Source organism: Tasmannia lanceolata, unplaced genomic scaffold, assembly GCF_043159265.1.
Source record: "Tasmannia lanceolata isolate RefF3 unplaced genomic scaffold, GAP_Taslan_0.1 ptg000006l, whole genome shotgun sequence".
NCBI lineage: Eukaryota > Viridiplantae > Streptophyta > Magnoliopsida > Canellales > Winteraceae > Tasmannia > Tasmannia lanceolata.
The window spans coordinates 50733343-50805099 of NW_027518683.1; the positions used below are offsets into that span (position 1 = coordinate 50733343).

Consider the following 71757-nt stretch of genomic DNA (forward strand, 5'->3'; position numbering starts at 1 on the left):
TGGGCCCGCCCCTTAGAGATGCTGGAAACGCATCTTAACAGAGAGTGGAAAAATCCACATACATAGTCAAGTAACTTTTCCTCCCTTTCCAATGTGGGATCAGTCATCCCCCATAGTTACCAAAACTTTATTTTATACGCTATTTAAAAATAGAAAAATGTGTTTTGTTGGTTCACCGTTCAATACTGTCTAAAACTTTTACACCAATTTTTAGGAAAAATGTTTAAAACGCCTTTTAAAGGTATTAAACACGTTCTTTTGGCCATGTTTTCAATTTTACACTCACTATATTTTGTAAATGATAAAATTTTAAACGTATTAAACACAGTTTTCATGTATTTTAATGTTTTTTTATTAAATCTTTTTCTTTAAAAAACAGTACTGGAGTAAACCCATTTTGTTGATGTACCATGTTCTGGTAACTTATAGGGATCCCCATAATTGGGTATCCTCGGACAAAACAGCCCTGGCAAAATGAAGATAAGATGATCAAAATTACCTGGATAAGCGAACAACACAAGAAACAATACGAGCAAGGACATCTTCAAACGAACACAGCTATACTCCTTGATCATGCTTACAGAGACTTCAACGAATTTCCATGAAATGTTGATGAAGAATTTTTCTTCTAGTTGGTGTGGAAAGCATGGAAATCTTCAAATGGTTAGTCGGCGATAAATGGATAAAAAAGGGAAAATCGTTTTGCTTGTTTGGCGGAAGGCTCCCAAGGTCATAATCTTAGTATAATTTTTGTAATAATTGTCTTGGCTTTCATCAGCCAAGGTCACAATCACAGAAGAAGAGCTTATCTTGCTTGTCCCACAAAACCCTAGTGGTGGGTTCTCGTGATCTTGACCATTGATGTTGTGGGGCCATACTTATCATAATTTTCACAATTGAATGATATCTGATGGTCCCCAGATATGCTGTTCAAAAAATGTTAACTATCCACAAACAAACAATATATATTATTGCAAGTTTCCAATTAGAAACAAACAAAAAAGGGGAAAAAACAAACGCTAAACTGGTTTCCTTTACAACCCCACGCTCAAAACGGTATGCTGAAAGTAAATCTTCTATTGTTTGGGGCTCATGGTTTGGTGATCTAGACTGTTCATATTAAGCCCCAGCATTGGTGGACATGCCTGAAAACTCTTGCAAACGGCACGAAACCCTTATGCCATGTTTGGAGTGCCGGAGTGAGGAGATGGTGCCAGGTGGCTGAAAAACAAGAAAAATATTTCTTAGAAGCTAATTTTGTTTAGCTTAGTTTTATTTTATTTTATTTTATTTTGAGAGATGTAGTGAGGATAAAAATGTAATTTTGTGTTCAAGGGAATTTTGGTCATTTTGTTGGCTACCTTGCACATGTGTGAGTTGCACATGTTTGCTCCTTCTTTTTCCACTTCCCTCCTATGTCAAATTCAAACCCTTCTTTGAAACTCTAAACCCATCACTTCTTCCCTAAGCATTTAAGTCTCCACTTTCTAATACCCACGACTACTTACCTAAGCCATTCACTCTCTATTTTCCTTTGATTAATGTTGACCCACTTTGAATGGATCGATAATACCGTGTTATGATCATAAAAAAAGGTAAGGGAGCTTTGGAGATACACAGCCAAGGGGCACATCTAGAGCTCCACCAAAATACAAATGTAACACCAAAATATAAAGAACTTAATATATCAAAACAACTTACAAGATATTACTACACTTGTTATCCCTTAAGCCTTCACCCTTGAAGCTTCTCTCTAAGCTATCCCTTGAAGTTCTTAAACTTACAAAATCTACACAAAAAGACTCCATACTTATAAACTTAAGTAAAACCTAAAATAGCAAATACATTAAACACAAAGTTATAGTTCCTATGAGTCCTCTAGATATCCTAAGAAACAACATATGAACCTACCATTTAAATTCTTTGATAATGTAACTAGACATTAAGAACAAAAGACTTACATTTTCCACACACAATAAATACCCTAAAAGACTACAAAGTATTTCAACAAAACCAAGCATATTAATTTTGATTTATAATTTCCAACAAGTAAATCTAATCTCATTTACTCATTTTGGTATAGATTTTCCACTAGTAAGACCTCCATTGAAGCTTTTGTGAGCAAGCTTGAGATTAGAAGCAAAGAACCAACTTGCAGCCCAATATTTTCTCCATGTTTTGAAGGTTTCTTTTTTATTGTTCTAATCTTGTAGTGTTGTTATTTCTATCATATATTGGATACATTTTCTTGGTGTTTGTTCTTCTTTTATTTTCAATGTGGATCTTGGGCTAGTGTGACCCTTGGTTTCACTATTTGAGAAGTGGATGTTCCAGTGTTGCGAAATGCATCTTTCTCTTTGTGGTATCAGAGCCACAAGGGTGATAGTTGGTGCTTGTCGAGATTCCCTTGGTGAAGAAGTTCAACCTGTGCTTCAGAGATGAATGTGAGCAGCAGGGTTAGTAGACTCTGCATTGAGTTACTAAATCAATCAAAGTACAAGATATGGAGAACATATATGGAGTCTTATTTAATAGGGGATGATTTATGGGGTGTTGTTAATTTGTGGTAATGCAAATTTGGCTCTTGAAGATACACAAGAAAATGCCAATGCATTGAAGACAGAGGGGATCATGAATGGCAATGCCAATTTTCTTTTGAAGAGGGCTATTTTGCATGACTTGTTTGAGCACATCATTGGGTATAAATCGGCGAGCACTATTTGGGGTACACTTGATGGATTGCTCAACAAGAAAATATGGCTCGTCCACAAATGTTAGAAAATGATTTGGCAAATACTAAACAAGATAATCTCTCTATTTCTCAATTGTGTGTATTACGTATTTGCCAAAAGGGCTTTCTTCTCATAACTTTCATTACTATATTCTTTCTTCCAAGATTATCAAAAGAGGTTCACATAGATAATGCGAGAAAATGAAATATTGCATATAACAATGTTGATTAAGTCTAACAAATATATTTATTTAATCAAACTTGATCTTTAAATGTGAATATGATCAATAAACTCAATATGGATTAATGACTAAAAGGTATATAATGAAAATATCTAATAAACGTGTTTGCGATGATCTACTTGAAATTCAAGTAAGGATCTAATAAATAAAATGAGTAAGCATGAAAATAACAACAAAATCATAGAAAAAAAAATGAGTAAAGTGGTAAAAGTGGAGGGACTTGGCCTCTTTTGTCTCTTGTTGAAAGAGAGAAAGTGTGGAGAGAAAATGAGAGGGAAGGAAATGATCAAAAGTTTTTTTTTTTTCTTGTGAAATATGAGAAGAGGGAAAGTAATAAGATTAACGTTTTTAATATCCTCTTGTAAAGGAATGAGAGAGTAAGAGAAATGGAGAAATTATATGGTGGCCGCACTTTAAATATAAAGGGTGGAGAGAGGAAAAATCAACCACGTTGATTTTTGATAAAGGCAAAAGTCAAAAAAGAGAGTTTGACCTAGATCAAAAATCAAGGGGGGGGGTTTTTTTCTCTCTGCCCTTCTTGCTTAACGGTCGGCCACCATATAAAAACTCAGAGAAATGTTGGGAGAGTCCCACAATTAAGGAAAAGATTCCCTTCTAAAAAGTTGAGATTTGCTAAGGGATGAGGGCGAAAATTGAAATGTCATGCTAAATAAAGAGAAAGAAATAATTAATAAAAGGAGAAAGGAAGTAAAGGCTGGCAAAGAAATTTTTTCAAAATTTAAATTAAGAGATGTTCTGTAAAATGGGGAAAGGTGTAGCTTTAACAAAAGTAGAGTAGCATTATATAAATGCAAGGTTTTTAAATTAGTTATTTAAGGAATTAAATTCTTTTAAATTTTTAGGTGTTTACAGTTTCAAACTAAAAAAAAATTATTTTTGGTGCATCTCAAATGTTTTTCTTTACAACTCCACCTCAAAATGTACAAAATTCTTGGAATTAAAATGAAAACATTTTGCTGAAATAGACCTTCGATTTCATGGTCAGACAGGTAAGCACGGTTCATTCATTTTGTAAGCTACACAAAACCACCACAGCTCATAAGCCATTACAAAACAAAACAAAAAAAAAAAGGATGGAGAGGGAAGCAATTAATGATTTCGTATGTGTTAGAGAGGTGATCAATCTTTCTTATATAAGAAAATCCATCCTTTTCTCCATAATTAAGGCAATCACTCTCTTAAGAAGTGTTCTACTCCCGCCATCTCTCGCCTGAAATCTTTTCTCTCTCTTATGAAATATCAACTCATCAAATCTATGATCAATCTCTTAAAATATAACAATTTCAAAGTATTGGCACTCTCTTTTTTCAAGATCTCAACTCTGTTTCTATACAAAATGCTCTCATTCTGGATCCAGACAATGCCAAATAGACATCACATTAACAGAACAAAGGATTATAAGTAAATTTGGTTTTCTTTCCTGAATCTTTAAATGATCCTTGATCCAAGGGTTTTTCTATGCTCCTTTCTTTCCAAGTTAAATGGGTTTAAATCAAATTTTATGCCTGTTTTTTCATTTAAAAATGGCTGTAATATTTTCTATATGCCCATTTGATATGGAAAAAAATTGAGTCTTACACCCACACTCCTTTCGAAATTAGTTATTTAATTGGTTTAATCGTAGTCCTTGAACAATTTTTCAACCCACTGCACATGACATAGTTCCACTAATCTTTCATGACTACTTAACTTGTACCAATTGTCTTACATTTCATTCTTTCGGCATTTCTTTTCGCCAAATTCTCACGTTGGTCACCATTCCTTTGCGGGATCGGCCCATGAATCGGTTGAGCCTCCCCCGTGCCACCGAGTTCTACCTCTCCGCCTTGTATTTTCGTCCTTCTTCTTGATCTACGAACTAAAGTTGTAAGTGCGAAGCAAAAAATAACAAAAAGCAGAGACCCTCCGACCGACAATCCGACCACTGGGGAAATCTTCTTCTTGGGAAATTTCAAGCCAGGGTTGCCACTTACACTGCAAATCCAAGGGAGGAGAGTTGAAAATATGGATTGGAATCACTCACAACAAAGTACAGAGATGAGATATTTTGTGTGGTAAACTTGTCTCTGGGTTTGTCCGTCTAAAGCCTAGATAAGAGATGACATTAGTCTAGGATCTAAACAAGGTCCTATGTAAATATACAGCCTTTCTAGCTTCTAAATGAAGTCGAAAGCTTGTCCGTCTAGTAGGAATGCAACTGGGGTCGATTTTTTAGAATTTGGTTTGAGCTTTTAACATAAAATTGGGTCGGGTTTGGGTTGATTACAATTCATTTTTAAGCAAAAGCTAAACCTGACCTTACCAAAATTGCACCCCTACTGTCAGCGCCTAAACATAAGGGTGTCCATATGGACGCAGATTTGAATCCGGACGCTAATGGACATGATTTCGGTACAACAAGTGGATGCGAATGGAGGACGTCAAGGTACAAAAGTAAACTTCGTATTCTCATTTATTTATGTGTATGTATGAGGGGTATTTTGCAATAGGGAAATGATAAATGCGCCTATTTTCATCACATGGGACACCCAACTGCAGTGTACGTGGCAATCAAATCCATTGAATTCTTCTGGCGTGAAGTACATCAGCCCCTCTGCAGTCATTGATACACTGCTGCTTGGTGTCCCAAGTTATAAAAAGGGGCACATTTGTCATTTCCCTTTGCAATATTAGATATCTTATCCAAAATGACAAATATTTCTTTTTTTTTTGCTTTACATTCTGACAACGAGTCTCTTCTCTAGTTTCTTGTAGGCTCCCTCCCCTAGCCCTAAGCTCGATGTATGCCTTAAGTAGAACCTAGTGCACTCAAATGAACATTCTGATTCGAAATGTATGGAACCTGTCTATAAATCAGGGTTTGAAAAGCACTCCAAAAGGATCCGATCCAACCAATCTGAACGGATCGTGTCCAAGAAATAGGTGGGTCCAATATGACTGGATCGCTTGACCCTTACCTAAACCTGTTCATCTAGTTTCTATATTGCTAAATTCAGTTGACGTAATGATAGGCCCCACTCATTCCTACAATTTTACAGTAGTGTACACCTCTCTCTCTCTCTCTAAGATTATTTATCCTTAGTTATTTAGATACAGGATCAGTGTTCTTACTTCAAAGATAGCTTCTTATTGTTCAAAAGAGACTCTGGTAAGCTTCCCTCGAATTTGTTGTCAGCTAAGTTCCTGATGAAACACAGAAGAAAAGATGACCAAAAATCAGCCAAATATCTGAATTTTTTATTTTTTTTTCCTTTGTTTTGTTAAGAGTAAAATTTCTTCACTTGCAGTTCTTTCAGATTGGGCAGTTCTCCAAGGAAATTGGGTATGGATTCCATAAGGCTGTTGTAATTGGTGCGAGCGGAAGAAAGAAGAAATCGATAATCCAAACACAATAGGGAACAAACCCCAAGAAGAAGCTCAATCTTCTCTACACATGGACGTGTGATTTTTTATTCAATCAAAAAAGTCCCCCCATAAAGTAACATAGGGTTCTTTTAATAACCAAAATAAGAGTCCTAAAACTACTACTCCTAAAAAATAGAAAACTACTACTTTTGGACTGATGATAAAAGTAAAATTCCTAAAAATATTGCCTAAAATCTATTGATGATAATCTTTTTCTAACTAAAGAAAGGAAGTAACAAGATATGTTGCTTCTCCAGAATATTGTTGCCGAATTCAAAAGATATGCGCTGCATCAGTTATGCAAATCTCTACAATGATAATGAAACTTCATATTCTATCTCTTTCCTTAGGTCGTAAGATTTACATGCATAAAATACACAAATAAAACCATTGAGATGATGTGATGGCTAGGAGGCATTCAATGTGATGCAGGGAGCGTATAGCAACAATACAAAGATGAGATCAACACAAGAAGAAACTAAAATAATCTCGTGGGGGTTTGAAAACCCAAACCATGGTTTGGAAAAAAAACTCCTATATAACAAGTGAAAGGAGCGAAGCTCCTTCATCCAAGTGAAAGAGCCAATGCTCTCTTCACAAGTGATGTCTCAAAAATAACCTTTATTCAATCTATTCTTTCTTTTCTCGTGGTAATACCTTATATAAAGAGCCAGAACCCAAGAATAGCAACCCTAAATACTTGCCTAACAATTATTCTCCATCTTCTATTACTTGCCTAACACTTACCATATCCTAAAACTGCCTATAACTTAGCCAAATTGTGTGATATTAGGCTCTTTAGATAGGTAATCGAAAAACCTTTCTAAAAATACCAAAATCAAGCTAAATAGACAAGTTTTGACGCCCAAAAAAAAATGACGAAAATATGAAATAAAAAATAAAAGATTTGATCCACACAGCACATTCTGCATCACAATGTAAATAATTCCAGTATATATAATTAAATTTTGGGTGATGATAAATTAGCACCCCCTGTAGGATAATTCGGACCGCTTTTAACATGAATCGATGTCAAAAAGCAATGGAGTCTGCCGCAATTCAAGGTAAAAGGGGTTCGAATTATCCAACGGGGGGTGCAAATTTATCATCACCTTAATTTTTTTGAAGTAAAACGGAATGTCCCCATTGATGTAAGTAATTCCAGTATAGTTAAAATTTATTGGACCGAGTAGAGGTTCTTCGATCTCCTAACACCATTTTAGGACGTCGAATAGTGCAGTGGATAAAAGGGAGCGAGCTTCAAGAGCGGCATTTGAAGTGTTTGATTTTCTCCCTCCTTGATGAGCTTTATCCTGTACTTTTGTTTTTTCTTCCTCGTTTTAGTTGTTCTTTGAAAATCTCGATCGCGGGCTGTTCCCAGTTCTTATTTCATTTTTAATCAATTCTTTACCATTCATAAAAAGGTGGAGTGTCCCCCTCTTGTAGCATTTTTAAGAAATGATATATTCGCACCCTTTCCTTCCATAGGACAGCCCTCTTGTAGTGTAAAAGGGCAGTTATATATAAACATATGGCGTGTTCGGCAAACCTATAAAAAATACATTCTACCTATTTTGTAGGTGCGTGAACGACTAAAGCACAAAATAAGCGGAGTATCTTGTTTGAAAGCGTGACCCATGAAGAGTTCGTTCCTTAAATTTTGCATTTCTTTAGGGCTAATCGAGGAGATTCTATAGAGCGACATATAGTCGCTTCCACAATCCTCTTCTACCAGATTCGATAGGTGTGAATGGGAAGCGTTACCAAACACGCCCATAGTAGCCGAAAACTCTCTGGCTAGGTGGGAAACTCATTTTCCTTTAAACGAGTTTTGAAAATATTTCCGAAACGTGATATAACATTAGAGAAATATTTATGAAACATTTTCAATACATATGGGAAACATACGTTAAACATGCATGAGAAACGTATGGAAAACTCATAGAAATATATGTTGGACAAGTGAGAAACATATGTGAAACTTACGAAAATCGTTTCGCAAAAAACACACACAAAAAAAATGGAGTAGAAAATAAAAAGGAAAACAATAGCATATATTGTAATAAAAAATTAAAAATAAGAAATATTCAAATAAAAATTTGAAATTAATAAATTTAAAATCTACCAAACCATATATTTCGTCTTTTTCTTGTGTTTCATTTGTGTTTCCATTGACATTTCTCTATCGTTTCTGAAACGTTTCTAATGTGTTTTCTAAGACGTTTCTCATACGATCGATTTTCTATATCATTTTCCATATTCTAATTTTTCCTCTATTTTTTTCCCTACGTTTCTGGTTTTTGTTTCATGTTTCGCTTCCCAAGTTCATTTTAACACAACAGAGGGGGCTGACAAAGGGAAGAGAAGGGGATGAATATAACTCTTCCAATTTTTTTTACCTAATCAATAAAATTTCAATGGCTTGCATAGATAAATTCTGGGTTAAAAAATTTACCGACTGAGATGAACTTACATAATTTCAAGGGCTTGCATTTGACTGAAATTGAAGAGATAACCTGTCAATTCATAACCCTCAAGATAACTGAAAAGTTAAAGACAAAAAAAATTCAAATTTGTGTATTTTGATATTATGTTAAGCTAGGAACTGAGTGATATGGATCTTGAAAGTAGACATAGTTTTTAAGAATAATTTTTTTGGAAATGGAGGTTTTTAAGAATAATGATATTTTCTTTCCTTGTTTTTATAATGGCACTCCTCATGTTTGACTAAATAACCAACTTTTTTTTGTATGATGGGCTGTTGTTACCTTAATGGGAATTGGAATAACATTCAACAGCTAATTAGAACAGCGAATATAAGGGGAGGAGTGCCATTATTGAAATTTTGAATTATTTGGCTTTTTAATTAAAAATGGTATGGAAATATTACAGAGCAGTGACTCTTGCTGGATTATTGTCATTGCATCTCAACCATTGCCACGGGGCGTTTGCCGGCAGGCATGCATCTCCGGTCCATCTTCTTTCTAGCCGATACGAAAGCATGGTGATCATTTCTAGCCCTTGCACTGAGAAGAAATAAAATGGGTTTGTGCAAATATTAAAACATAATTGTGCTGACATCATTTTCCATTTCCAAAATAACAGTCAATTAGTCATAACTCATAAGTAGTTCAATCTCAAAAGCATGTTTCTTCAAATAGCAATTTAAAAATTAGGGTCCGCCTCAACATTAATTGGGTGTAAAACAAATTTTACGCCCATGTGAAATTTGTTTTACATCCATTTTACGTCCAAAGAAACAGAGCCCAAGGCCCTATTTGGATTGCGGGAATTTTCAGGCAAAGTTTAGAAGGGAAAAATATTTTTAAAATTTAATACTTTTACACTTGAAAAAAAGATAACTTGAGCCAACCCTATTCAATTTTTATTTAGAGGCACCTTCCCTTAAAATTGTCGAAAGAAAAAATTTTCCACAAAATAATTCAGTCAGAAATGTTGAAATAAGGGTAAATAGTTTGTTGTTAATTAGACCCTGTTTTTTTGGTTGGTAAGCTGGGATCAAACCCCCGAGCTCTTGTTTTAAGAACAAACTCTTTACCAATGAGCTAGAGGCTCAAACCCGTGTACAGGTCTCCTAAACCATCCCATTCTCATCCAGGATCTGTCTTTAATGGGATGTAGAGATTAACTATCCCATTATCATCCAAACAGCCCCTTATCGCCATAATTTTCCCCAGTAACTACCCAAATACACGATGACGTTGCTCGATTGTTGGGCATGGTTTTTATTATCAAAGAGATAATTAGGGTTGGAACTCAGGTCGGGAGGGTCAGGTTTTCCGGACCCCTACCCTACCCCAAAAATTTTCTAAGGTCAAATCAAGTCAAATTTGTTCACGGGAAAACCTGAGATTCATAAATCCGACCTTATCCGAAATAATTCAAGATAGTGACTAATTTCAAAGATGGTAGAAAATAATATATTGGAAAATAATTTATCATGTTATTCAAGAGATCTAGATCTTTAAGAATGTCATAGTACACCTGTGTAGACAGCCCATTTTGACCTGGCCCCATTTTCCAAAAAAAAATTGAATAAATCCCGAAATCCGAGTCCCGAAACCGAATTCACGATCTCCCAGAATCAAGTCTCAAATTCCCTAAAAAAATCGAGCCCCAAGTGCGAAGAAAACCCGAATGATTACTTACCCATTGTGCCCATTCTGGGGTGCAAAATTCCCAAGAGGTTGCTAATGTTCCCAAGATAGCCCTCACGAGCTAGTTAAAGTAGAAAAGACAGGCAGGTTAGTACAATTATCAAAACATAATTGTGCTAATATCATTTCAAAAGATAAGAAGGGTAGTATAGTTTTTCCCATTTCTTACTTAGACCACCCACTTCACGAGAAAGCAATGCTAAATGCATTGAAATAGTTTGTCCGGGGAAGAAAAGAGGGCCTAAATATAATATTCCAAGTAGAGATGGGGTGATTTAAACAACAGGAGAGTGCCAATATTAATTCCCTATATAAACAAGAGATGACATATTTGCCCATTCTCTTACCCAGCCACCCCTATATGGTAAAAGAGTAATGATAAAATACACTAGCAGGGGGGTGGCAAGGTAGGAAAACGGGGTGGCAAATATATCATTTGCCTACAAAAACCCAACGAACTAGGGTTTTGGGGCAAAGAGTTTTCTTCATTAGCAAGAAAAGGAGAGCCAAAAGGAGAGAGAGAGAGAGAGAGAGAGAGAGAGAGAGAGAGAAGATGGAGGGAGCTCGAGCTCCATTCGCCACCACTGACACCTTCGACCACCATCCCACCGGAGCCGTCCATCTTCTTCCCCACGAAATCTAGAGCCCATCCACCATCTTCTCCGGCAGCATTACCGGAATCCGGCCACTTCCACCTTCTCTTCCATCCATTTCAGCCCCTCTTCTTTGTAGTTCCGGCCTTACCACCATCATCATATTCCTCATTACTCTTTTCCAGATCTAAACCCTTCTTCACCAGCAACTATCATCCCTAATCCAAACCACCATCACTTTCAGAACAACCACCATCCCCATCTAACCCATTTGATTTCCTCTCGTTCAATTTTATCTTCTTGTTCCGCTTCCAAAAACCATCATCAGCTGATATTAGCCTCACTCCCCTGTCTCTACCCAAATTGAAAACCCAGGAAGTTGATCAAATCAGACCCTATACTTAGGATTTCGTCCCATTTGCCTACATTGGGCGCATTTCAAATGTAGGTAATATGAAGCGAGAAGGGTGACATTCCAATTTTGGTGGAAGAATTTCAGGGTCTTACATCCAAGTGCCAAAGATCTGATTATAATGAGAAGAGCTTCAAGCACCAATCTCTTGACAATTCAGTGAAGTTATTCAACAAGAATGGTGTTTGGGCTCGGTCCAGCTCTCGGCCCCATCGATTCCAATGGTATTCTCATGACCCCTGTTCAAAATTGCAGATAGCTTCTCTCTGCCTTATTAATTTGCTCTTAGTTAGTGTCATGTCTGCCAAGTATTGTTGGGATAAGTTGTTGTACCTCAATTTCCTTGAATATGCATGCTTCAAAAAAATACCCTCCGGAGTCTTTGTGTCTAGATTCAACTCAATGAATTTAATGTACCACCTTAATTTCTCTCATATATATATATATGACTCAATGCTCAGGTAGGGTCATAATTCCTTAAGTGTTCTCAGATCGAGTTCAAAGATTCCTAAGGCATCTTTTTGTATGATGATTCGAGCTCAAGGGATTCAAGGGTGATGCTTTCCAAAGTTGGTCATCCCCTCGGTTTTATTTTCCAAAATTGGCCCTGTGCTTTAAGAGGCGAGGGGCTATGATGAGGCTATTCAGAGCCCTCCTTTTCGGTTTTCTCCTCTTCCCCTCCATGCTGCGTATTAATATTCAGGTTTCATTTGAGATTACCTGAGCATCCTCTCGTCATCGAGATTTTCATTAGAGTTCAGAGTTTTCACTAGCATTTGATCTTTCCATTGATTTTCGGAAACTTCTCCTCGGGTCTAGGCGATGACGGAATGTTTCTTGAGCCAACCCCTTGCCCTTCCTATCATTTTTCCTATATTAGGGTCTTCACAGGGTTTGAGGGGTTTCCTTTCCTTTCGAGACTACTCTCTTCACGTTCTTTGGGATACTCTTCGCATTTCGGGATTCTACCGATTATGGGAACATTTCGTTATCCTCTTCGGGTTTAGGCGATGACGGACGGAAACCTCCTGAGCCAAAACCCCCTTTCAATCAAAGGGATAAAAAACCATAAAAATCGTCAAAAACATCAAAAATATTTTTCGAAAAAGCTATTTCGAACTACGCTGGCTTGATCCCTTCCCACAGGGTACGTAGGTAGCTTGGGTCCACCAAAGTCCATTCAAACCTTTTAATAAATATTTTCAAACATTTCAAAACAAAAACAAAAATGGGCAAGGATAATGATCGCCAGGTCACTCGGAGTCCCCTTTTCATTCCATTTCCGATTTCGATCGTGGTTTTCCGATTTTCATCGGTTTTCCGACATTTTATCGGGTTTTGGGACGGGCGATGACGTAGCGTGACCCCTTTACAGGGATTGTCCTCGCTGAGCACAACAATAGGTCATGACGATTGCGAGACTTGTCCGATCTTCAGCAGATTAGGATCGCTGGGCTTGATTCCTTTTGAATCGCCCTCTGAGCTTATCGTGTGTTCCACTTTCTTTTCCTGGCAGGTTTTGGTTCTCGTATACCGATGGTTTTCTGATTCTTTTCTTTTCTTGCATTTTTTAGCTTGTCGTGTACTTGCCTCAGATTTTTCATGCGTCGCTTCTAGTTTGTTTGCTTCTCAAGCATGTGATTGATTGTTATTTTCTTAACCTTATCTCTCACATAGGTTCGCATGTTAGTGTGATTATTTTACTGCTTTCCTTATCTCATTATATCTATCATTGTCTGTTTAGTTATAGCTCTGCATGTGGTTGTTTACTGCTTTCTTATATGTGATGAGTTATCATTTATTTGCTTTCTTTGCTCATCCCCGGGTCATGCATGTTTAGATAGATGTTTTCTCAGGGATGATTGTTCCCATTTCACATGATTTTCGCCCAAAACTCTTCAAAGTTAATTAGAACTAGCATAAGAGACCATGTGCTTGCACTTGGGCGAATTGAGGGTGCTCTTCGGATCTTCCTCATCCGTCACCGGGCACGGACCTTTTGTATCTCTGGTTATCCGTTGCAACAGAGTATTTTATGGGATCCAGAGCCCATTTCCCTGGATGACAACTCTGAGTTATTTTCAGGTGCGTCTTGGTTTCGAGGCTTTTGTCTTCGGATCAAGAGGTATCTCCTACATATACATTCGCCACCCATGCTGTGAGTGGCATCATTTCGAGAGTTCCTTGGTAGAGCTCTCCTTCACATTGTGGAGGTCTCAGAGGATTGACTGGGGGATCTCGCGTCCCTCGCTCACCGTCCTCTCGGGATCGGGGTCCATAGGCTGGCGCTTTTTGGAGGTAATGGACTAGCGCTGAAAGTTCATGACATCGCGCCTTCATTAATGATGATAATGATTGGAGAGAGCAATCCTGGAGTTAGAATCTTAGAAGGAAGGGCCTCTTCGGTTTCTGTTGATCCAGCTCAATTTGATCTTTAGCACCTGACAATGGCAAGGCTTTCTCTGGTATGATGGTTTCAAGGGGTTCAAGTTATGACATCTTTCCTTTTCCTTCCCATTCATTTTCCAGCCCAGAGGCGGTACAGGTAAAGGTGGTGAGATCTATGAAAGGTTGAAAGGGTAAAGTGGTTCCCATGGTGGGTGAAAGAGGTGCAACATGGTTAGGTGCAGAGTTCTCGGAAGCATTTGAGCTCGAGAAGAGAGGGGACCCCCGCCTATCAGGTCCTGGATTTCATCATCATCTCTCTCATTTCTGCCAGGACGAGACTCTCAGTATGCTCAACCATCTGGGTAAGGTGAGATGGAATAGGTACAATGGACTGGTGAGACTGAGGAGTTTAAGAGATGGAACCTTGTTTAGGAGGTATGCTGAGTAACTGGGTGAGACTCCTGTCATGGAATTGACAAACACTTGGCTCAATGAGAAGTAATCACATGACGATGTAATGTGCAAGTTGAGACAAAAGGTAGCACCAACACATCCTTCCGTTGGATAAAATTCGACAGCATAACGGCTATACATGGAGATGTGGTACGGTAAGCACATGGTTTGTTGACAAACCCAAAGGACAATGATTACGCTCAAGGTTTTTAACGAAAATCTGGCAGCATAACGACTGTACTAGGAGGGTCTCAGCAACTAAACATGAAGAGTACGCTGTCATGGTCAATATAAAGCAGGGCTTTCAACAAGAACACACACTCTGGTATCAATAATGGCAAGATAGACTCACAATCGACATGTGGAATGGGATTTGATGAGGATCGAACAAAGGATCAGGCTCATAGAAGATAGATCGGGCTATAAAGATGATGAAGTGAAAACAATGATCTGATCAAAATCCGAAAGACGGATAGACCCTAATCTAAAAATAAATACATACATATATACATCCTAACCAGGGGCACCATCCCTAGTCTAACCTAGCGGAGTCGAGGATGTCTCGACTCAAAATTGTCTGTGAGTGTACTAGACAACGCAGCGGGTAATCACGGTGTGACTTACTTTTCCACACTACATGGGTAGACTGACTTCTATCCTAGGCTCACATATGCTTGTTACACATGTTCGTCCTATATGAGTACATATATATAGCGTCCTAGCAAGGGTTTCCTAATTTTGGTTCTAAATGGGGCAACTAATATATATATATATATATATATATATATATATATATATATATATATATATATATATAATGAAATGAAAGTAGGGCCCAGGCATTTCTGCAGGGTACTATGCTTATGACCATACCCTTGATGTATAACGCCAGCACATCCAGCATTATACAGAGTATGTTCATTGCTCATCGGCTGCTATAGAACACCAGCACATCCAGTGTCTACGGCTGCAGCTCCGACGCATAGCTTGGAAATAAATACAACGGTTCCCTCAAGGTCGTAATTTCCCATCTGGTACGCATCATATTTATTCCCTGAGGCCAATAATGAAAACAATGAAAGAAATAAAGAATATGACAATGTATGATGTGCAGTGTGTGAATCCCTCGTTTTATTTACGCACCTACTCGGTGCCCCTGGATTCTAAGTGAAAAAAGTTCCCATTTAACTTGATTTTGGCCCAAATTTCTCCACAGTTAGTAAAAATGGCATTTTAACAGAGTTAGGCAATGTTTCAAGAATTCCCCAGCAGAGTCGCCAACCGGTGGACCCCGATCCCGAGAGGACGGTGAGCGAGGGACGCGAGATCCCCTAGTCAATCCTCTGAGACCTCCAAAATGTGAAGGAGAGCTCTACCATTTCCCTGGATGGCGACTCTGAGTTATTTTCAGGTGCGTCTTGATTTTGAGGCTTTTGTCTTCGGATCAAGAGGTATCTCCTACATATACATTCGCCACCCATGCTGTGAGTAGCATCATTTCGAGAGTTCCTTGGTAGAGCTCTCTTTCACATTGTGGAGGTCTCAGAGGATTGACTGGGGGATCTCGCGTCCCTCGTTCACCGTCCTCTTGGGATCGGGGTCCACAACCTGTAAGAGCAAGATTTTAAATTTCGGTTTGGACTATAATTTCAGGCTTCACCGATATTGAAATTTCAGCCGAAATTCCAAAATTTCGGATGAAATTCGGTAGAAGCTAACGAAATGTTGGATTTTTCTCCTGAAATTTTGGCCGAAATTACTGAAATTTCAGTAATTTCGGCTGAAATCCTATAAAGAAATAAAAAATAATATTTTATTGAAATTTCGACCGAAATTGACGAAATTTCTTACGGTTCAGAGATTTCACTTTGGGAATGTTTCGGTTTCGGTGTTGACCGAAATCTGAAATTTGGACCCAAATTTCAGATTTAAGACGAAATTTAAAAAGAGTCAAGTTTGAGGGTTTGGGTTATTTTCTCCTTAACCCAACCCGATTTTCAACCTTAAACCCGAACCAACCCATGACCCGTGAATTCTAAACCCGACCCAAGTTATTTTCGGGTCGAGTCGATGCAGGCTGGGTAAAACCCAGCCCAACTTGCAACATTAATAGAAATGATTATGAATTGAGTTTATAGTCGATGTCAACTTACAATCTTCTCCTGACGTTTGTTCCACCACAACATCCCTCACAGTGAATAGCTCCATGCCACTTATGATGGAAGGCAAATTTGAAAACTTGGAGGGAATGAGGGTCAGATTGAAAATCCCATCATCAACTTCACCGTCGATCACGTCACAAATCTTATAGCGGGGCGAAAAGGTCTGATTGTAATTTCCATTGAAGTAGACATCGAAAGATCTATTCAAGTTAGATTGGAGCTTGAAAGCTTCTGCAAAATACAGGATGGCATAATTGCGCAAATCTATCTGGGATGTATTATTAAAGGCAAGGATGATGGGATCTAACGGATGGCGTGCTTCTATCATGGCACTAATAACATCGAAAGGAAGATCATTGACGGTGTAGATTGAGAGGGAATTATAATCGGCAGTAATGTTGGTGAAATTGATCGGGGTTGTTGGGTCCCATATGCGGTCGTACCTCTCATCTTCGAACCTGCATACTGCAATTTTTGACCGTTATTTTAATTTTGAAAATATGATTGTGTAGATATTAGAGGTACTCAGATAGCTAAACTGTGTGAGGAAAACAAATGTCAAAATTTTTTTATTTAATTGTCCCCTTGTTTTAATAATTGTTTTAACGGAAGTGATGTGCTTGTCCGTTTTCTTCCTTGGACCACCTCCTCAAGTGTATTTATGCCCTACTCTTATTTTACACTAGGAGGGGGCCCGTTGGTAAGTGTAGGGCCCACATTGTTTGGGTGATCCAAACCGTTAATTTGTTGGGCCCATACATAGGTTGTGCCCAAAAAATCTTCTCCATAGGATGATCCTAACCCTTTGATCTGTCAAGGTTTTTATTCTATGCCGGCAATTTTTAATTTTTCAGAAATCGGAGGGTTAGAATAATCCTATGGAGAAGAATTTCTGGGCACACCATCTTTCCATCAGGCCCCAATGAATGAGCGGTTTGGATCACCCAAAATATGTGGGCCCAGCTGTATTTTTGGGCTGGATGTGCACGCACGGCCGGCCACCATATAATATCTCCACTATTCAATATTTCAAATAATTCATTTGTTGAGGTAGGACTTAAAATATATTGTTCCCCAGAAAACACTCCCGCTAGATGTTCATAACTCTCCGGTCTGTAATCTGTAAATATAGGGACAGTACAAATAGAACCCTATACAGATCGGGGAATAGAATAATCGTATGTCTGCCCCTAGAATTTGGATCATCAAATAATTTGGGTCCATTCTATTTTTCTTTTAGTCTCCATTTCTTTCGACATAAAAATGGATGTAAAATTTGTTTTATATTGTAAAAATGAACATAAAACAAATTTTAAGTCGTCTAAAGAAACAGAATTTCTTTAGATGTAAAAACCGAGCTTAAAATTCTTGCACTTAAGTGTTGATAGCATGCTAGGGACCAATGCAGAAGGCATTTCATGGTCTGTTGCATGAGAGAGCATCCACCTAAGATGAATTAAATGAATAGGACAAAATCTGAGCGCCTACCCGGCTGCACTCTAATTCAACAGCCATTCTGTGAAATGACTTCTGTCGATGGACCCTAGCAAATCCCAAATTAAAAACTCTCATATAAGTTATATAACTACTCTTTGAAACCTCAGACCTCAATTTTTTTGTGATCTCATTTACCCCTGTCCTCTTATGATTTTACTTACTCAGTAGTAATACTTTCTGCTCCTCCAAAATTCCACCTGCACTCTGTGAGAAACACATGGTTACTATCCATCCCTCCATACATAGAAGGATATAGTGTTTAACACTTCAAGGGAGGAGATGAAGGGGATATCTCCATCATGTGTTTGAGTCATACATATGCTCAGTTTGTCTCTCTTCGCTGTGATTATCAATTCATGAAAAATGGGTTCATTGTCAAGTGATGTAAGGACGGTCGTCCACAAATTGCTATCGAACTGAAGGTCGAAGGTAGGTGGTTTCGATAGCCCGTCATAATTGCCATAGTAAAACCCAACTCGAACAAGAAGTGATACAGTGCCAATATGGCAGCCATGTCATGCCTTGGTGGTTTTGGTGGAGTTCCAATGTGCAGTCCCTCAGTAATGTTGCTGGCCCATTTTTGAATCTCTTTTTTGGACTTCTAAATGCTAGAATTATGGTAAGTGGTAGACTACAAAGTTGTAGGTCTCTTTGAGATCTTTTCAACAAGCTTTGTGCTTGAAAATTGGACAATAGGGTAGAAAGTTATGGCAGTTTTTGTGGACTGTGTCTGTGGGTTCCTAAAACAGTCAAAGTTAGTGAGTTCCTATGCAATTAATGTTATGTTAGTCCCTAAACTAGCTAGTGGAGGAGCTTGAACGAATTTGCTTTGGTTTTCTTTTATTTAAAGAGTTAGAAACCATCTTTAGAGGGGATTTGAGATGTTGATAAACTTATGTAATTGATGGAATATCAATTGGGATGAGCATTGCTCCCATTTTCTTCTTCTTCTCTTGTTGTATTCTTAATTTCTATTTTTCTTCTTCTTCCCTCTTAAGCACCCGCATTATCTGGTATAAGAGCCAACGTTACTCTCTTGGACTAGCTTCGATTTGATTTTCATGGCGGCCCGAAGAGGTAGAGGAATGCATGGTAACCAAATGATGGAAGATTTGAGTGATGAAAGAGATGATGAATTTCAAGCACTTCGAAGACAAGTTGAGCAACTTACCATGCGACTTGAACGTCAAGAGGCTCGTAGATCAAGTCGTGGAGGTTCTAGTGATGAATCCGATGTGAATCCCTTCGCCAATACTCGTGAAGATGCTAGGTTGGGAAGGTTCTATCGTGATCTCGACACCGTCAAGATTGACTTGCCGGAGTTCCATGATCGTCTACAACCCGAAGAGTTTCTTAAATGGCTTAGTGTCATTGAGTAGTTCTTTAATTACAAGGAGACACCCGAAAGCCAACGTGTGAAGCTTGTGGCTACAAGGCTTCGTGGCTATGCTTCAACATGGTGGGATAAGGTTCAAGAGATGAGAATCCGCAAAGGAAAGCGTAAGATCTCTTCTTGGGAGAAAATGAAGTCAAGGCTTAAGGAGAAATTTCTTCAGTTGAATTTTTCCCAAATTATCTTTTCTCTATTCAACAACCTACGCCAAGAATCCAAGAGTGTGTTGGACTACACCGAAGAATTCTACAAACTCATGGCTCGTAATGATATTCAAGAGTGTGAAAATCAACTTGTGGCAATGTATGTTAATGGTTTGAAGTTTTCCATTCATGATGAGGTGGAAATGCATCGATCATTGAGCATCAATGATGCTTATCAACTAGCCTTGAAGGTGGAGGCTAAACTTTCTCGTCGTAGTGCTAAAAAGTATGTGGATGTTCGTAGTCTCTATCCTTCTTCCGAAGGTGAATGTTCACATGGTGGAGGTACAAAGTCAAGGTCCGAATATTTCAACAAAAATTCTACAAAATCAGCCCCTACACATCATGTTGAAAATCAGCCTAATCGTCCCAACAATTCAAATGCTTGTTTCAAGTGTGGTCAAGTTGGCCATCGTTTCAAAGATTGTCCAAGGAGGCAATTAGTTGCCTTCGGTGATCAAGAAAATGATGATGATTCAAATCAGCCAATATATGATGAGGATCTTATTGACTATTCAAATCAACCCATATATGATGTGGAAGATGGCATACAAAATGAAGAAATCGAACCCAAAGAAGGAGAAAGTTTGGTGATCCAAAGAGCACTTGCTACACTAAAGGTTGAATCCGATGTTGATTGGCTTCGTTCCGATATTTTCAAGACTCGATGCGAATCTCATGACAAGGTTTGCTCCATTGTGATCGATGGTGGGAGTTGTGAGAACATCGTATCTCATAAAATGGTGAACAAGCACAAGCTCAAAACCGAACAACATCTAAAGCTGTATCGGATTGCATGGTTCAAGAAAGTGTATGAGAGTAACTTTTTTATTTTCAATAATGAATTTGATCAAGAGACCAATGATAATGGCAAATTCAATGCTCTACTTGTTGTTGAAACTAATGAGGAGTACGAGGAACTTCAATGTCAATTTAATGAATTCATCACCAAAGAAATTGGATCCGATTGCATATTAGGTGAACCGATGGATATTGAAGTGATGGGTGAATGGAAAAATATTACATTGATTTTTTCATCCAATTACATCAATCCATTTTTATTCGATCCTACATTGAAGCTCACAGTTGATATTTATATATTCAAACATGTTCAAAATCTAGACAAATTATCACTTCTTCATGGAGACTATGAAGCGGAGTTTGATCTTGGGAAGTTTCAATTGATGATCATTCTTCGATACTTCAAGGTTCGAGGGCGAGTTTTCTTGAACCAAGGAAATTTAGCAAATTTCAAGATCGTGTGGATGCCCATTTTCAAGTGCTTAAGAAAATTGGGGATAATGCATTCAAGGTTGAGCTCCCTCCAAATATCAATACTCACCCAACTTCAATGTTAAAGACTTGACAACTTATCATGGAGAGCTTGATGAGAACTCGTGGGTGAGGTCTTTCTCACCCGGAGATAATGATGCAGTGCTAATATGGCAGCCAGGTCATGCCTAGGTGGTTTTTGTGGAGTTCCAAGGTGCAGTCTCTCATTAATGTTGCTGGCCTGTTTTGAACCTGATTTTTGAGCTTCTAAATGGAAGAATTATGGAAAGGGGTGAGCTACAACATTGTAGGTCTCTTTAAGATCTTTCCAACAAGTATTTGTACTTGAAAATTGTACAAGAGAGTAGAAAGTTATGGCAGTTTTTGTGGACTGTGTCTGTGGGTTTCCAAAATAGTCAAAGTTAGTGAGTTCCAATGCAATTAATGTTATGTTAGTCCCTAAGCTAGCTAGTGGTGGAGCTTGAACGAATTTGCTTTGGTTTTCTTTCATATAAAGAGTTAGAAACCATCTTTAGAGGGGATTTGGGATGTTGATAATCTTATGTAATTGATGGAATATCAATTGGGTTGAGCATTGCTCCCATTTTCTTCTTCTTCTCTTGTTGTGTTCTTAATTTCTATTTTTCTTCTTCTTCCCTCTTAAGTACCCGCATTAAGAAGCTTGTAATTTTGGGACACAGGGATGGTGTAACAGATCTTGTTTTGATTGGGAAAGTAGCAGAGTGAGTTCATTTGCTCATGGGAGATCATGCTAGTGTTTTGATGGACTTGAGCGTTGTAGCCTGTTTGGATGAAGTTACTATCACCCCACCAGTAATCCTTGTCTCCAGGGTACGCGGATCCGTTGAATCCACAGTCAATTCTTTGTGAGCCACACGTATCTGTAGATCCATAACAAAAGGAGAAAACATTAGCCTTGGTAGTTCAAAATTTTAATGAAGATACACAAACCCAATATGGAGCACGTTTGGCTATCATGGAAAAAGTCATGGATTTTTTTTTTTGGATGGGTAAAAAGTCATGGATTTGAGTGTAAGAAATATGGTTGGAGGGACTGAGATCTAAAGAGTGAGGCAAAAGAATGGATTTCAATGAACAGACACAGACACTCACTGTTGAAGTATAAATTATTAAATAACACCTGCTTAGGCTTTTGGAGTAATTGGTTGTTTCACATAGTATCTGACTCTGTTGCCTCACTGTCCTGCGTTCTAAACCTAACAACCCTTTGATATTAACAATCCACAAGTAAGGCCAACCAAAACAAGAAAAAGAAAAGGTGGCGTCATACGTGAGGGTGAGAGTGAGGGTGTGTTCAAGTACAAATGATTAAATAACACCATCTCTAGCAGCTTAAGGCCATGTGTAATGTTCCTTTTTAGGAACATTGATCAAGGACTGTGCTCCATCATGTTCAAGGGCCACCCTTTTGATCATTCTCAAGAAGGCACCCCTTATAGTGCTAATGTGGGCATAAGCCAAGGGCCATCTTCGTGTGGGACCACTCAGTGGGCCGAAGATCAAATGAAGTTGCAAGGTTTGAGCGGTGTGGGGCCCCTTTTTATGTGTTTGGGCATCATCCGTGGGGCCGGACCGAGTGATGGTGGCCCAATTGTGGGACCATTGGAGTGGAAGTCCCTCTTTAGTGCATTGGCCAAGGAGCCATCTGGTGTCCAAATGGCCCATAAGATGGCCTTATTTTGTACTAATCCTCCTTGGAAAAAATGATACGAGCACCACTCTTTTTGAATATAAGTGCTTGACTTGGAATGAGGGTGGTATGCAATCAAGACATTCAAAGAACTTATCTCCTATGCTAGTGAAGCAACCAACTTAGAAGGCAGTGGGTTTTCTAATTGGACGGTGCAGTGAGCACCCCATCCATCCTCCATCCTCCATCCTCCTTGCAGCAGTGTGCCCTTGGAGATCACCCATATTCCACAACCATTGAAGAGAGCATCCCCTCCATCCAGCCAAGCTTCCCCATCTTGGACGTCCATCCCAAGCTTCCACGAATGTTATGTTTTTATTCTCTACTTGGTCATTGTTGATTTGGTAGCTTCCCAATCATCTCTTTATGAGAGCTATAGCTCTATTCTCTTATGTAAAGCCATTTTTGGTGGGTGGAATGACATAGAAGTGCAAAACAATCCCTATAAATTGATGCAATTGAACTGTTTGATGAAATGTCTATGTGAATGGCCATTCTTTTTGTAGTTAAAAAGGTGGGTGATGGCTCACCATTCCTTTTGAAGAAAAGGGCCATTACAAGTGGTATCAAAGCATCATCCTGCCAGCCTTGGTGCCCAAGGGAACTCAGAAATGCGCTGCGAGAAAATTGGTCCACGTTTGGACAGCTTTTAGTGGCTTGATTGCTCCATCCACTACGCCCCCTAGGTGTTTGAGGAAATTCCCAAGTGAAGGTAACAGTTCTGGGCAGTTTAGAACTGCAGAAATACACTTGCAACAACGCCCACCAACTGTTTGAGAAAAGGCCCAAGAGCAAAAACGTTTTCTGGTCGGTGTTTGGGCTGAAAAAAAAAAAAAAAAAAAAAAAAAAAAAAAAAGCCTAGCTACTGACACCTCCTAGGTGTTCGACGAATTGCTCAAGTGAGACTAGCAAATTTTGAGTTGTTGTGACATTCCTCCATTGGCGCCCCCTAGGTGTTTGAAGAAAGTCCTACAAGAACCATTCTACAAAGGGACAACTATCATCCGTGGTGTACCCCGACTGCTTGAAGAAAGGGCTATGCAAACCGTATAGGAAGGGGCATAACTCAAAACAGCACACCCCAATCTATAAAGCTTGCATGCTAATTGTTTGTTGGGTGCTCTGTGAGACATCAAAGGAGTTTGCACAACCATTATTGTTGGGAAGTTTGTGAGACTTCAAGCATCGCTCCTTGAAGCGGTGATTGCGCGGACAGAAATTACAAACACAAGTGTTGTATAAGAGCTACTACAACAAGGTATCAAGGTATTTTCGTAGGCACACCAACAATTCGTCGAGTTGTCTATGAGGGACTGCACATCCAAAATGGGACTGCACACCAACTGTTTGTAGAAAAGCTGAAGGGAAGTGCATAGCTCTGGCCAGTTTTGGGCTGCTGAAATGCCAAGGCACGGACGCCCCTAGATGTTCGATGAAATGCTCCAATGCTGCAATGAGACTTGCTAACTGTTGATGATCAAGCTGTGGCGCCCCCTAGGTTTTTGAGGAAGGACTACAAGAACCCATATTTCAAAGGGAGGTGGCTCAAATCTGCCGTTGCTCAAACCTGCATGCCAATTGTTTGTGTTGTACACTGTGAGACATCAAAGGAGTTTGCACAACTATTGCTTGTTAGCATTTTGTGGCGCATCAAGCATTGGCCGTTGAAGTGGTGATTGTGTGGCATGGATACTTCAAACATGGGTGTTATATAGGAGCTGCTACAAGGAGGTATCAAGGTCTTTCGCTATGCACACCAAATGTTTGTCGTGTGGTCCATGAGGGGACTACATAGTTGATTTGGGACTGCACACCAACCATGTGTCCGGTGGCCTGTAAGACAGCTTGAGAAATTAAAAGGACCGCATTCTCCATAGGTGGACAGATTTGCAGAGTCCCCATGGAGTCCACACAGAGAAGGCCTATGAAAAATGATGCAGAGGAGAGGTTGGTAGCACGCTTTGCTTATGCTATGGACACCCGCTTTGCCCGCCTTGAGCGCACCCTAGTCGAGGCTATAGAGTGCTTGACAACTCGCTCAAACAAGGGTAACAATTTTAGGGTGGTGACTATGCCCCCTGATTTGGAGAGCGCCTCTACATCCCTTACCATAGACATACCAACCCTTCATCCATGCCGACCAATAGTTTATGAGGATATTATGACATCATTTGAGAGCGAAGTTAGTGCCCTAGTGACTTGCACTCCTACCCCAACACCACCCCTGCTGACTTGCACGCCTACACCACCACTACCTCCGCCCACACCGCAGATGCCAGCACATATTGATACCATTGGTGCTAAATCAGAGGCCGAGTGTGAAGAGGTTGTTGATGATCACAGTGATAGTAGGGATGGCACTTTGGGTGGGGGACCAAGCCTTCAGATGCAGATCATCAATGTGGCTCCATATGAGGTGGAGATAATCAAGGTGCTTTGTTTACCACTCCAGTCCATGTCCCATGATGAGGATATGGATTTGGATGCCCCTATCTTGATGACCCTCTTGCTGGGAGGGGCACCTATGGACATGATGCATGGAGGAGCTCTGCTAGTAATTATTCCCAATTTCGAGGAACCAACACAGTACCCTTGGAACTCCAACATTGATCGACAATGTTGTTGTCAGTATTTGCTCGATGCTCATGGACTTCATCAAGCGCATCATCCCCATGTACCACGCAGATTCCCATTTGACCGCGGACGACACAATGACAGTGTAGTATCATTTCTCTTCCAATTGCTTGGGGGCAAGCAATTCGGGAAGGGGAGATTTGTAATGTTCCTTTTTAGGAACATTGATCAAGGACTGTGCTCCATCATGTTCAAGGGCCACCCTTTTGATCATTCTCAAGAAGGCACCCCTTATAGTGCTAATGTGGGCATAAGCCAAGGGCCATCTTCGTGTGGGACCACTCAGTGGGCCGAAGATCAAATGAAGTTGCAAGGTTTGAGCGGTGTGGGGCCCCTTTTTATGTGTTTGGGCATCATCCGTGGGGCCGGACCGAGTGATGGTGGCCCAATTGTGGGACCATTGGAGTGGAAGTCCCTCTTTAGTGCATTGGCCAAGGAGCCATCTGGTGTCCAAATGGCCCATAAGATGGCCTTATTTTGTACTAATCCTCCTTGGAAAAAATGATACGAGCACCACTCTTTTTGAATATAAGTGCTTGACTTGGAATGAGGGTGGTATGCAATCAAGACATTCAAAGAACTTATCTCCTATGCTAGTGAAGCAACCAACTTAGAAGGCAGTGGGTTTTCTAATTGGACGGTGCAGTGAGCACCCCATCCATCCTCCATCCTCCATCCTCCTTGCAGCAGTGTGCCCTTGGAGATCACCCATATTCCACAACCATTGAAGAGAGCATCCCCTCCATCCAGCCAAGCTTCCCCATCTTGGACGTCCATCCCAAGCTTCCACGAATGTTATGTTTTTATTCTCTACTTGGTCATTGTTGATTTGGTAGCTTCCCAATCATCTCTTTATGAGAGCTATAGCTCTATTCTCTTATGTAAAGCCATTTTTGGTGGGTGGAATGACATAGAAGTGCAAAACAATCCCTATAAATTGATGCAATTGAACTGTTTGATGAAATGTCTATGTGAATGGCCATTCTTTTTGTAGTTAAAAAGGTGGGTGATGGCTCACCATTCCTTTTGAAGAAAAGGGCCATTACACCATGTTCGTTTGAGATTATGACAACCGATGGCCAGCCAACAAACCGATTATTGAACTTGAATTGTATTAATTTTGTGTCCAATAATCGGTTTTGGGACTCACCATCGGTTATTATAATCTCAAACGAACTGGACATAAGCTTTTAGAGCAATTGGTTGTTTCACTGCCACATTTCATAAAGAAATATTCAGTGATTTTTTTTTTTTATGAAAAGTTTACCACTTGCAGTCAAAAAGATTCTAAAAATACCAATCAGGTTTGTTTTTAATGACAACAGAAGTTCGTTGTTTGGAGTAACTGGTTGTTTTCACATGGTATCAGAGCAAATGCCTGGGTTCAAACCTCATTGATAGCAAAATCCACATGCAATGACCAAACTCAAAAAAGAGGTGCCACGTGTAGGCCAACCCTAAAAAAAAGATAACTGGTTGTTTCCACACTGTATTAGGAAAAAGACAATTACTACCCTTCTTCCTCGAAAAAAAATTCCATAGAACCAATTTTCTAGAGGTTTCAGTTAAAAGTTTTACATGAAATAGTTTTTGCCGAGAAAAGGTATTAGCAAACCTTGTAGACATAGTTTTCCAACGAAAAAAAAGTTTCAGGAAAAAAAATTCATGATTGTTGATTGCAAACATAAGTTTCCTAGTTCAAACGGAAGGGAAAAAAGTAAGGATCCCCTCCCTATTTTCAATGCACAATCACATTGAAAGCATCTATGAATGTTTTTTTTTTCCCGATAGGTAAGCTGGGACTCAACCTACGACCTCAAGATTGAGATACAACCTCTGAACCATTGAGCTATAGGAGAAATAAAAGATGAAAAAACTTACTTGCATAAGCAAACAATACAAGTAATAATAGGAGTGAAACCATCTCCCCATCCAAACAAACAAAGCTATTCTCCTCATGCTTACAGAGACTGCAACGAATTTCCATGAAATGTTGATTCAGAATTCTTCGAGTTGGTGTGGAAAACAAGGAAATTTTCAAATGGGTAGTAGGCAATAAATGGATGTAATAGAGGTAGAGATGGTTTTTCTTGTTTGGCGGAAGGAACCAAGGTCATAATCTTTGTATACTATTTGTAATAACAACTTGGCTTGGCTTTAATCGGCCAACGTCACAACCACTGAAGAAGAGTTATCTTGCTTGTCCCACCAAAACCTAGAGATGGGTTTTTGTCATCTTGATCATTGATTTGCTGGGGCCTTGTCAAAATCTTCACAATCGGATGATCCTAATCATCTAATTGATGAAACATGGAGAATAAAGTAGTGATAGAGAGGAGAGCAATGAATCATTTCGTATGGGTTAGGGAGGTGACCAATCTTTCTAATGTAAGAACCTCTAACCCATTTTTTTGTCGGCCCCAAATTGATTGGATCGATTATGTAGCATTGTAATGATTTGAGGTAGATAAAGGATTAGGGAGATACAAGGCCAAATGCACATGTGGGTTCCACTAAAAATACAAAGAACACCAAAATGAAAACTTTCATATATAAAAAACACTTACAAGAAAATCGGTGTTCTTCTCTTTCCTCCTAAATCTCTACACTTATACTTTTCTCTTGTTTCACCTGTTTACTTTCTCTACACCAACACTATATATTTATAGAGAAAAACCACTCCTAAAATAGCTAACCACATTAAACATGTAGTTCCCATGACTCCCTTAGGCCTTGTATGGATTGCAAGAAAAACATTTCAAAAACATTTCTGATGGAAATTTTTTTTCTTTCCTCAATTTATTGGAAAATTGTATGATTACAGTTAACTTAAAGAGATATTATAAAAAATTAAAGGCCCAAAAAAAGTAAAAATTGAATAGGATAGGTTCAAGTCATCTTTCATGTGTAAAAAAGTAGGAAGTTTTAGAAAATTCTTCCTTTCCAAACTTTTCATTAAATTCCTGCAATCCAAACAGGTAGTCTAAACAAGTTAATTCGTAGAAATCCCCGTTGGACTCTTGGAGAATCTATCCTAATATAAAGGACGTAGGAAACATATAAAGATTCTTCACTTTTCAATACATAATATTTACCCTAAAACACTTCATTTATACCTCTCGGCCTCCTTAATTTGCTATGATATATAATTATTGCCATTTCAACAAAAAAAAACACTTCATTTATACCAAGGCATATTGGATTTTGGTTTATACATTGTTTGATCACGCAGGAAAAAAAAGTAACTTGAATCACCCACCTTCAAGTTTCACTGAAGAGACCTTAAATTTATAATGGCATCCTTCTAAATATGTCATAACTTTATCATTTCCTTCTAAATCATGGGAACCAAAAAAATTCCTAGGAAAGAATTTTCTGTCAATCCAAACAGGGCCTAAATGGAAAAATACAATATTTCTTCATTTTCTAACGAAAAAGCCATTATATAATTCAAAATTACCTATTTCGTCCACAATATTTGAACTTCTCTCTATGTTTTGTCTTTTGTAAGGAAACTTTAGCCCCGCGATGGAAAATGGGATGGGAAGGCTTGGGTTTATTAAAGGAGGTTGGATTTCTAAGGGGTTGAGATTCCTAGAGAAAAAATTATAGAGATTTATTTAGAGAAAAACCTTTATCACATGGCGGGGCTGGGCCGGGCCGGGCCGGGCCGAGTAATGACATGGACGTGGTGTGCTTGTGATGTAATTTTTATTTATTAATACTTATGTTTACCAATTATTTATTTATGTTTACCACGGTTTATCATTTACCATTCTTAAACACAATTTTGAATTAAAGTTTAAACACGATTTGTTAAATAATGTTAATTACAGTTACAGAACGGTTTAATTATGTCGCTTAATATTTAAACACGATGTATTACATCTTTTGACAAAAGGAATCTCCTCAATTCCTTTTAAATATACGTTGTCGCGGTTTAATTATGCCACTTAATGTTTAAACATGATTTACTACATCTTTTTGACAAAATGCATCTCCTGAATCCCTTTATGTTAACTAATATTCTTTTACTCTCCTATTTTTTAAAGATTACCTTATCCCTTATCTCTCTTATCAAGGCAGTATAGTCGTGTTTGCAAGACATGGCATTATTGCACACTCCTAAAGTGGAGTCGTTGTATCCTAGAGGCATACACTAGAAAACCCATTTGATCCATCGACTTGACTCATCGTATGTGGGGGCGGTATTTTCCTTAAGGACAAGAGAATCATATCCGTGCCTCGACTCAACCAATAAGTCATTCCTTTACCTTTGATTATTGCAATTTCATCATTTTATTAATAAAATCCCAAAACCCTATACATCTTAAACTACACAATCATTATCATGAGAAATATCTTTCACACTTGTTTCCAAGGAGCTAAAATTATTCTCAGTGGGGCATTTCATTGCCCAATTGGCCATGTAGTTCAACTAATTCTCCAAGCTCTGATTCCATCTGCTTTCTCAGCTCTTCAAGCATGTCCTCATTCTGCTCAACCCCAACATTTACTTCATTATCACCTTTTGGATTTCCATCTTGAGCATCCATAGGAAGGCCACCAAATTCTGCTGTTGTCTCTTCTTGAATTTCTTCATTTTGGCCTAGCCCGTTTTGATCAAGACCCACGTTTACTACATCATCAACATGAGAATCCTCTTGAACACTACCAAATTCTAATGTTGTCTCTTCTTTTTCTCTTCTTTTCCTTGAATAATGAAGAAGTATTACTAGCAAGAGGCAAAATATTACGAAAAGCAACACTCCTGTCACAGATAAACCCACAATAAGTGGAATCTTGTTCTTTTCAGGATGTTCTAAGCCATGTTCTAAGCCTGGGTTTCCTGTAACACTGCAAATTAGAAGAGGCATTCAAGGATTAAGGCTAAGTATTAAAACCTACCATAAAGAAAAGCAGAAGAAGCAAGTATGAAAACCAGTTTGACATTCTTACTTAATGGATATTTTGTTGTTATTTATAAGAGATTCTGGCAAGCTTCCGGTGAATCTATTGTAGGCTAAATTCCTGTCATGAACATGAGAAAAGATTACAAGAAGAAATTTTTTGAACTACTACTGGTTTAAGTAATTCTTTCTTTACTTACAAGTCCTTCAAGTTGGGTAGTTTTCCAAGGAAGTCAGGAATAGGTCCAGTTAGACTGTTATTCTGCAAGTCACTACAAAAAAAATCTATGAAACTTCTGTTCTCTTTCTCTCTGTCAAGACACAAATTAACATGAACTTACACAAATTCAAGAGCTTGCATTTGACTGAAATCACGAAGAGAACCTTGGAGTTCATAACCTGAGAGATATCTGAAATGATTTTATTTTACAGAATGGAAAAGAGAGAGAAATCTCAGTCAGAAAATCCGGAAAGGCTAGTTCTAATTGGAAAGTAGTATCCACTCATGTTTTGATAGGGGCACTTCTCTTTTTACTTTGCACTTTTCTGACTGTATTCAACTTAGGACACTGTTAATCATTTTTTGCCATGTGAGATCATGCAACGAAGGTTTTAAATTTCGGTTTCGGAGGTAATTTCGGTCCTAACCGAAACCGAAATTTTAGCCGAAATGCCAAGCGAAATTTGGTAACAGGTGCTCGAAATGTCGTTTTTGGGCCGAAATTTCGGGTCTGAAATTCTGTAAATGAAAAATAATAATAATATTTAATCTTAAATTTCACCGAAATTTCCAAAATTTCGACCAAAATTTGGAACGTTCCGGTTTCGGTGTTGATCGAAATAAATTTCGGATTTCGGTCGAAATTTAAAACCTTGCATGCAACTGAACACATGGCAGGAAATGTTTGGTTGTACCAGAATTTTGTATTGGAGGCAAGTCATATCATTTTTCATACAAATTTCTCTTTTAATTTCCGTAATTTTTCAGAAATTAGTACAATCCCAGATCCTTTTTCTTCTGGGTCTCACCATTAGATGGGCCTTCACCTGGATTGTTCATATCCCTGACATGCTAGATGAATGATCGATGTGACCTTTTCTACAAAATCAACGGCCGGCATTGATCCGATATGTGACATCTCACCATCAGGCATATTTTTGGCCAGGAATCTTCCATGGTGAAGCCCATCCATAAGTGGACCTGATACGGACCCGGGTCCATTTCATACATAGTACCATGCCTAATAAATTGTGGATCAAAGAAGGAAACACAAGGAGAAATAATTAACATAGTATAAAAATAGGAATTAAGCATACAAGCTAATTAAGACTTTATCTTAGACTTATTCCCCCCGTCATGTAGGTGGATACAAGAAAATAGAGTCCTGAGAATACAATGCCTATATCAATCGATCTCGGGCTGCACCCCAAGTTCAATAGCGAACCAAAGTATGCCCGCACGCCCGCACTTCGATAGAAAGAACCAAAGTATGCCCGCACGCCCGCATTTCATAACTATTTTTTTATAACTTACAGATAGTTATGAAATGAGGCTCTAAGCCTTCTTGAGAAGGCACCCTTTCACATGAAACTATATGCCTCTTTATTTAAGAAAATATATATTTTTTGAAGAAAAAATCCTTTCATAAATGTCTTTTGAATCAAAACCACTTTTCCCGTATTTATATTTTAAAAAAGGGAAATGTTATTTTCACCCCTTTTTTTTTTTTTTTTGAACATCATGTTATTTTCACCCCTTAAACAGATAAAATCTCCCCCCCCCCCCTCTCTAATGGTTTCTTGAGAATGGTTCACCCTTGAGGATAAATTCACCCCCTTTAACGTTTTCCTTTGCCTTTAAAACTTAACGGATAATGTTAAAGGGGGGGTTTATCCATCAGAGCGCGGGGGTATCGTTTCCCTTTAAAAAGGGGGATGATTTTTTCGCCCCCATGCCCCTCCCCGGTAATGTGAATTGTGGGCAGACTTTAACGCTTTTTGACGTCAATTCACATTAAAACAAAACTCGGGTCGGGTCAGGTCGGTTGAGATTTTGCTAAACAATGAATAGGAATCAACCCGAACCCGATCTGATTTTAAGGTAAAAGCTCAACCCGAATTCCCAAAAATCAACCCAAGTTGCACCCTTAATCCAACAGGAATAGAAAAAATCACCTCCCTTTAAAAATAAGGGATTTGCTAGGGATCATCACATAAAGGCATTTTGCGGAAGGGCTGTTGCACGAGAGCAGGCACCTCGGATGAACTAAATGTACAAGACAAACTCGGAGCATATGTGGCTGCTCTGTCATGCAACAGCCATTACGTGAAATTCCTTGTGCGATGGTCCCTAGCAAATCCCTAAAAATAAATATATTTTAAAAACATCTAACAAGAATGACATTGAAAGCTTACACTTACAGAGCAGTCACTCTTGGCGGGTCGTCGCTATTGCATCTCAACCATTCCCAAACTGTGTTTGCTGGTAGGCATGGATCTCCTGTCCATCTGCTTATGCGCTCCGAATTGTACCCAAGCTCTTCTAATCCTCTCACTGACATATTTTTTCATTCCATTAAGCAGAGAAAAAAGGAAAACAATGGAGATACCACAACAGTGGACCCTACCTTGATGGGATTTGGTACAAGAACTAAAAGGAGGATCCTAACCGTCCAATCTTTATTTTGAAGCGATCAGTAAGATCTAAATATACAATGCCCAACATCCACAGGGTGTAACTTCGAGCTTGAGTTTCCATTACGGCCATATCTAGGGGTCTTTTCCTAGACCCAATTTAGAATTTGGAATAATCAACCCAATTTAATTTCGGGTTAAGTTAATCTTGAGGCCTTGGAATAATCAACCCTAACCCAACTCGCCCTAACCTAACCCAACCTTTCCCAATTGGGAAAATCTGGTTAGACGAGTTGGGATAGGGTTGACCCACCTCGACATGAAGCTCAGGCTGGATCTGGTAAGGATCAAGATAATGCTATATGGGCTAGGGTTGGCCTCAACCCAGTCCAAGTTGCACTCCTAGCTAGGAGTGCAACTCGGGTCGTTTTTTAGAAATTCGGGTTGAGCTTTTACCTTAAAATTTGGTCAGGTTTGGGTTGAGTCCTATTCATTTTTCAGAGAAAGCTCAACCTGACCCGACCCAAGTTGCACCCCTTGCTATATAAATATTGAGGAGCTCTATGCAGTCTCGGAAGAGAACCTCTAAGTTCCACAAGTGGATAATTGCTAGATTGACGTATATGATCAATAGATTATATTCCTCTTGCCTAAATAATATCAGAAACCTTAGACAAATGAAAGATAAATGAGATTTTTTAAAGGAAAGCTCACCATCATCATCCATAGTTCCTTCAACCAGATCGTCGCTCACAATAAATAGCTCCATCGCACTTATGATTGGAGGTAGAGTTGAATTCTGTGTTGGGGCAAGGGTTAGAACGAAAGATCCAACGGTTGTATTTGTATTCCCAGAGATCTCATCATACATCTCGTATCGAGGAGAAACGGTAAGATTGTAATTTTCTCCATCCATGTAAACATCAAATGTTCTGGTCTGGTTTAAGTCAAGCTCTTTCACTTCGGTGAAATAGAGATTGACATACTTGGACTGTTTGATCTGGGGTTGATCAAGATTAAACATAAGAATAATGGAATCCGACGGTGCAGGAGCTTCTATAGCTGTTTTTACCACGGTAAAAGGAGGGTCATCATCCAAGGAGTTTGTTGGGAATATATAGTCAGCAATAACTGTGGGGTACCTTGTCGAGTATACAGGGTACCAGATCCGGCGGTGGGTATCAGTTAGGTACCTACAATTTTGCATTTTTCGGGCGTGATTAGTCATATTCTAACTGAGAAGCATATAATATGCACATACATACATAGGGAAATGATATATTTTTTCCCTTTTTCCACTTGGTAAAGTCCCCTCCAGTGTATTTATGAATACTCTTTTACCCTGAAGGGTAAAGTCCCAAGTAAAAAATGAGCTGAATATATCATTTCCTTATATGTTAGTGTATGTGGCTAGATGGGTTTTTTTTTACTATTATTCCAAACAAATATGAGCAGGGTAATTGTATAGGTGGGGGCCACTTTTAAATGATCAAAATTATTCATTTGATGGCCACTACTATGGATAGGATATACCCCAAGGATCTTCTCCATTGGATTATCCTAACCGTTCACATAGTAGTGGCTTTAAAATGAATGAAGTAAAATAATAAATAACTCGAATATCTCTCCATAGGATCTTCTCCACTACTATGAACCCCACCTCATTCTACTAGTCACGTGGCACTTCTTTGTTCAGCTCTTTGTTTCAAGTAGGGCTGCAACTCGGGTCGGGCGGGTCGGGTTTTGGAGAACCCAACCCTACCCGAGAAATATCTCGGGTCGGGTCGGGTCGGGTTTTTTTTCGGAAAACCCACGATTCCCAAACCCGGCCCTACCCATGATAAATCTCGGGTCGGTTCGGGTCGGGTCGGGTTTTTTCACGTTGACGGAAATTTTTAAGGAAAATTCTTGTTTGGCAAGGCAACTCAACTCATAGAAGCAGAAATTACACTCACATTACACTTGAATCAAACAATGATGTAATTACACTCACATCACACTTGAATCAAACAATGCTGTAATCAAACAATGTTGTAATTACAATCAAACAATGCTGAATCAAATACTTGAATCAACTCGACTCATAGAAGCAGAAATTACACTCACATACAGTAACAGTGGGTGCATGGGTTTTCACTTTAACTTTGGGATAATTACATTTACACCCCCTCTAGTTTCTGACACATCCACTTCCACCCCTATAGTTTAAAACGTGACAAATACACCCCTGTAGTTTCAATTTGTTTAAGGTTTGCCCCCTCAGCTGAAGGTTCGTCCATAGATTGAAGGGTTAGGATGATCCGATGGAGCTGATTTTTTGGGCACACCATATCTATGTCAGGACCCATCAAATGAACGCTTTGGATCATCCAAATAATGTGGACCCTACCCGAATCCAAACACTACCAAAAAATCATCCAAATAATGTGGGCCCACATTGTTTGGATGATCCAAATCGTTCATTTGATGGGTCCTGACATAGTTAGGGTGTGCCCAAAAAATCAGCTCCATCGGATCATCCTAACCCTTCAATCTATGGACGAACCTTCAGCTGAGGGGGCCTACCTTAAACAAATTGAAACTACAAGGGTGTATTTGTCACGTTTTAAACTATAGGGGTGGAAGTGGATGTGTCAGAAACTAGAGGGGGTGTAAATGTAATTATCTCTTTAACTTTTAACTAACAATAGAAAAAAATGTACATACTATAACTTATGTAACTCGGGTCGGGTCGGGTCGGGCCCCTTCAAACCCGGCTCGACCCGAAACCCATGAAACCTGAACCCGACCCAGGCTATTTTCGGGTCGGGTCGATGCGGGTCGGGTTTTACCCGGCTCGAGTTGCAGCCCTAGTTTCAAGCATATCTCTAAAACTCATTGACTCAACTCGAATATGAATATGAATATGAATAGAAAATATGCTAGAACTTTTATCGAGTTGAGTCGACTCAACTAAATTTCGAGTGGAGTCATGTTTTTGAGTTTTTTTAGCAATGGATTCAAGATTAATTAAACTCACCCGGTAGCCTCTGATCCTCCGAAATCCACCCTGTATTTATTGAACAAGGCACGATTACTGTCCATCTCACCATACATTTCAGACGGAATTGGGATCATTTCAAGAGTAGAAATGAAGGGAAGCTCACCATCCCTCGTTCGAGCAACACAGACACTTATATTATCGCGTCTTGATACTATGATTGCTTCATATAAAAGGGGTCTATCAAGTGAAGAATTAACAGTGGCCCAAAAATTACCATCAAGCTGGAGATCAAAGATGGGCGGCTTTGATCGCCTGTCATAGTTACCATAGTAAAATCCGGCTCGAATGAGATATTTCTCTTGAATTGTGGCTGGCAGTGTGTAGCAGTTCTTGTTTTGATCGGAAAAGAATCGGAGAGAACTCATCTGCTTAGTCCAAAAGGGAGTGCCTCGGAGAACTTGCCCGTTGTGGCCTGTGTCAATGAAGTCGTGATCGGTAGACCATTCTATAATAGTCGAGAAATCAAGGTATGAACTCTCCGCTCCACAGTCAATGTTCACTGAGTCGTAAAAATCTGTAGAATCTCAAAGAAATTAGCAGCCCAGAAGAGAAGATTAAAAAAAATTAGAGGGATGCTAAACTCACAGTAGCCCTTGTAGAAACCGGCTACAAGGGGCCGCTGATAACCGCACTCAGGATGGCATGGATCCAATGGAGGAGCCCTTGGTTTGTACAAGTGCTCCTGTGAGTATAGCATCCCTAAAAAAATTAACATGGATTTTTTAATTAACATGCTAAGTCTGATGACATTCTTAGTTGTGACAAGGTTGAGTTGGAACAGTTGAGTCAATTGCCAATTATTAAGGCTCTTCTTGTTTTGGATTTTGAGAACAAATTGTAAGTCCAAAACTGATTACTAGACTCAAATTTACGTTTAGGCCTTGTTTTGGATTTGAGAACCGATTGTGAGTCCAAAACTGATTATTGGTCCTATTTATGCTCATTGTCTTCTACTCATCTTTCTCATCCTCTTTATTATGTACTTCTTCTTCATATTCTTTCACACTTTATTGTTTTTGGTTTTTGTTATTGTTTATGTTTTCCTTCTAGATTTGACTTTAAGATTTTATTGGGATTTTTATTATTTTTGCGGCATAATATGATTGTAAGACGAATAGCCCCAAAGAAGAAAGGAAGGATGAAAAAAATTACCAGGATAAGCGAACAATACAAGTAATAAGAGGAGTGAAACCATCTTCCCATCCAAACGAACACTGCTATTCTCCTCACACTTACAGAGAGTGCAACTAATTTCCATGAAATGTTGATGAAGAATTATACTTCGAGTTGATGTGGAAAGCAAGCAAATATTTAAATGGGCAGTCGGCAATAAATGGATAAAATAGAGGAAAATGGTTTTTCTTGTTTGGCAAGGCTCTAAGGTCACAATCACAGAAGAAGAGCTTATCTTGCTTGTCCCACCAAACCCTAGAGGTGGATTCTTGTGATCTTGACCATTGATTTGGTGGGGCCTTGTCAAAATATTCACAATTGGATGATCCTAATAATCCAATTGATGAAAAGTGGAGGACGAAGTAATGATAGAGAGAAGAGCAATGAATGATTTCGTATGTGTTAGGGACTTCTAATATAAGAAACTCTAACCCCTTTTTTTGTTGGCCCCAAATTGAATGGTTAGATTATGGGGCAATGTAATGAATAGATGTTGATAAAGGATTAGGGAGATACAAGGCCAAAGGGGCATGTGGGCTCCACTAAAAGTACAAATGAACACCAAGATGAAAACTTATATATATATATATATATAAAACACTACAAGAAACTTGGTGTTATTCTCCTTCCTTCTAAATCTCTACACTTCTTCTTGTCTCTTGTTTCACCTATTTACTTTCTCTACACCGATGCTATATATTTAGGGAAATGTTATCAGCACTACTGTATTTTGATGAGGGAACTCCTCACTTTATTAAAAGTACGGTATGGCCCGAACCATAGGATGATCCAAACCGTTCATTAGATGGGCCACAGCATAAATAGGTTATGCCCCCAAAATCATTTCCAGAGGTTGAACCTAACCCTCCGATCTATAGAGGCCTAGGATCAACCCTCTAACATTCAGATCTGAGGGTTAGGATCAACCTATGGAAATGATTTTTGGGGCACAACCTATTTAGGCCGTGGCCCATCTAATGGATGGTTTGGATCATCCTATGGTGAGGGTCATACAGTACTTTTAATAAAGTGAGGAGTGCCCTCATCAAAATACAGTAGTGCTGATAACATTTCCCTATATTTATAGACGCAAACCACTCCTAATATAACTAGCCACATTAAACACATAGTCGTAGTTCCCATGAGTCCCTTAGGCAATTGCAAGAAGAAACATTTATGGTGGAAGAAAAAAATTTCTTGGGAATTTTTTTCTTTCCTCAATTTAGAGGAAAATGGTACGATTATAGTTAACTTAAAGGGATATTATAAAAAATTAAAGGCCTCTCTAAGTAAAAATTGAATAGGGTTGGTTCATGTCATCTTTCATGTATAAAAAAGGTACGAAGTTTTAGAAAAAAATTCATTTCCAAACTTTTTACGACATTCCTGCAATCCAAACAGGGCCTTAGGTCATAGATATCCCCAATGGACTCTTGGAGAATCTAACCTAGTATAAAAGACATAGGAAACATGTAAAGATTCTTCACTTCTCAATACAAAATAATTACCCGAAAACACCACAACAATACTTCATTTATTCCAAGGCATATTGGATTTTGGTTTATACATTGTTTGATTACACGGGGACAAAAGTAACTTGAATCACCCAGATTCAAGTTTCAATTGGTGAGACCTTAAATTTATGATGGCATCTCTCTAAATATGTCATAATCATATCATTTTCTTCTAAATCGTGGTTTAATTATGCCGCTTAATGTTTAAACGTGATTTATTACATCTTTTTTTACAAAATGCATCTCCTCAATCCTTTAAGCATGTGTTAACCAATATTCATTTATAACTCTCCTCTATTTTAAAGATTTTTTACCCGTTATCTCTCATATCAAGGCAATATAGTCGTGTTTGCAAGACATCCAGGTCGCATGAGTGCACAGTCCTAAAGTGAAGTCGTTGTATCCCAGATGCATACACTAGAGAAGACTCATCATATGTGGAGGGCGATATTTTCCTTAAAGGACAGGCTAATCATATTCATGCCTCGACTCAACTAATAAGTCATTTTATTAATGTAATCCAAAAACCCTACACATCTTAAACTACATAAGCATTATCCTTAGAAACTTCTTTGAATTGCCCTTATTTTCATTGAGCTAAAACTATTCTTACCGGGGCATTTCATTGCCCAATTGGTCATGTAGTTCAACTAATGCTCCAAGCTCTAATTCCATCTGCATTCTCAGCTCTTCAAGCATGTCCTCATTCTGCTCAAGCCCATCACTTACTCCATTATCCCCTTCAGGATTTCCAACTTGAGCATCCATAGGAAGGCCAAAAGGTTCTACTGTTGTCGCTTCTTTCATTTCCTCATTTTGGCCCCTCCCATTTTGATAAAGAGCCACATTTACTGCATTATCAACATGAGAATCCCCTTGAAGGGTACTAAGTTCTACTGTTGTCTTTTCTTGTTCTCTTCTTTTCCTTGAACAATGAAGTAGTATTACTAGCAAGAGACAAAATATTACGAAAAGCAGAGCTCCACCCACCGATAAACCCACGATAAGCGCAGTCTTGCTCTTTTCAGGAAGCTCTAAGCCCGGGTTTCCTGTAACACTGCAAATTGATGAGGGTGTCAGGGATTGAGGTTAAGTATTAAAAAGCTATCATAAGAAAAAAGCAGAAGAGGCAAGTATGAACCAGTTTGATCTTCTTACTTCAAGGATATTTTGTTGTTATTTGTAAGAGATTCCGGCAAGCTTCCACTGAAGCTGTTGTAGGCTAAGTTCCTGTCATGAAAATGAGAAGATTACAAGAAGAAAATGTGAAACTACTAGTTACTCCAGAAGTTTAAGCTGGTAGAAATAGTGTTATTTAATCTTTATACTTTAACACTCCCCCTCACGTGTCTCCTCTTTTTTTAGGGTTGGCCTACACGTAGCACATATGTGGCCCCTCTTTGGGTTTGGCAATTTCATGTCGACTTTTGCTATCAAGGATGTTTGAACTCATGATCTTTGGCTCTGATACCATGTAAAACAACCAGGCCAGTTACTCCAAAAGCTCACATGGTATCAGAGCCAAAGGTCTTGAGTTCAAATTAACCTCCTTGATAGCAAAAATCCATAGCCAAACCAAAAAGATGAGCCACATGTGCAACGTGTAGGGCAACCCTAGAAATAAGGGCCAAACGTGATGTGGAATTTTAAAGTATATAGCTTAAGATTTTGCAGTAACTGGTTGTTTCGCAGAAATTTTTTGAAGTACTAGTTTAAGTAACTATGTTTCTTTACTTACAATTCTTTCAAGTTGGGAAGTTTTCCAAGGAAGCTAGGAATGGTTCCACTGAGACTGTTATTCTGCAAGTCACTACAAAAATCTATGAAACTTCAGCTCTCTCTCTCTCTCTCTCTCTCTCTCTCTCTCATACAGACACACAAGGCAAAAATCAACATGAACTTACATAAATTCAAGAGCTTGCATTTGACTGAAATCACGAAGAGAACCTTCGAGATCATAACCTGACAGATATCTGAAATGATTTTATTTTACAAGATGGAAAAGAGAGAGAAATGACAGTCAGAATTCCCCGAGAGGCCAATTTTAATTGGAAACTAATATCCACTTCTGTCTTTAATTATTTTTTCAGACTGCATGCAACCTAGAAACGGCTAGTTATTTTTTGCCACGTGGTGGACCGATGACTATTTCCCGGTTGATCATCAACTGAACACGTGGTGGAAAATGATTGGCTGTTCCAGAGTTTGTATTGGAGGCATTTTTCTTATTAATTGCTCTTTTAATTTCCTTGATTTTTTTGTAAATTTCACTTGGATTGTTCATAGCCCAAAAATGCTCGACGAATTGATCTGATATGTGGCATCTCACCATCGGGCATATGTTTTTATATTCAGGAATGCTAAACTCAAGGGTGTCCTTTCAAAAATCCAATGAAAGGGCACCCCCATTGGCTGAACGTCCCAGGAGTGCAATGAATGTTCTTTTGACTTTTACATATTATTATTAATGAGCTTTGGTAACAGTGCACCTAATAGGGCCGCCCTTTTACCCAATTTTTGCAAGGGCGCCCTTGAGTTTAGTATTCCTCATTTATATTTTGAAAATATCTAACAAGAATGGCATCGAAAGCTTACAGAGCAGTCACTCTGGGCGGGTCCTCGTTATTGCATCTCAACCATTCCCAGACTGTATTTGCTGGTATACATGGATCTCCTGTCCATCTCCTTATGCGCTTCGAGTTGTAGGCGAGCTCTGCTAATCCTCTCACTGGCATTTTTCATTCCATTAAGCAGAGAAAAAAAGGGAAACAATGGAGATACAACAATAGAGGACCCTACCTCAATGGGATTTGGTACGAGAACTAATAGGGAGGATCCTAACTGACCAATATTTATTTGGAAGAGATCGACGAGATCCACATAGACAATGCCCAACATCCATATGTTATAAATTCGAGCTTGAGTTTCCGTTGCGGCCAGATCTAGGGGTCTTTTCCTAGACACAATTTACTGTTTGGAATAATCAACCCAATTTAATATCAGGTTAGGTTAAGATTGGGGCCTTGGAATAATCCCTAACCTAACCCAACCTTTCCCAATTTCGAAAATTTGGTTAGACGAGTAGGGTTAGGATTGACTCACCTCGACACGAGGCTCAGGTTGGATTGGGTTAGGGTCAAGATAGTTCTATGGGCTAGTGTTGGCCTCAACCCGCCCAAGATGCACTCCTAGCTAAGAGCGCAATTAGAGTCTATTTCTTGGAATTCGGGTTGATCTTTTACCTTAAAATTGGGTCTGATTTGGGTTGATTCCTATTCATTTTTTAGCTAAAGCTCAACCTGACCCAACCCAAGTTTCACCTATATAAATATTGAAGAGCTCTACGCGGTCAAGGGAGAGAACCTCCAATTTCCACAAGCTGAATAATTCCTAGATTGATGCATATGATCAATGGATTCTAGTCCTCTTGCCTAAAGAATATCAGAAACCTTAGGGAAATTAAAGATAAATGAGATACATATTTAAGAGAAAGCTCACCATCATCATCCATAGTTCCTTCAACCAGATCCTCGCTCACAGTAAATAGCTCCATTGCACTTATGATTGGAGGTAGAGTTGAATTCTGAGTTGGCGCAAGGGTTAGATTGAAAGATCCAACGTTTGGATTTGTATTCCCAGAGATCTCATCATACATCTCGTATCGAGGAGAAACAGTGAGATTGTAATTTTCTCCATCCATGTATACATAGAAAGTTCTGTTCTCGTCGAAGCCAAGGTCTTTCACTTCAGTGAAATAGAGAGTGATGTACTTGGACTGTTTGATCTGGGGTTGATCAAGATTAAACGTAAGGATAATGGAATCGGACGGTGATGGTGCTTCTATAGCTGTTTGGACCACTGTGAAAGGAGGGTCATCATCCAAGGAGTTTGATGGGGATATATAGTCAGCAATAACTGTGGGGTACCTTGTCAAGTTTATGGGGTACCAAATCCGGCGATAGGTATCAATTAGGTACCTACAAATTTACATTTTTTGGACGTGATTAGCCATATTTTAATTGAGAAGCATAATATATAGGCTTTGAGATGAATGACGTAAAATAAGAAATAATTAAACAAAATATAAGAGAAAGATATCCACAAATTATAGTGTCAAATTAAACTCAAAATTGTTCAATGCAAGAAATTTTTTCTATGGCCCATCAATTGCAAGCCACAAAAGATGTACTAAAAAAACATTGGTGTATGTGCATATATATAGTTAGGTCTCTAATAATTAATATTGCTCTTGGCTGCATTTTATATAAGATATTAGAAATTATTAATTACTAACTAGGTGTTCTCGATCTATAAACTCGCACCATACATGTGCGACCACCATATAATTTATCCAATTTTATGTGTTGATCCTTACAGGCTACACGTACGATAGTCGTATCAGGGTTCACATCATTCACCATTGCAAAAATAAATATTCTAACTAAAATGTAATATTAATCAATTTTTAAATATCTAAATGATCGGTTAAATTTTTTTAATTTTTTGGAAGAAATAATATATCAAATTGGGTGATGATATTGTCAACCCCGCCCGGCATTACATCCACGCTCCCCTTTTAACTTAATTTGACGTGAAAAGTGGGCAACTTTATGTCAAATCACGTTTTAAGGAGAGCGTGCAAGTAATGCAGGGGGGGTTGAAAATATCATCTTCTTATCAAATTTAGTTTATACGGTCATGATTGTTTGGAGGTTATTTTGGTTACTATAGAGAAGGAAAGCGATGTTTGATTGAGAAACTATAATCAAAGGGCTTCTGGTAATTTTCCCTTCAACTCAATTTTTAAAGGGAGACTTAGTTGAGAAGGATAATCAAAGGGCTTTTGGTAATTTTCCCTAAACTCAATTTTGAAAGGGATATTTAGTTGAGAACTATAATAAGGGCTTTTGGTGGTTTTCATTTAATTCAATTTTGCTATTACTCTTTCAAGCATAGCACTAAAACTAGTTGAGTAAACTTTAAAACGCGCTTAAGCAAACTCGACTTGCTAGAAAAACAAAGTTCTCACATATAACATGCTAGTTGTAAACAGGTGAATTTCTCTCTCTCTCTCTCTCTCTCTCTCTCTATATATATATATATATATATATATATATATATTTGTAGGAAAATATACTGGAGTTTTCATCGAGTTGAGTTGAGTCAACAAAATTTCCAGTCGAGTCATGTTTTGAGTTTTTGAGCAATGGTTTCAAGATTAAACTTACCCACTAGCCTCCGATCCTCCAAAATCTACCCTGTATTTATTGAACAAGGCATGATTACTCTCCATCTCACCGTACATTTCGGACGGAAGCGAGATCAATACAAGAGTAGAGATGAAGGGAAGCTCATCATCCCGCGTTCTAGCAACACAAACACTAATATTATCGTGTTTTGATACTACGATTGCTTCATATAAAAGGGGTCTATGAAGCGAAGAATTAACCGTGGCCCACAAATTACCATCAAACTGGAGATCAAAGATGGGCGGCTTTGATCGTCCGTCATAGTTACCGTAGTAAAATCCGGCTCGAACAAGATATTTTTCTTGGCTAGAGGCCGGCAATGTATAGCAATTCTTGTTTTGATCGGAAAAAAATCGGAGAGAATTCATCTGCTTACTCCAGTAGGGGGCGTCTTGAAGAACTTGCCCATTGTAGCCCGTGTCAATGAAGTCGTGATCAGGATACCATTCTATAAGGGCCTGTTCAGTTGCGCCTAAGAAACGGAAACGGAAAGGAAAATAGACCTCGTTTCCGTGGAAAGGGAGTAGTATGGTCGTTTTGTTGGCCACGAATAGAAAGCGCTGGGAAATCCGAAGGAAGACGTGGAATCCGAATAGAACGACGTGGAGAGGGTGTTTCCGTGAAATGAAATCCGTGCGGTAGCCTCGGATTCGCACGGATTTTCCTCGATCACCGCCTCTGCTCCTCTCCAAAAAACAGAAGAGAAGTAAAAAGAGAAAAAAAAAACCCAAACCTCAAATCCAAGAAAAGCACGAAGATCCGAAGCTTTTACCCATAGATTCGAAGCTCTGTGTTGTTGTCTTCAACCTTGAGAAACGATTTTTCTTTTTTACAGAACAAGGGTTTGAAGAAAACCCATCAAGAAAAGCACGAAGATCCGAAGCTCTTACCCATCTGTTGAAGATCCGAAGCTATGTGTCCTCTTCCACCTTGACAAAACGATTTTTCTTACTCAGAAATACAGAACAAGGGTTTGAAGGAAATCTCTGCCCTAGTTTATCTTTCCAAACAGAGGAAGAAGCAAAACCCCAACCATCGAAAGGAGAAGCTGAGCTCTTTCTTCTCCAACCGAAGCTTGCCTCCAATCCTCGAACAGGTACGCATCCTCCTCCTCCCTTTCTTCCATTTTTTTCATTTTTTAGGATATTGGGTATGAAATCTCTGGTTTGCTATGGAGCAATGGGATCTTTGGTTTCCTATAAACCCTTCCATTTTTTCGTTGGCTTATAAACCCTTTGGTTTGCTGCAAACCCTTTAATTTTTTCCTTCGCCTATAAACCCCAGTACGAAATCTGTGGTTTGCCATAAACCCTTGCAATTTTTTTTTGATCTTTCGTGTCTAAACCCTTTTTTAGTTTTTTTCTCCCATTTTTTTGCTCTTCTCATCTTTGTCTAAGCTTTCTAAACCCTAGAACTTTTCATGGATAATTTTTCTTTGTTGTATTTTCCTTTTTTGTGGCATTTTTTCTGAAAACCATCGTTTTTTAGCTGTAATCTATGCTTTGGAGCCCTCATTTTTGGCCTGATGTCTGTTTTTTTCACTTATTTGGGCTTATCTGTGTTTATCCATTTTGGGTTCTGGACTAAAAATTATTTTCCTGATTTGGAACTGTGATATTGGTGGTGGTGTTAATCAGATCTGATTTTTTGCAGGGGACACCAATTTCTGATTCTCAATTCTGTGAAGAGATCCTAACTTGCGAGGTAATAAATCTAATGTTTCTTTACATTTATCTTGTTGTTCTAATCATTTATGATGTTCCTCTTTCTTTATCTTGTTGTTGATCCATTATTAGTTTGCTTCATGATTTTAATCTTGTTTGTATGTGATAGTAGCATTGTAGGATGACATTCTACTTGAATGTTGAGATGGGGGTATTAATGGTGGTATTTGTGGGTTATGGATGGATGGTGGTATTTGTGGTATTAATGGTGGTATTTGGTGGTGTTTATGGGGGTAATAATGTTATGGATGGATGGTTTATGGAGTGGTTGTGTATGGATATATGGTTTCTGGAGGGATTTGGATATTCATGGTTGGTAGGTTTATGGAGTGGTTGTGTATGGATGGATGGTTTGTGGAGGGATTTGTATATTCATGGTTGGTAGGTTTATGGAGTGGTTGTATATGGATGGATGGTTTATGGAGGGATGGTATATGCATGGTTGGATTGATGGTTTTTGGATGAATGGTTTATGTGTTTAAGATGCCTTATTTTTTATTGTGTTGTATTTTCTATTGAGTCATTGACTTCTTATTTAGAGTAAGATGCCTCGTCGTCCTACAAGGAGGAAGAAAACAGTGTTGCGAAGAGCTGAGTTGAAGCGTAGGAATGAGTTAGTTCGGCAAGCAGTCGCACTACTAGTGGCTGGTGCTGCTGCCATCTTAGTACTTTGGAAAGAGTACTATGAAAAGTATCTTCTCAGAGCTCCCTATGAAAGCAATTACTTAACGCGTCGTACGTTCATATCTTTTGTCATCGATTCAGATGAACATTGTCATAACTTGCTACGGATGAACGTCAGCTGCTTTCGTCAATTTGTTGAAATATTTAAACGGGCGGGAACCCTAGAAGATACAATCCATTGTAAGGTGGAGGAGCAAGTTGCCATCTTCTTGCATATTGTGGCACATAATCAGAGGGTTAGGACTATTAGAGCATGTGCTAGACGTTCAGGGGCAACTGTTTCGACGTATTTCAACAAAGTTCTAAAGGCAATTTTGGGTATGCAAGATTTCTTCATCAAACCACCGACAGGTGAGACACCATCGCAGATTGAGGGGAATCCTAGGTGGATGCCATATTTCAAGGATTGCATCGGTGCAATAGACGGGACATACATACGTGCTAAAGTACGTATTGAAGACAAACCTGCCTACTTTTGTCGTAAGCATTTTATAGCTCAAAATGTTTTGGCGGCCTGTGACTTTGACTTAAAATTCACGTATATCCTAGCCGGATGGGAGGGTTCGGCTTCTGACTCGAGAGTGTTAGCGGATGCATTAACAAGGGCTGACAAGATTCCACTTATTCCAGGTACATTGTATATGAAATAGTTGCATTCTAGTAAACAAGTTCCCACTTATTACTAGTTGCTGATATAGAATTTTTTTATTTGTAGGAAAGTTTTACCTCGCCGATGGCGGGTACCCTCTCTTACGACATTTCATTACCCCGCATCGTAAGACCGCATACCACCTAAGTGAGTGGAGTGGGCGGCGTCCACGGACTAGTAATGAGTTGTTCAATCATAGACACTCGTCCTGTCGAAATGTCATTGAGCGCACATTTGGCGTCTTGAAGAAGCGTTTCAATATTCTTAGTGAAGAACCAATGTACAGTATCGAGAAGCAGATTGACATCTTCTTAGCATGTTGTTGCATCCATAATCATATTCGACGTTTAATGCCTAATGATTCAATACTAGAAGATGTGGACAACTTTCTAGCTAGACAACTCTTACTACAAACTGTGGAAGATGAGGACATACCACGAGATCCTCCTGAATCAAGGGATGATGACAAAAGAGCAGGAGAGGAAATTAGAAACACGCTTACCACACAGATGTGGAATGATTTCAGTAGACATCATTGACGTTATATGACTCTTTTACTGGTTATATGACTCTTTTACTGTTTCGAGTAACTTTATTATGTTATGATGGTTGTATGTGTGTTATTCAAGTAACTCTGTTGTTATTAGTGTGATGGATTAAAATTTTGAAGGAATATAGTAGCTAGTTGTTTTGGATGATGTATGCTGTGTCTTTTGATGGTTGTATGTGTATTTATTGAAGTTGTTATACATCTCAGGTTGTTATATGGATGTATGACTCATAACGAACATATATGTGTATATTGAATCAGAATGTCAAGTGCGCCACAAACCTCGCAGAAGAGGGGGAAGAATGTCATTTGGAATGACCAAATGGACAAGGTGCTCGTAGATACCCTTCTAGTTCAAATCGCAGAGGGGTACAAAATCCCAAATGGTTTTAAGGATCATGCTTATGTAGCTGCGGCCACTGCAATGAATGCCTTTTTCAACCTCCAACTCAATAAGGAGCACATAAAAAACCGCATCAAGACTATGAAAGAAACATACAAGAGTGTTTGCATCATCCTGAGTAGAAGCGGTTTTGGTTGGGACAATGAGACCAAAATGGTGACCTGCGAGAGAGAGGTCTACGACGACTACGTCGCTGTAAGAAACACTTCCTCTCAAGATACAATCTTCTTATAGTAATATCATATCCAATATCTTCTTATTTTTTATGCTCCTTCTCACAGGCTCATCCAAAACATAAGAAACACTTCACTACTCATCATGTTTTGCATGACGATATGTGCAAAATCTTTGGAGACGAGTTCGCAAAAGGGGCCGGGGCTAGGACGCGTGAGAATCCAAGCATAGCAAGTTCGCAGCCAGTCAGTCTTGATGACATTGGGGATGACTTTGCAGACCATACCCCCATGTCTCACCACCAACCATCTCCAGAAGCAGATCCTACTAATGGTGGTAGTGAGACATCTCCCTTAAGACGGGATGGTACCAGAAGACAGAGGGCTCGTCAGGGTGGGGCACATTTGGATAGTATGTCGCGTATCTCAACAAGCATGGACAAGGTTGCCGATGCCCTCACAGGTGATCGTCCCCCTGCTTACCTTGCACAGCTTCGCGAAGCTGTTAGAGGGGTTGGGGGTTTTTCGCAGGATATCTTGTTGAGGACCACGGAGTACCTCACAATAAATCCATCTCAGGCGCATCTTTTCATCATGTACGAGGAGGATGAGAGGAGGTCGTACATCCGAAGGAAGATGGCTCGTTTCATTAGGCAACAGATGGATGATTGAGGGTGGTTATGGTGGTAGTTACTGTTATATGAACAATCTTTGTTTTATTTTGGTTGGTGGTTATTTATTTTGGATGTTCGTAGCTATGGTGGTAGCTTTTATTTTAGATGTTAGTAGTTATGGCGGTAGTTATTTTTATTTGTTTGGGATCTTTGACATTTGGATGGCGGTTAATGGTAGACGGTGCATATTTTCTATTTTGACATTTGGATGATGCTTTGATATCTTTTCATCGAAAATATTTTGTCTTTTTGTTAGGTGAGTATGGGGAAGCAGAAGTACTATGCTGTCTTTAATGGCAGGAGGCCTGGGATTTACTACACTTGGCCAGAGTGCCATGACCAAGTTGACAAATTTAGCGGAGCATGCTACCGCTCATTTGGGACGTTGGCGGAAGCTCAGTCACAGCTAGACGCATATTTGGAGAGAGCCAGGTATCGGAGCAGCGAAAGGGTTGAGGAGGTAGAGGAGTTGCGAAATGAAAGGGCAGAGGTGGTGCCACAGAGGATGTTACCATGGGTTTCCCTCCTTCTTGTTGGGTCCATTATATTGCTTTTAAAATCTGCTTCTTAAGTTTGCTGCTACATTTTTAAAAGCCAAACCTATGGTATTCCCTCCTTGACCTACATTCAAACCAACTATATGGGTCAATTTCAACTCTCTTACATAATACCAACAGCTTTTTAGAGGTTGTAGATCTGTCAAACAACAAAATTACAGGTGGGTTTCCTGAATTTCAGGAAGGTTTGGGCTTGAAACTGTTTAATTTGTCAAACAATCAGATCACAGGGCAAATCCCAACTCAGTGGCAAGATCCCAGATATCTTTTTGGGTTTAAAAAACATCAACCATGTAAACTTCAGAGCCAACAGACTGTGTGGGCAAATTCCACAAGGAAGACCTTTCAACATCTTTCCTGCAGCAGCTTATGCCCACAACCAGTGTTTATGTGGCAAACCTCTGCCACCTTGCAAGGGAAAAGGCTAAGGAGAATAAGAAGCTGATGAGAATTAGTCAGTAGAGTGCTGACTCAGCAACCAAGTAGGACATTATATTTCCATGTCAGCATTTTCTAGTAAGAAAACAAAGAGTCCACACAAGTAGTTACATAGCAATGCCATATCAGAATTTGTTAAATAAGGGAGGATTGTGTCCGTTGTAACAATTCACACCAAATTCCTTTCTTTCAATTAGACTTTCCCAAATTTCCTTTTTTTTTTTCGAGGTTCGCAACCCAGTCCTAAGGCTCTGTTTCTTTTCACAAAAAATTAATGATTAAATAGCTTTGATATCATGTGAAACAACCAATTACTCCAAAAGCCTAAGCTGTTAGAGTTGGTGTTATTTAACCATTTATGTAATTCTAGAGTTGGTGTTATTTAATAAACTATACTTCACATGCCATGATGAGAAAGATTGCATATATAAGCTGTTCCTTTTACATGCTTCAATATTGCCATTGCATATTTCCTTTCAAGTGAGGCCAACTTATGCTGCTACATTTTTAAAAGCCAAAGTGGTCCTTTCTATCTCAGGCAAAGGAACAAGGAGTAGCTTTGGACTGTATTTCCTCTACTGGAAAATTTGTTTTACATTCTTCTCTCGACCTTCAAGAATACCAGAAAGTTCTAGATTTTCTTCATGCAGATTTCTTATGCATTGGATGCCCAACACCACACCTGGCTTATTAAATGGAACAAGGAATTGATGTGCTTGGATAATCTATTTTTCATGTCTGATTCCACACAGATAGCTCTTGCAAGTTATGACAGAAGATTATCATTGTGCAATAGTCTGCTTCTTAAGGGGAGGGTGGTATCTTACTGTCTGTGATTACATTCATTCCGTTCTGTGATTATCCGGGACATTGACGAATATCAAGAAAGACATTTCTGAATACGATCTGATTTCTATCTCTGTTTGTTCCATTTGAAGAAAGGGAGGATCCTAAAGAATCGAATCTGTCTTGAATCTTTGTTTGATTAATCAATGTTTGATATTCTGATCTGTGGTAGGAACTGATCTGTGGCCTATCCTAAAGGTAGGAACTGATCTGTGGCCTATCCGAGAACCATATCTGTGGTATGAATGAAAGCCTGTAAAAAATTCAGTGTTAGTAATGTATCAGATTAGTACATCAACCAATAAAAAGGGATTTGCCAGTGTGCCACAGAACGCATTTCGCGGATGGCGTGTTGCATGTGTATATATATATGTACATCAACCAGTTTCATATATGACAATTCCATTTTTCATATATATATGATTATTGGACTCAAATTAATGTTTAGTTTTGAGTCCAATAAACAGTTTTTGGAGTCCCAATCACTTCTCTCAAAATCCAAAACAATCAGGGCCTCATTCAATTTTGAGTCCAACAAATATTTTTGGACTCACAATCAGTTCTCAAAATCCAGAGTGATTGGCCCTTGGCGGATTACATAGGTTAGAGAGGGATATTGGTGTACATTGAACTATGCCCTCAGTATATTGATATGTTACTGTTTTAAATGGTTACCATCATTATTGCCTGTTTAACTATTCCTTGTTGATTCAAACACTAATAAATGAAACTTGGAACTGGGTTTTGCAGGCACTCTTGTATTTTGGATAGGTGCTTGGCAGTGAACTCTCGCCACTTCTTTTCAATCTCAGGCTAATAGAGAGAACCAGAACTTGTATCAAATAAATGAATGCTTTCATCAAGCAATATTTGGCAAACTATTCCTTGATAATAACCCTCAATCAAATAAATGAAATCCTTGATAACAAACTATTCCACTGTCAAGTTTCCACCCATCATGGGAAGTTCTTCCCATAACACTCTTTTACTGTAGGGAAGACTGACAATTTTAGGGGTGCAACTTGGGCTCAACCCTAACCTCAAGGGTTCAACCTGATTTCGGCTCAGGTCAGGTTGGCATTTTCTTGGGTTAGAACATTTTGGTTTCCAACCTTCTATCTACAAAGCTCAATCACTAAAATCTGATTTTGGTGTTCATACCAAAAAAAAAAAATTCAAAGGAACCAGTGAAGCATATTCTTGAAAGGGTGTAAGAAAACCTTGAAGTTTCCTTTTTCTTTTTTCTTTTTTTTGAGAGGGAGAGAGATGGTTTGGGAGGAGAGAAAAGAGATTTCCGTGTGAAAAACCAACACCAAGGATAGAGGTGTGGGACCAAATCAACATTAGAGTTAGAATTAACACTAGAATCAGAAAAAGAGATTTCTGTGTGAAAATCCAATTCCTAATTCGAATGCTTTTCCATACACTAGAATCAGAATTAACATTCCCTTCACCGTGGGAATAAGAATAGGATTGGAAATCGGGTGTTCCAACCCGACCGATTTGGAAATCGGGTTGGGTTGAATAAATCAGGTTTAATTAGGGTTAAGTCACTTGGACAAAAGGTTTGGGTTGAATTAGGGTTAAATCACTAGAATAAAAAAAACAAGTTTATTTTCTGCATATTTTTTAAAATACTGATATTTCTTGTGTTTTTTTGTAAAATATTTTTTCAACATTTCCAAACATGGCCTTTTTGTTCCCAATAAGTACCTTCATTTCTTAGTTATTAATGTTTGCTTGCCCATATTTTTACCTGAAAAAATACAAATTAACTCCATATAATTTTTCATAGAAAATGATATTTTCACCACTTCTGTGATGTTTCTTTTCCGTTTCCCTGCCAACTGAATGCACATTCCTGTTGTTTCTTTACTGTTTCTTTTCCGTTTCCTGGCAACTGAACGCGCACTCTTACTGCTTTCTTAGCAGTTTCTTTTCCTTTCCGTTTCCTTTCCGTTTCCTTCTGCCACGTCATTTCCTTTTCCTTTCCGTTTCCTGCGCGCAACTGAACAGGCCCTAAGGGTCGACGAATCGAAGTATGAACTCTCTGATCCACAGTCGATGTTCAACGAGTCATCTGTAGAATCTCAACGAAATTAGAACCCAAGAAGGGAAGATTAAAAATATTAACATGCATTTTAACACGCGAGTTGGATGAGCTTCTTAGTTGTAACTCGGTCCATTTGGCACAGCTGACTTGATTGGCAATTATTAAGGGCTTATTTGTTTTGGATTTTTAGAACCAATAGTAAGTCCAAAACTAATTACTGGAGTCAAATTTACATCCCGATTTGGATTGTTAGAAAAACATTTATGATGGAACTTTTTTCTTGCGAAAAAATTTTCTTCACACAATTTAGAGGGAAATGATAGGGTTAGTTCGAGTTATATTTTTTTCATGTGCATGCAAAAAAAGGTAAGAAATTTTAAAAATATTTTTCTTTTCCAAACTTTTCTAGAAATTTTTTGCAGCCTTACAGGACCAGGCCTGTTTGTTTCGGTTTTTGAGAACCGATTTTCTGACAAGTTTTTCCTACTAATATAGTTTTGAGAAAGGAAAATGATATCAAGGCACTCGTGTGCCAAGGTCGTACGAGACATCCCACATACTTTTGCCATGTGTACCATTGGAGGAGTATGTTTGTCATTTAATAAAAAGGAATAATACAGATACACCCGTCAACTTTCAGACATTTTCAACTCTAGCCCTGACTTTTAAAAATCACCAACTACACCCCTAGGGTTTTAATTTGTGTAAGGTAGACCCCTTCAGGTTCGTCCACAGATCGAAGGGTTAGGATGATCCTATGGAGCTGAATTTTCGGGCACACTCTATCTATATTAGGGCCCATCAAATGAACGCTTTGGATCATCCAAAAAATGTGGAATCACTGTGTTTTTTGTAGTTTTAGATTCGGGTATGGGGTTTGGAGGGGGTATGGGGTCTTCATTAGCATTGGTAGTGTTTCAAAAGAGGGGCTCTACTTTATACAAATTGAAACCCGAGAGGGTGTAGTTGGTGACTTTTAAAAGTCAGAGTTAAAGTTGAAATGTCAGGAAGTTGAGGGGGTGTAACTGTATTTTTCCCGTAATAATAAAGGAGGGTATTTTTTGTCATGAAAGAACAGTTATTAAAATATCGATTTTTCGCAGAAAGCAAATCCGCGGCTCATTCTTTCAGAAGAGAACAGCCACCTCATTGTAAATTTTGTCATATTCATTTAATTCTGGCTGGTCTATCCAAAAAAGTGAGCCACTAAATGGCTTTCTGTAAAATTGCCTAGCAAATACATCTTGAGTATTTAGAATCTAGCACCCATCTTCAACTAATTTCAGTGTTCCACTCTCCCCTATGTAGCATATACCATAGTCTAACAAATATCAGAAAGGTCTCAAGCTTGCTCTTATAACATGATGTCTAGGTGGGCAACCCAGCTAAAGTCTACCATATATGTACAAAATACTCCATATAAATGAAAAATATTTTAAATAATTCAATTTTTTTGATGGCCCATTTGTTTGTCAATGATCTTGGATGGTCCGATGGGTCTGACTACATTGATCTAGGACATAGACATGCAATGAAATCTTTTGATCTGAGATTGTTTCACCTCTGTCGCGACTAGGTGTGGTCACATTGAGTGAAGGGCACAGATTAAAAAATATAATTTTTAGCAAGATTGATCTCAGCCCTTCACAAAAAAAGTGAAAGGCTGATTTAGGGCGACAAATTTAGCCGCGACTAGGGGTGCAACTAAGGTCGATTTTTGGGAATTCGGGTTGACCTTTTTCCATAAAATCAGGTCGGGTTCGGACTGATTCCAATTCAAAAAAACTCAATCCGACCCGACCCAAATTTCAAACCTAAAGTTGCAATCTTTCAAAGAGATTACACAGTGATGTTTGAAGAGGCAACAGATTTACCTTGAGAGCATGAATGGTGGAAGAACATTAGCAATAAAAGGAATCTAAAAAACATCTTCGTCCGCTCTTCTCTCTGTATTTGTTAGTTTACTAAGAGAATTCCATGAAAAATGGGAAGAAGGGTTTTGTGGAAGATTAATAAATCGTTCAGCTCCGTGTGAAAGCAGGGAGTTGGCTATTTCCAAGGTGGTGAATAAATTGGTTAAGTAGTGGGAGAATGTCGTTTTTGTTTGTCGCTTCATTTTATATTTTGTAATATTTTATGGTGGATAACTCTCAAAACTTACGTATACTCCGTTACAATCTAGAAAGGTGCTATCCTTATTCCTTTGGGATATAGTGACTAGTGAGAATAGAGGAGATTAATCAAGCATCCTACATATCCATTGTTTGGTTGGGGTTATAGTATTTGGACCCTTTCTCATACACGGGAATAGTAAAGATTCTAGCACCCGTTGATTGGATTGCTGGAATCAAGTGTTGGAATCAGCATCCTATTCGATTCCTCTTGATTCTGGCATTTGCCCCACCACCCCCAGCCCCACACAACTCAACTAAGCCTTTGTCCCTAAATGAGTCCTATAGAACATTTTCATGAAGAAGGTGAAAGAATCTATCCGGCTCGAATTGACTAAGTCTAATCCTTATACTTAGTTGGGTTCGCGCGTCTACATGGATCGTTTTCTTCCATTGACTCCTATCCAATGTCATGTTATCTATTATGTTCCTAGCCATCAAGTCTTTCCTCACTGTTTCTACCCAAGTTGTTTTCGGTCTACCCCTACCTCTTTTTACTCCATTAACTTGGCACGAGTCACTTCTTCTCACTAGATAAGTTTAAAAAATTGGGCATCATGCATGTCTTTGTGTTCGAGTTCTATACTAAAACAAAAGATACCCCATCTGATACGTTAAAGAAATGTTTATGGGCTTCTTAGGACTTGGGCACCCTCCCCTTAACGGCTAGCTTTTAAGGGTGAGTTCTACATGGGTCCTGACATGTGGTATCAGAGCTAGGGTGTGGTAACCCTGGTGTACCCTCGAGGATGGAAATAATCCCTCAAAGATGCTCTCAGGTTACCCAGTGTATCTTCGAGGATGGTGAAATTCTCTCGGAGAAGATCTCGTGGTTCCCACCTTGCCACCGCTTAGAGGGGAGAGATTATCCACGTTGCTTCCGCGTGGAGGGGGAGCTTGTTAGGATTTCCACGCAAAAGCAAAAGGTCCCACATCAGATAATTAAGTGAAGAAATGTGGATGGGCTTATAAGAGCTTGCAACACCCCCCCTAACAGCTGGATTTTAAGGGTGAGTTCTACCTGGGTCCCAACACATTGATTGGCATTTAGCACAACAGTCTTTCATAGATGGTTAAAGCCTATATCATTTGCCTTTCTCAAATTGTATTTCGTACCTTTTGGCCCTATTTTTCTCGCTTCGACCCGATGTTTTCGTAGATTTTCATTTTATCAACTAATTCTAATGACTTTGCAATTTTGGATTCTTACCATTATACAGTGGGATGGTATGTCGATAGTACTCTGGCTATAGCGTTTGGCAAAAAAAACTTGACGACATGCAGTGTATCAGTGAACTTGCCTAATGCGAGAAGGTGAATGGTTTCTCTGAAAAACTAAATGGGAACAGCAAGTTACAGTGTTGATTTTTTCTTATTTAGTAGTTTTGTGCCTACTTTCACATGATTCTGCAAATTATTTGTTGATTCGTGTCCTATTTTTTATTTTTTTGGTAGTTTTTTTGCCTATTTTCGTTGAATTTGAAGATGAAAAAGATTCATCAAACTTTTTTGTGTATCTCTTGAAATGAATTTTTATTCGATCTTTTAAGAAAAAAGTTCTACAGTTATTGTTTATCTCTTTAAATGAAGGCCGGAAACTATTGTCTGAGGGTTTTGTCCTTATATATGCAAGAGAACAGTATCGTTAAAATGTGAGACCGTACTTTTATGGACATGATGATGAGCATGTTATGCAAATCATCTTTGTTTGGGCTCTTATGGGGAGATGCCTTAAAGGCGTGGTTACAAATCCCAACTTGGATTCCTAGTAAAGTTACACTTGAGACCCCTTATGAATTTGTAGACACCCCATTTTGACCAGACCTTAAAACTCGTAAAATCGAATAAATTCCGAAATCAAATAAAGTTCCCGAAATCCGAGTTCTAAAATGGAATTCAAAATCTCCCAAAATCAAGTTTCAAGTTCTCGAAATCAATCCTTGAAGTGTCAGGAACCAATCCTGAAATTTCCGAAAATAACCAACTTCTGAGTGCAAAAGAACCCTAAAAAGCCGAGAAATTCCCTGTTGAAAAGCCTGTTGAACATTTTTCGCAACCCAAAAAAGCCCCAGATTCCCCATAGAATCCTTCATTCAGATGCCTCCATCTTCTCTCTTATTTTTCCTGAAATTTGAAAAATGCAAAGGCCCCAGAGTATTGGTATTGACACTCCCCTATGTGAGTCCCCAAGTTTCGAAGCTTAATTGTACAACCTTATTTTGATATTTTCGCTAACCCACCTTGTCCGTTTAAGCATAAAGAGTTGCCTAAAAGGTTGTTACCATTCCCAAGAGTGCCCCTGCTAGATAAAATGGGAAAAATTGAAGAAAAGACAAGATGAATTGGTGTAATTATCGAAACATGGTTATGCTAAGATCATTTCCAAAAAAAGAAGAGTATATTTCCCTCCCCTTGTACCAAGACCACCCCTTTCTTTTTCAAAAAAATAGCCATGAATACACTACAAGGGGCTGTCCAAGGAAGAAAGGGGAGGACAAATGTGTCACTTCCTCTCTAAAATGGGGTGGCAAGGGAGAAAAGGGGGCGAAATATATCCTTTCTTTATTTACAGGGGGCTGTCCAGGAAGAGAAAGGGGAAGTCCTAAATATGTTACTTCCCTATGTAAGAAAACGAGTTAGGGGTTGAAAAGGATCTCTCATAGACTCATACCAGCAATTTTTCTTCACCGGCAACTCATCTTCACAATTCCAACCCCTCCGGCGAAGCCTAAACATCTAGCCATAATCGTCTTCTTCACACCAAGGTGCGACCCATCTTGCCAGCCCTTACTATTGTCAGTAAACCCCTTTTACATTAATTCTGGATTTGTTCTTTGCTTCCATTGTGTTTTGGCTCTCAATCACTATTTTTCTAATAATGTGATGATTTCCCATTTATCTCTTGTATAGGAAATTGTTACACGAGTAATAGATTTTTGCGGGATTTTCTTGAATCTTAAAATTCAGGTTTTCACTAATATGTTTCGATAGGAATCATGGTTTCTTCCTATATGTGTGTCGATATATGATTCAGAGATCATATCTTCTCATAGTGCAAATGGGTTCTAGCAGTTAGATTATTTGTAGGGTGATTGTGTTTTTCTTTCTTCCGAGGGCTGAGGCATATGATTTAGAAGTTATTTTCATAGTATGTGTTTGTCTAGACTATTGAGACCTTAGCAAAACAACCTGGATTTTCTCCTTTATATGTTTGGGTATACGGCTTGGAAGTTATTTCTTGTATGGTGTTTGTGAATTCGAGTTATTTGGGCATTTACAAAGGAATTGATATGTTCTGTTTCTATGTGTGGATTCAAGCTGTTGGGGCATGTGCAAGGTACCTATGTTTTCCCTATTTTGGCTCTTCAATCTTCGTTTCATTTCCGATGTTAATTTCTTCGTGGTCAGGGATTGAGTTTTGATTACTAGATGGCTGAATGTTCATCTCAGAAAGTATAGGATAACAATCTCAATTTACTTGGACCCCTGAAGTGAGGTTTATTGATTTCTCATGACAAGCCCTTTCCAGAATCTGGATTTCGAACTACACACCAATCTGTCTTAACTTCGTGTTCATCGAAGCATATGGAATGGGATGCGCATTCTTTTCATTTAAATTTGATAATGTGCACATCTCTTTCTTTAGCCATGTATTCGCGAGCATGTGAGATTTATTACACTTCAAAGTTAGGATTACATCTTACTTATCTTTGTTTATGCACTAATAGGAGCTGGGCTGTTCATTCGACCCATCATCATTCATGATTTTGCGAGTATCTGGAGATGTAGTACAGAATGTCTTTGAAAAAATATCCAAAACAAAGCAGTGTATATAGAGATCCTATGAGCTGCTGATTTCGGCTTTATAGGACACCCAATGTTTTCTTTAAAGAATTCTTCATTTCGCTCATGGAACTGAAGTAGGGGGAGGGGGAGATCTTTTGATCAGATTTTCACGAACTTCAATTGAGAGTGTTTGTTTTGACCTTGGGGTTAAATTCCTTTTGTAGTTAAAGGGGGACAGAATGTGAATCTTGTTTTCGGAAATCCATGGTGTAAGAACCTTGATTTTGACGTTGGTTTAAAGGGGAAGAAATGGGCTGTGATGGGGCTACTCGGAGCCCTCTGTGGACCCCGATCCTGAGGACGGGGAGGGAACGGGTCCCTACCACCCTCTAGATCTCCACAAAGTGAAGGAGAGCTCTACCAGGGAACTCTCGAAACAGGTGCCACCCTCGTAGCATAGCATGAGTGGCGATACAAAACGAATGAGATACATCCTGATCAGGAGCCAGGGCTCGAAACCAAGATGTACCTAAAAATAACTCAGAGTCGCCATCCATGGACACGCCATGGAACCAAAACAAATGCTCTGTTTGCAATGGATAACCAGAGATACAGAAGGTCCGTGCCTGATGACGAATGGAGAAGGTCCGAAGAGCGCCTCCAATTCGCCCGAGTGCGAACACTTGGTCTCTCATGCCATTTATTATTAACCTCGAAGAGTTTTAGGCAAAAAATCATGTGAAATGGGAACAATCCTCAGGAGTCGTCTACCTAAGCATGCATTTCCTGAGGACAAAGATAATAAACACCCATAAAATAAAATGAAAGATGTGTTGCCCAAGCATAGCTAGGTTATGAGTGACTTGCCTAAAGGGTGTCTAAGTTCTGGTGGACGAACACATGCATGCTATAGCTAAAGGTATAGGTCTGCACAAGAAAGTAAGAAAACACAACAAAATATACAATATAACACAACACAACAAATCATAAGACTCTAAACGATTTAGCCCGAGTCTTCGGATGGTCTGATGTTCATCCAAAGAAGCCTACGTATCCCCGCCTCCACGAGAATCAAGGCAACGTAGTTCTTCGCGCCTATTCTAAGCTAGGATGCCTAAGACACCTAGACCTCTATCTTAGACTCGATCTAAAAGACCGGACTAGTTATTAAAGCTTCTTGAACTATTATTTAAATTCCAGTGAATTGTAGATTTTATGACTCCCTATATGCCCTAACTAAATGCTAGTTAGCCCTAAGCTAATGCAGGTGGATCCTACAACCTATGTGTAACTAGGCTGTGTGCCCTAAGGAAAACAATAGGATTGCTAACGTATCCAAGACCTAGTCATCAGTCGGCGATGTGAATCGCCAACTAACCGGACGGAGGCACTCCTAGCTAGGACAAACCCCTAACTCTAAAACAAACACAAACAAGCACACAACAAATCAAAGACGAACTCCTAACTCTAAAACTCTCTATCTAGGACAAACTCCTAACTCTAGAGAAAGATTTTTGTTAAAAACAAGGTTTTAAAGTTGAAGGGTTAAAGCATTTTTATTTACAAAGTTTGGCTGGACTCGGGATATGTATCCCAAGCTGCACTACGTACCTCGTGAGAGAGGATCAAGCCAACGTAGTTCGAAACGAACTCTCAAACTAACAAACACTTACAGCAAATCAACTATTTTTTATGTTTTAAGTTTCTAATGTTTTTGAGATTTTTGATGATTTCAATGTTTATGGATTTTAAAATTTCTGATGTTTTCACCCTTTTGGCCAAAGACCGGAGGGAATATACAAAATAACACCCTAGGGACAAACCCTAGGGTGAATAAGGGAAACTATGCTCTAATAATACCGTTATAAGAGCAAATGAGTCAAAGACTCTCTAATAACAGCACAAAGGAAGCAACCGAGTCAAAGACTCTCTAATAAAAGCAACTAGAGGATAAATGAGTCAAAGACTCTCTAATAAGAGCAACTGGAGGATAAATGAGTCAAAGACTCTCTAATAAGAGCAACTGATAACACTGAAAATGAGATAACGGAGTCAAAGACTCTCTAATGACTGCAAAAGGAAAGGCGAGTCAAAGACTCTCTAATAAATCCAACTGAAAGTACAAATGAGTCAAAGACTCTCTAAGAAAACTGCGAAAGAGATAAATGAGTCAAAGACTCTCTAATAACATCACCAAAGGAATAAATGAGCCAAAGATTCTCTGAAAGAAATGGAAACACGATTCGAAGACTCTCTAAGAGAGAAGAACACACGAGTCAAAGACTCCACTGACAACAACTAAAGGATACACGAGTCAAAGACTCTCTAAGAGATGAAAACACGAGTCAAAGACTCCAAAAACACTGACTAAAGGATAAATGAGTCAAAGACTCTCTAAGAGATGGAACACGAGTCAAAGACTCCAAAAACACCGACTAAAGGATAAACGAATCAAAGACTCTCTAAAAGAGAAAGAAACACGAGTCAAAGACTCCACTAATGCTAATTAAAGGATAAATGAGTCAAAGACTCTCTAATAACACTACATTAAAGACAAATGAGTCAAAAACTCTCCTATAACACCACCTAAAAGGCAAATGAGTCAAAGACTCTCTAATAACACCATATAAAGGATGAATGAGTCAAAGACTCTCTAATCAAGGGCTAACTCCTATGCGAATGAACTATCGAATAAGGAGAAGCTCACAAGTAAAAAGGAATAAGAATTTGTGCACATTTGGCAGAGGTAAAACACCCAGCCGGGCCGGACAGCTACCTAGCCCTAGGGTGCAACAAATGTGCAACCCAATACCCATAAGGGTGAGGGTATGAAGCCAAGCCGAGTGGGGTGTTCTCCCAAAAACCAAACGACGCACAAAGAGGAGAACTAGCGAGAGAATGAGACTGGACGGATCTCCCAAACACACACAAAGATGGGCTCCAAGCAACCTTATCATTGCCCTCAAGGGGTAAGCAAGGCTAAGACAACTAATTGACTAAATTGGTCTCTAATTAACAGAGGCACAAATTGAGGTGCAACCTCAGAGAAGATTCTACAAATGAGGCCAAGCAGGCCTTCTAAAGGCTAATTACTTATAAAGCCAAGACAGATGACTCCCTAATAACATCAATAAAGATCAAATGAGTCAAAGACTCCCCCGATAACATCACCACACAAACGAATGATTCAAAGGCTCTCTAAATGAGGCAAGGCATGCCTCCTATAGGTACACCATTTATCAAAATCAAAGCAACCTCCTTGAGGTTAAGCTAAAAAAAAAAAAAAAGATAAACAATAATAATAGCAATTATAACATGATAAACAACATTAATTAGCCCAGACCAGCCGCTAGGTAGCCTAATGAAGTAAAAACAATATCAAACACTTCAAAGCCAACCACAAACCCCAATACGGGGACTTCAACGAAATCAGATGATGCCAAAGTAATCATCTGATTTCATTCACATATAATATTTCTACAAACCGCCTTGAAATCAAACAGTACTCATGTCGATAACATCGAATAGAGTAGTCATCTGATTTCCTTCTTCAATTAAACAATTCCATTTTGCAGACAACAAAAATGAGTAAAGTTTCAAATCCAAATGAACAACATATGCATAAAACTATTTCCCATGTTCTTAATAAACAATTCGAGGAAGAAAGGGCCCATGTAAAACAATTGTGGATGCTTTCATGAAGTGAAATTGAATGACCATAGTGAAATTCAACGAAGCATAAAAAAGAAAAAAAAAGAAAAAGAGAAGAACAACATCATCAGGCATTACATATGCAAAGCAAACAGAAAAAGAGAAGAACAGCAGAAGACCCAAACCCCTTTTGGTACAAAATATTCAACACAAGGAAAACAAGCAGGCAATTATATGGAGTGAATTGAAATGGGCCGAGTTACCGGATTGGAGAACCGAGGGTTGCAATTAGCATGAGATCACCGGAATAAAATCTGAGGAATATTGATTGCGGCACAATCGCCGGAGTAACAAAAATCACAGAATTAGAGCTCCAAGAGACCGATCAATGGTCTCACCCCTTTTCTTCCTTCCATAGAAATTCTGAAAACCCTCTCCCACTCTAATTTCTAATTAAGAGATTTCCCTAGCTCTCTCCCTTCTCTCTGATGCTCTCTCTATCTTCCTAAGCCCTCTGCTCCTTATCCCTGCTCTCAGATCCAAGATCTATGATCTGAGATCTCTCCCTCTCTCTAGCTGCAGAATCGGACCAGAGAAGATAAGGGTTTCGATTATTGGATCCATAGATCTGACGATCGGAATCCTGCCAAATTCGCCGGAGAAAATGAAGAGAAATGGATTATGAAACCTGGTAATAGATAGATCCGATGATGGAAGATGACATTGGTGGCCGAAATCCAAGGATTACATGGTGATGATCACCGGAGGAGACAAGCATGATCGGAAAAGAGAAGAAAAAAAAGAAGCGGGGTTAGGGTATGTGACTTACAAGGAAATGAAAAAGGGAGGATTAGTGAGGCTACATAGTGAGCATGAGCTTGGAAGAAGCTTGCCGACGGCAAGGACGAAGGCCGGAATCCGGCTAGAGTCTCGCCGGAGAAGATAAACTTGAGGTTAAACCCTAATGCTCTCTCATTTCTCTCTCTCTCTCTCTTTCTCTTTCTCTCGAAGCCTCTCTGCAAATCCCCCCTTTTTTTTTACCTCTCAGATCTGAGATTTCAGATCTGAGATTCTCCTTCACATACCGATTTTGAAGAGGGAAATCAGATCTGGCGTAGCGATGATCGACTGGAGCATTGAGGTGGGAGAGATGGTGGTGCGGTCGGAGCTTGGATCGGAGAAGGAGGTTGCCGGTGGATCCGATCGGAGAAGGAGAAGAAGAGGGCTTGCAGAAAAGGTGTTGATGAAGATGGAAGAAGAGGAGGATGATGGAGTGATGGTGGGGAAATGGAGGAGCGGGGAAGATGACCGGAGCTAGCCGGAGGTAGCCGGAGAAGGCGAGAAAATGATGCCGATCCCTCTCTCTCTCTCTCTCGGGATTTTTTTTTTCGACTATGGAAATCCACCTCTAGTATTTCTAAAATGTGGGTTTTGGTGGCCGGCCGGAGGATTTGAGGGGCGGAGATCCAGCGGATCTGCCGGAGAAGAAGGCAAACCCTTCTCTCCCTCTCTTGCGGCTGCCGAAATCTGCTCTCCCTCAACCCTAATTCGTTTCACTCTTTTAAAGAAGGAAATGATGTATTTGCCCCTCCTTGCTTTACTGGACAACCCCCTTGGGTGCAACTATGACTACTCTTTCACTACAAGGGGCTGGCTCTAGGCGAGGAGAGGGGTGAATAAGAAAATGATATATTCCTTCCCTTTTAGGGGAAATGATATATTCGGCCCCCCCAAACTTCTCTTGGACAACCCTTTAATGAGCATTTTTTCGAAAATTTCTAACTAACAGGGGGAATCCAAATAGAAAACGGGGGCAAGAAAATTCTCTTCTCTCTCTTAATCTAAACCCTTTGATTTGATCTAATGGCCATAAAAGATTGCTTGCGAGAGAAGCAACATAAATTCCCAAGAATGCCCTTTTTTACATGGAAAAAGACGTATTTCACCTCCGCCCTTCTGAACTTGTACCACGACACTTTCCGAGGTTTGCTCGCTGGGCAAATTAGCTCGGTGGGAACCTAAGCTAGCCCAAGGTGCAATTTGGGACTCCAACGCACTGATTTGGAAAAGTTAAGCACAAAACATGGAGGTGCAGGGCACGGTCAAAATGGGGTGTCTACACCCTCCTTCTCTTTTCTTCTCCTTTCTTGGTCGAACCAGCTTCATTTCACATCGAACAAGCTGTTCAAAGTGTTGGGTTTCTCGTCCAAATCGGCTTCGTTCCTCATGGAACAAGTCGATTAATGGCAAGTCCTTTATCTTGGGAAAACCAGCTTCGCTTCATATGAGGCAAGTTGGTTGAAATGATTATGTTACTCGGTCGAATCGGCTTTGTTCCTTATGAAACAAGTCAACCGATGGTGAGTCTCTTATCTTAATTAGTCCAATCGACTTCACTTCATATGGGGCAAGTTGGTTGGAATGATTGTGTTTCTAATTGAGTTAGCTTTGTTTCTTATGGAACAAGCTGATCCCTTTTACCACGTCCGAATCGACTTCGTTTCATATGAAACAAGCCGGTGGGGATAGATTATTACTTTCTTTGGTCAAGTTGACTTCGTTCCATATGGAACAAGTCAATCAAAATCATTTGATCTATTACCTTGTCAGATTGGCTTCGTTTCTCGCGGAACAAGTCGTTCAAAGTGATTGATATATCTTGGTCGAATTGACTTCGTTTCATATGGAGCAAGTTGGTCGAAAGGGCAAACCCCTTTATTCTCTTCACCGCTCCTTCAGACTTTGCCTCAGCGTTTGGGACCTACGTATGGTTTTTGTGATCTTCATCTACTCGTGATTCCTCTAGGGTTTTCGGGATGTACTCTATCTTTTGAGATCTATTTCAGTTCTTTGGGATTACTCTTTGCGCGTTGTCAGGATTCTCTTCGAGTCTAGGGATTCCATCAATTTTTGGAAACATTTCGTCGGGTCAAAGCGACGACGGACTGAAACCTCCTGAGCCAAAACCCCTTTTCAAAACAAAAGGGTTAAAAAGAAACATAAAAATTTAAAAACACAAAAACTCAAAAGGGGCAAGGATGATGAACGCCAGGTCACTCGGAGCCCGCCTTTCATTCTATCTTCGATTTCTATTGCGATTTTCCTGATTTCATCGGTTTTTCAAGGTTTTATCATATTTTTTGGACGGGCGATGACGTAACGCAGCCTCCCTTCACAGGGACTGTCCTCGCAAGCCCATAGGTGATTACGTAGCATGGCCTCCCATCACAGGGAATGTCCTCGCTGAGCCCAATGATATACTATGACAATCGCGAGACTGATTTTTCCATCTCTAGGGATCAGAATCGCTGGGCTATTCCTTTGGAATCGCCCTGAGTCTATCATATATCCTCCTTTTCTTTTCCCTGGCATCTTTGGTCCTCTCACCCCGTCGATTTCTCGATTTCTTTTACTTTTTTATATCTTGTGGATTATTGTTTGTTGCTTGATTAATTTGCTTGTGTGTTTACTTTTCCAGCATGTGATTGGTTACTTTCTAGCATTATATCTTGCTTAGATGTAGTTGGAGACAGGTACTAGGGTTATGCAACGTTGGAGTTGCACCAGCCTCTTCCGCCTCCCCGCCTTTTAATGGATTATTTGAGTGTTATTCATGTATTATTTCAGTGATTGATGGGGATTGGTTGTGTTAGATAGATTTTCTTTATCCTATGTTGTGTATGTGATTGCGCATCCCCGTGCCATCCTCAGCTAGGGCAGAGTGGGAATAAGGCTTCCTTCTCATCATCCTCGATCCAGGGAATTCAAGGGAGAAATCCCTTGAATTATGTGGACTCGTCATGGGAAGTGAGGAGCAAACCCCATTTCCATCATTCTCACTCAGATCCAATGGCAGATGGGCCCACCTTGCTCAATTCCCTTTGATTGACGATTCGTGTGTGTTTGATTGCTTGATAGTTGGTAGTTGAGCCAATCAAAGTGGGTTGATCATAGTAGGACCACCTTGTAGATAGATCAATTATTTGGGGATGTTTGTTCCCATTTTACCCCCTTTTCGCCTGAAATTCCTAAAACTAATAAAATTGGCATTAGAGACCAAGTTTCATCTGGCGAATGGGGTGCCTAACACCTTCACCATTCGTAACCAGGCACGGACCCATCACTTTAGGGATGTCTACGTACCTTTTTCATCACATAGTCTCATATAAGGTCCTAGGCCCTTCATCCTAGGCGGCAACTATGTCTAGTCCCCATTGGATTCCTGATCCATGTTGAGAAACATCAATTTGAGCAAGAGAGTGGCAACACTGATAGCCACAAGGAGCTCTCCATATGTGGGGACTAAGGCCGTAGCCAGGATAGTGCTGTAGTAGAGCCCTTCGCAGCTCTTTACACTATTAACGCTCACCCTCTGAGCTTCACGTGGCTCCTCGGGTCCCACAGAATTGTGTGTCAGTAGGGAGCTGAGATTAGAGTATTTGCACATATAGCGATTTATTGGCCGAGGCTAAAATCTTCAATCCCCAAACAAGGAAAGTTGGATCCTAAGATTAGTAGTTGTTATGTAAGTAATTATCCTAAGATATTTAAGGGTTTTTGGTTTTCTTGTCCTACAAATAGTACGTGCATCTTAGAGACTAGATACGCTGAACTTAGAATAATGACGACCTTAGTGGGATTGCCATGATCCCATATCTTTTCATCCAGCCATAATGGGTAATTGGTCGACACAGTGGCTTGACACCATGAAGGAAGAGCTACTCTTAATAGAAAGGAACCAAATTTGGTAACTCAGCGAGTTACCAAATGGAGTCAAGCCAGTTGGCTATAGGTGGATCTTTAAACCTAATGTTTGACTCCAAGGATGACATTGAGATGCATAAAGTAAGATTAATCGCAAAAGGCTACACTGAGGAGGGGGATAGACTACGAAGTGACTTTCTTTCCAGTTTTAAAGAAAGACTCATTATGGAAAGGCATGTCTTTGGTGGCTCATTTTGTTCTAGAGTTGCACCAGGTGTTTTGGTAGTGGTATTTAAAGTTTTCACATATTAATAATATAATTTGAATTAAATAAAGATGTCATGGATAAATGAATATATCATAGGAACAATGGGAGTGATACCATCACTTTAGTATTTTTTGAGTTAATGGTGTACTACTCTCTAGTAGTTGTGGGGCGCCGGTTTTTTCCCTAGCGCGCTAGAGCGGCGGGGGATCACCACATTGGGTTTTCTGGGAGGTTTGTTGATCTGCATTTCTTGTGAATTCGGGATTGTGGTCCGGATTTCACAAGAATGAAAAACTCACAGTCGCCACCTAGGTTAGGGCCTAGGACCCGTGTATGTTCTTCCGATGAAATAAGGATGTATATCCGAGTTTCATTGGAGGAACAGTAACCAAAGTAGTTCTTTTGCTATGAGCCTAGAACTTATAATTTTGCTCTGTTTGTTAAGACATGATCCTTACAGATATCTGGGTAAGGGTTATGGTTACAATCAGGAAGGTGTTAGGCACGCCTCTTGCCGGAGTAAATCTGGTCTCTTGACTTGATTTGTCATTTTTGAAGAATTTAATCGGGATAACTTGTCTCTTTATCCTTTATTTGGATTAGGCTTAATTCCATAAGGTAAATAAAATGAATTTACAAAGAAAAGAAAATAAGCGGTTGTTATCCTGATTGAAGTAGTATGTTGTGATATGAGTCCCGAAAGATCTCGCAGCTGACCACAATCAGGTTAACTAAATCAAACGGAAAAGACAGTACATAAGGGAAAAGAAACTCTGGGTTTATGATTCCCTTCGTTTGTCCAACATCATTGAGCGTCAGGGCTCTCGTCTCTGTCTCTTTTGTCTATGGTAAGATCGGAGACAGAGTGGTGGGATAAGGAGAGGGAATGTAGCCCTATTTACATAAGACAGGGGTTTACGTTACAGGATCTAGGGCAAAAAGAGCCATAAATCCCATAACTACCCTGCACCGAATTTTGTAATAGAAAAAAGCTGGTAAATAAATGTAAATTTACCAGAGGAGCGCTTGTCGGGAAACCGGCGGCGTAATAGCACTGATTGGACGAAAGGGCTTCGGGTTTGCCGAGATTTTGGCAGAACAACGGCACTGTTTGGTACAAAGGGGCTTCAGGTTTGCCGAGATTTCAGCAGAACAACGGCGCTGTTTAGACGAAGGGGCTCTGGGTTTGCCGAGATTTCGGCAGAACAACGGCGCTGTTTAGACAAAGGGGCTTCGGGTTTGCCGAAATTTCGATGGAACAACGACGCTGTTTAGACGAAGGAGCTTCAGATTTGCCGAGGTTTCGGCAGGACAACGGCGCTGTTTAAACGAAGGGGCTTGGGGTTTGCTGAGATTTCAAGAGAACAACGACGCTATTATTGAAAAATAGCCCAATTGTTCTCCGAAATTCGGTAGAACAACGACGTTATTTGAAGGATATTGCTACGAATCTTCGAAAATTCGGCAAAGTGCCGACGCCCAGTGTGAGCCACCTAAGAATTTCTCTACTTTCTTTCTTCTAATGTAAAGAAACTAGGGTTTTTTAGATTCATAAGGGAAAACCAGAAGGAAATCTTCTAAAAATAACTCTGGAAATTAAAGAAAACAAAAACCAGAAAATAAAAATCTTTTCAGAGAGTTAAAATCTGATTTTACTCTTACACCCCCCCCCCCCCCCCGGCCGCTATTTTTAGGGGATCGGGCCAAATTTTCGCAGAGTACGAAATTTTTGCACTCTACGAAATTGGAAAAATCCAATTTTTCAAAGTGCAAAATTGGACCTAAAACCGACATGGGTCGGTAACATTTCTGAAAATGTGATTTTTCGTCTCTTTTGACGGATTTTTTGGGAGTTTTGGCGGATCGTAACTCCTCCGTTTAAACTTCAAATCGCATGCTGTCAGATCCGTTGGATTCCTCGTTCTGAGGAGATTCCAATGAACCTAATATCGATCGTTTTCAGAACACGAATTGTTTTTAGGTAAAAATGAATGTTTTTTTTACTCAAAGCTAACTTCTCGGTTGAAATGCCGTGTGAAAATGGATTTTTTGGTTGTGCCGTAAGGCATGACGCCGTGTAAAGACGGGCTTTTGTTTCACCTCTGGGGTAAAATTCATTTTTGAGAAATTCCCTTAGTTTCATAATCTAAAGAGATACTGAGAGAAAAACGACAGGTGCTCTAGGACTCGTCATGAGACTCGTCCTCGCGACAACCTATCATTAGTTCCACCTTAACAAAATTGGGTGTCTATAGTAGTATTATTTTGTCCATGTTATATTGAGACCAAGCAAGCACAGGCTCCTGGCCTAGGTAATTCTTCTGCCCAAAGCTGATGAATTACTCTAGTGCCATGTTGACTATATCTTGGTAGGAAACTTCTTATAAAAGATCTAGGTGGAACATTTTAGTCCATGTTCACCTAGTTATGACTCAAAGATTACTGATATTGTCGCAGAAAGCCTATAATGAGAAGGTCCTTAAATTATCAACATGGATAAGTGCCTCACTAGTGGTTCCTCTTGTGGTTAGTGATGACATATTCAGTTAAGTTTGTAGCCCCAAGATTGAACACGCGCATATAAAGAGAATCCACTATAGTTCCGCAGCTGGGAATCTCATAAATGCTTGAGTTTGTACCTGTCTCAGCATAACTTATGTGGTGGGCAAGCTTAGAAGGTACCAATGTGATCTTATGCATGGATCATTGGGAAGCTGCCAAGAAGGTTGTGTGTCGTCTATACGGGAATGAAGACTCACATACAGTAGATAAGATGTCCTTAAGAAAATTGGTTGATCTAATTCTGACTTTGTAATTATTAGACACCTAAAGTTCTGCTTAAGGGTATTTTGGTAGAAATTCTTGAATCGTGGAAGAACGTAAGATATACACCATTAGTTGCTTCCACCTTGGGTTTGGAGTTTATAGTGTGTTACAAGGCCTTAAGTTATGCCTTGTAGTTGCGGAATTTTGTCTCAAGGTGTTATCTTGTTGATAATAAGCAAGTTACTGAGAATGTGTTGTGATAATTTTGTTGCGGTTTATTTTTCCAAGAATTACAAATAAAGTAAGGAGTCAACGGGTTGACATGTTGTCGTGAGGAAAATAATTCAGGGTCAGTTAATGCATGGTTTTAAATTTCGGCCGAAAAGAAATATTTCGGTTTCGGTGGAAAACAAAACGAAATTCACAGTGAGTCGGAAAAGTACCAAATTTCGCCGAAACGTTTCGGAAATTTCAGTGAAATTTTGGAATTTTCGGTGAAACGTTTCGGTTAAGTACAAAATTTCACCCGAAATTTCGGAAATTTCAGTGAAACGTTTCGGAAATTTCCAAAATTTCGGTGAAATTTTTACAAGATTTCGGCCGAAATTTCGTACCGAAACCGAAACCGAGATTTAAAACCTTGAGTTAATGTCTATTGAGTATATAGGTACCACACTTATGTTAGCAGATCTAATAACGAGAGGATTACCACTTGAAGTCGTTAATGACCATAAAGCGCGCATAAGGTTGGTAGGTAAGGCCGAATACGTTGATTGGTGGGATTTTACATAAAATTTATAGACATTGTATTGTGATCACTTTTGAAATTTTGATCATAATAAATAAAGTTATCTGCTTTTTCCATTATTTGTATTGCGCACATTGAATGTATTTTTGAAAGCGGAATGTCGATAATGATATAAAGTGGACCATATTCATGTTGGTAAGTTTGCTAACTTCGTGACCGTGGGGAGGTTATTGGATAATATCATTCAATGATTACATGACCCGTTGTTGGTATAACTTATTGAACGGAATGTAAAGTTAGTTGATGAGAAAGGTATAAAGCCCATGCAAGCCAAGTGGGAGACTGTTGGACGTTTTCCTTTCTTTGGGTTTCCAAAGATGGAGTTTCCTTTTTGGATTGGAATTCTAGAACATTGTTCTATGTCCTAGAGTTGCCAGATAAGGTTGTGGTTTTGTATTCAAGCAACCTTTCATCATATATTAGTAGCCCTTAAGTTTAGTAATGTTTGGAAGTGAAAATTATGACTTGTATTAGTTGTTAAATTTACAACTAAGAGGCCAAACGAATTGGGCACTTTAGGAAAGTTTTATGGGAGCTTTTTTTCTTTTTTTTTTCCTATAAAAAAGACCCTTGGCCCCTCTTCCTACTCCGACAAAACTTGAGAGCAATTCGAGAGGTTGAGAGTTTGCTGAAAGAAAGGTTTCCCATAAACTTAGAGGTGTGTGAAGGAAGAGAAGAACGAAAGGGCGTTTCTGAACCTTCACCGTGCTCGGAAAAGACTTAAAGTTTATTGAATTACGCCAATTGAAGGAGCAGGGATGGCATGAGGTATTCCTAACCCATCTCACTTAAAACGGATTTTTCTTTGTTTTCAATGCCAAAGATCTAATGGGATCACTAAAGTAGTGTTTTAAAATAACATCTCATTCTAGCCTAACTAAATGGACGGGAAACAGATTGAAGAGAATCTTCGGAGGCGACAATTAGTCGCTCCAAAGAATTCTAATTTTTAGTCTAAAAAGAAGGTGGAAGTTTGGAAATTGCCTTAGCGGGTCAGCTAGCCAAATGAGATT

The 71757-nt window shown here is 39.2% G+C and overlaps 4 protein-coding genes and 1 long non-coding RNA gene across 7 annotated transcripts in view; 1 reads left to right on the forward strand and 4 right to left on the reverse strand.

Annotated features, from left to right (window-relative positions):
* Positions 1 to 714, reverse strand: part of LOC143878696 (putative LRR receptor-like serine/threonine-protein kinase At1g51820) — a 9502-nt gene extending 8788 nt beyond the window's left edge. The window contains exon 1 of the mRNA XM_077380949.1: positions 500 to 714. Within this exon, the coding sequence (XP_077237064.1) occupies positions 500 to 575 (76 nt within the window). The 5' untranslated portion in view covers positions 576 to 714. The remainder of the gene's footprint in view (positions 1 to 499) is intronic.
* Positions 715 to 29609: 28895 nt separating this feature from the next.
* Positions 29610 to 37184, reverse strand: LOC143878697 (putative LRR receptor-like serine/threonine-protein kinase At1g51880). The gene is made up of 8 exons (XM_077380951.1): positions 37056 to 37184; positions 35880 to 36417; positions 33575 to 34053; positions 32648 to 32780; positions 30568 to 30636; positions 30427 to 30498; positions 30276 to 30347; positions 29610 to 30173 (listed from the first exon to the last, which is right to left on the reverse strand). The coding sequence occupies exons 1-8, from the start codon at positions 37159 to 37161 to the stop codon at positions 29714 to 29716; spliced, it is 1929 nt and encodes a 642-aa protein (XP_077237066.1). The 5' UTR covers positions 37162 to 37184; the 3' UTR covers positions 29610 to 29713.
* A 2388-nt stretch (positions 37185 to 39572) lies between these two features.
* LOC143878698 (uncharacterized) lies at positions 39573 to 40403 on the reverse strand. The gene is made up of 3 exons (XR_013251080.1): positions 40329 to 40403; positions 39749 to 39820; positions 39573 to 39647 (listed from the first exon to the last, which is right to left on the reverse strand). It is a non-coding gene; the product is annotated as an uncharacterized LOC143878698 (long non-coding RNA).
* Positions 40404 to 41181: 778 nt separating this feature from the next.
* Positions 41182 to 44965, reverse strand: LOC143879128 (putative LRR receptor-like serine/threonine-protein kinase At1g05700). The gene is made up of 4 exons (XM_077381315.1): positions 44850 to 44965; positions 43819 to 44517; positions 42089 to 42567; positions 41182 to 41318 (listed from the first exon to the last, which is right to left on the reverse strand). Exons 1-4 carry the CDS (start codon positions 44963 to 44965, stop codon positions 41182 to 41184), a joined length of 1431 nt encoding a protein of 476 aa, XP_077237430.1.
* Positions 44299 to 49451, forward strand: LOC143878699 (uncharacterized). 3 transcript variants are annotated; one of them, XR_013251081.1, is made up of 6 exons: positions 44299 to 44935; positions 45493 to 45543; positions 47708 to 48044; positions 48131 to 48708; positions 48953 to 49301; positions 49435 to 49451. XR_013251081.1 is itself a non-coding variant. In XM_077380953.1 (5 exons), the coding sequence occupies exons 3-4, from the start codon at positions 47709 to 47711 to the stop codon at positions 48692 to 48694; spliced, it is 900 nt and encodes a 299-aa protein (XP_077237068.1). In that variant the 5' UTR covers positions 44299 to 44935; positions 45493 to 45543; position 47708; the 3' UTR covers positions 48695 to 48708; positions 48953 to 49443. The 3 variants fall into 3 exon arrangements, 2 of the variants coding, with proteins under 2 accessions (XP_077237068.1, XP_077237067.1); XM_077380953.1 differs by having other exon boundaries at positions 48953 to 49443; XM_077380952.1 differs by lacking the exons at positions 47708 to 48044; positions 48131 to 48708; positions 48953 to 49301; positions 49435 to 49451 and adding exons at positions 46103 to 46877; positions 46963 to 47679.
* Positions 49452 to 71757: the final 22306 nt, after the last annotated feature.

Excerpts from the sequence above, each read along its gene's own strand:
- LOC143878697 (XM_077380951.1), bottom strand. The coding sequence starts at position 37,161 with ATGGAAATTAGTTGCACTCTCTGTAAGTGTGAGGAGAATAGCAGTGTT. Across the intron at positions 36,418-37,055 it reads TGTATTGTTCGCTTATCCTG|ATTTTTACGACTCAGTGAAC; the intron begins GTAATTTTTTTC and ends GAGATTCTACAG. Across the intron at positions 34,054-35,879 it reads GGAGGATCAGAGGCTACCGG|GTACCTAACTGATACCCACC; the intron begins GTGAGTTTAATT and ends GCAAAATTGTAG.
- LOC143879128 (XM_077381315.1), bottom strand. The coding sequence starts at position 44,965 with ATGGAAGAAAGGGAGGAGGAGGATGCGTACCTGTTCGAGGATTGGAGG. Across the intron at positions 44,518-44,849 it reads GGGGTTTTGCTTCTTCCTCT|AGGCGGTGATCGAGGAAAAT; the intron begins GTTTGGAAAGAT and ends GGAGAGGAGCAG. Across the intron at positions 41,319-42,088 it reads AGGAACTATGGATGATGATG|TGAGAGGATTAGCAGAGCTC; the intron begins GTGAGCTTTCTC and ends GAAAAATGCCAG.
- LOC143878699 (XM_077380952.1), top strand. The coding sequence starts at position 46,109 with ATGCCTCGTCGTCCTACAAGGAGGAAGAAAACAGTGTTGCGAAGAGCT. Across the intron at positions 46,878-46,962 it reads CAAGATTCCACTTATTCCAG|GAAAGTTTTACCTCGCCGAT; the intron begins GTACATTGTATA and ends TTTTATTTGTAG.